The sequence below is a fragment of the Hakea prostrata genome, chromosome 10 (genome assembly GCF_041222555.1).
Source record: "Hakea prostrata isolate BN-2017 chromosome 10, UWA_Hpros_2, whole genome shotgun sequence".
Classification (NCBI taxonomy): Eukaryota; Viridiplantae; Streptophyta; class Magnoliopsida; order Proteales; family Proteaceae; genus Hakea; species Hakea prostrata.
Window position 1 is genome coordinate 43468142 of NC_142609.1, and position 60948 is coordinate 43529089.

The 60948-nt window shown below is 38.7% G+C and overlaps 4 protein-coding genes across 8 annotated transcripts; 1 reads left to right on the plus strand and 3 right to left on the minus strand.

Moving 5' to 3' along the window:
- Positions 1–4871: 4871 nt before the first annotated feature.
- On the plus strand, positions 4872–6288 carry LOC149003227 (uncharacterized). Its single transcript, XM_089138810.1, has 2 exons — positions 4872–4928; positions 5047–6288. Exons 1-2 carry the CDS (start codon positions 4872–4874, stop codon positions 6286–6288), a joined length of 1299 nt encoding a protein of 432 aa, XP_088994936.1.
- Positions 6289–21349: 15061 nt separating this feature from the next.
- LOC149003228 (RNI-like superfamily protein) lies at positions 21350–27236 on the minus strand. The gene is made up of 4 exons (XM_089138091.1): positions 26886–27236; positions 26441–26646; positions 23490–23580; positions 21350–23369 (listed from the first exon to the last, which is right to left on the minus strand). The coding sequence occupies exons 1-4, from the start codon at positions 27099–27101 to the stop codon at positions 21987–21989; spliced, it is 1896 nt and encodes a 631-aa protein (XP_088994217.1). The 5' UTR covers positions 27102–27236; the 3' UTR covers positions 21350–21986.
- Positions 27237–28655: 1419 nt separating this feature from the next.
- On the minus strand, positions 28656–52039 carry LOC149003229 (camphor resistance CrcB family protein). 5 transcript variants are annotated; one of them, XM_089138555.1, is made up of 9 exons: positions 51943–52039; positions 50398–50689; positions 48948–49492; positions 34110–34187; positions 31675–31773; positions 31156–31348; positions 30498–30919; positions 29668–30027; positions 28657–29393 (listed from the first exon to the last, which is right to left on the minus strand). In XM_089138555.1, exons 3-8 carry the CDS (start codon positions 49467–49469, stop codon positions 29809–29811), a joined length of 1533 nt encoding a protein of 510 aa, XP_088994681.1. In that variant the 5' UTR covers positions 49470–49492; positions 50398–50689; positions 51943–52039; the 3' UTR covers positions 28657–29393; positions 29668–29808. The 5 variants fall into 5 exon arrangements, with proteins under 5 accessions (XP_088994678.1, XP_088994681.1, XP_088994680.1 ...); XM_089138554.1 differs by lacking the exon at positions 51943–52039 and adding an exon at positions 50978–51919; XM_089138552.1 differs by lacking the exons at positions 50398–50689; positions 51943–52039 and adding an exon at positions 49629–50391 and having other exon boundaries at positions 28656–29574.
- Positions 52040–57918: 5879 nt separating this feature from the next.
- LOC149003230 (ethylene-response factor C3-like) lies at positions 57919–58975 on the minus strand. The gene has a single exon (XM_089137811.1). The coding sequence runs from the start codon at positions 58953–58955 to the stop codon at positions 58272–58274; it is 684 nt and encodes a 227-aa protein (XP_088993937.1). The 5' UTR covers positions 58956–58975; the 3' UTR covers positions 57919–58271.
- Between the last annotated feature and the right edge of the window lie 1973 nt (positions 58976–60948).

A 60948-nucleotide genomic window follows, 5' to 3' on the forward strand; every position in this document is an offset into this window, starting at 1 on the left:
GTAACGGGTCTAACACCTTGAGCTTGTCACGAAAAAAAAATAAATTTGGCACGACGAAGACCGTTAGTGAGAAGATCCGCCAATTGATCAATATTAGAAATGTATCGGACTACAAGCTGGTGAGAAGAAACTAGATCACGAACAAAATGAAAATCAATCTCCACATGCTTAATATGCTTATAGAAGATAGGATTGGAGGTCATGTAGATGGCTCCAATATTATCACACCAAACTTGAGGAGACTTGGAGACTGTGCGTTGTTTCCGGGAGCACCAAGAGACAAGATGTGAGTCAAGAAAAATAGAAAATCCCGTGGTAGACTGCCGATCATCAGGACACCCAGCCCAATTAGCATTAGAATACGCAGATAAAGACATAGAGGATTTTTGAGAGAAAAAAATCCCCATAGTAGAAGTACCACTCAGATAGCAAAGAATTAGCTTTACATCGCTCCAATGAGTATCCGTGGGAGCATGCATAAATTGAGCCACGTGATTGACTGCAAAACCAATATCAGGATGTGCATTAGCAAGATATCGTAAGAACCCAACCGTATGACGATACTCAGTCTCATCAGATAATAAGGTCCCATCACTTAGAGAAAGACTAACTCTAGAATGAACTCAATTAACAAAAACCAACACCTCATAAATTGTCAAGAATACGAATCTTCTTGAAGTCAAGGCTTTTTCACTATTATAAGCTCTTCTCTAATGTTTGTAGGTATCGATAAAATATAATGAAAAATACAAAAATAATAGAAAAGAGCCCATGCTGGTTAGAATCATTAACATACCTGGGAGAAGGTGTATTAGGCCTTTGGCTTCTCCCGCAAGATTGGTGCTATCCCTAATCCTAGCCCTTGATTAAAATAGGAAGAATCCGATGGTCGAGGTTCGTCCTCTTCAAGAAAGACATCCTATTTGCCCATAAGAATAAATTTTAACTTCTGGAAGAGGTAAGCCAAGTAAGCCTAACATTTACTCCTGCAACTACCCAAGAGCACTGTTACTCTTGAGGCATTTACTCTTCCCTATAAGGACTTGTGTTATCGAGAATCTGACTTTACCATTAGAGGTGGTTTCCCGTTCCCAAAGGTGGCCCACTCTTATTGTTTTTCTTATTCATAGATCCCTAGTTTGAGACCTTTTGTACCAAACTAGAATTAGAAGATTTTGAACTAATAGGTGATTTGTTAGTTTGTTCTCTATAAAGGAAAGAAAATCCTTAATCGATGATATATACTTAAAAAAACAAAATCAACTAAAACATGCATAAAGAGACATTTAAAGAAAAGATTTGTGAATACTCTCAGATGATGGGTGATTTGTTAGTTTGTTCTCTATAAAGGAAAGAAAATCCTTAATCAATTATCTATACTTTAAAAAAAAAAATCAATTACCAATGGGGGTTGGTCCAAGTGGTAAGCAGTTTGGTCCACTTAAGCAAGGTTCCGGTATCGAAACCTTGTGGGGTTGACAAACCAAAAGAAAATAAAAAAATCAACTAACAACATGCATGAAGAGACATTTAAAGAAAAGAATAAGAAAAAAAAAACCATATAGAAGAGACCAATGAAAAACATAGAGATGAAAAACCATGCAGAAAAGACATGAAAAATATAGAAATGTAGAAAATAGAAGCAAAGGTATGAAACAAATGAGCCAAATAGCACGAGGCAACACACAACAAGCTTGCTATTTTATAAAGGAATTGTAGACGTGAAGGCCGTGAGGCTCCTTAATCGTTAATTTCTGAGGAAAAAGATACAACTTGCTCAAGGCTTACTTACACTCTATGTAGATATAGTATTTTGTCACGTCGATACTTTTTCCCTTTGTATTTGAGGTTCATCTAGCTTAGTTTATATGTATTTTAAGTACATCTTTAACGTGGTTTTTATATATAATTTAAATATACGTTGGAGCTTCGCTTCTGACTCCAAGAAGATATAAACTCTAGATTTCTTACTATGAGACATTGATCTTATGCTAACACGTCACCCTCACTCTTGGTAAGTGGACTTGAACGTGGTAGTAAAATTGGAATTTCGATCCTCTATCCACATTAAAAGGAAAAAAATTTAACTCACATGGTTAGATTCATAATATGTTTCCAATCTAAAAACAAAATCTTCGAGTTAAAGAGAGAGAAGATTTGAATATTTAAAACAAAATCTTCGAGTAAAGGAGAGAGATGATTTGAATTTCTATATTTTTAAATTTTTTCTAAAACAGAAGATTTTGTTTTATGATTAGACACATGTCAATAATCTAGTTCATGAATTGCAAAACCTTAAGGTGTGTGAAGAAAAAATTCTAAGATATATTATTCACTTGCTACAATCATCCACAAAGAATATATTCATTGCAATTGACGAGAGTCGACCAAAAAGAAGTATTGAAAAAAAGCAAGTCATTGGCACCGAAAATGTTGGAAAAGCAAGAAATGAAAGTGAAATTTGAAATACTTTAAAGATTCTCACCGAAAAAGCAAAAACTGAAAAGCATTATTTAACTTGGAAGAAAGCAAGGAAGAGACAACTTGGAGGAGTGAGAACCAGCTGAGACCATGATAGACTTGATAAATATGTGATAAAAGCCCTATTTTTCAGTAAACGTGATAAGATTTATTAAAGTTGGGGTATTTATACAACTTAGGTGAAGATTTCTTCTTTACAATAACAATACAAAATGGAGTTTTTGGAATTTGTATTTGTAATGGTAGGACGTCTATGCTTTTCTCATACTCATATTAGAAGAGAGATGCACGTGGGACTTACTGGGGCCCCACCTTTGATTCATTCCATCAAAATTTAGAGATGGGTTCCCCCTTAACATGGGGAAGAGGCATAACGAAAGCACAAAATCTCCATACCTTATGTATATCCTTTTAAGTATGTCGGTGATATGCTCAAAGAATACATTTCATCAAGGTGGGTTCTCTTTTTAATATATGGTGGAAATATATGAGAAAAACATAGACCTTTGTACTTTATCCCTATCCTTAAAGCATTGGTGATACACTCGAAGAATACATTCCCATCTTTCGCATATGAATATAAGAAAAAAAACAGCAGATGAGGGTGAGGAAGATTTAGCAAACTGTTGTAGTTTTGAGGTTCCTCACAAATAGTCTTTCATCTACATGACTATAGCTAGGCACGTAGCTCTTCACAATTAGGGTTCGGTGAATTTCTAGATTCTTGAGGTATGGGAGATCTAGAACTCTTTAAGATAAAATATATTTTGAAGTTGATGGAAAACAATCCTTGGATGCTTCTAAGAATTGGTTGTTTCATATTTTGATGAATCCATTTAGATCTTGGTGAAGTTTTTCCATTGAATTCTAAATACCTCTTTCAAAGCTACAAGCTGTTTTTTGATGGGTAGGGGATGTTATATCTAACATCAGGGAGAGACAAATCCATGACATCTTCACTAAGAGGTGTTGGACTGAACTTTTTATGAATAACATTAAAATTGAGTGTTACTGTAGCTCATGCCTTGACCTTGAGGATTGAATTCCAATAAGTTGTAGTTTTAATATTCCATTTGTGCCATGGAAGTATGGGTGTGTCTCAGTGTCTAGTTGAAGATTAGGATTATAATTCACTAGTGCAAATTAAGGTACAATCAAGTTCAAACAACCAAGCCATACCTAAAGTGCTTTATATATATATAACTGATATGTATACCATAGAGTAGTACCGTAGAAGGATAGAAAGCATCACACCTGGTAAAACATAAAACATACTAGAGCAATCAGAGCAGTCCCAACCATTAGGATTTCTCTCTGTGGCTCCAACATAGTTACAACAAAGGAGCAGCTAGCAGCAGCACTAGCTACTTTCTTTTATTTATTACAGTTACATACTCCCTCTCTCTAAGTAAGGAGAAGGGTCTAGCGATGAGGGAAATGGGGTCATGGATGAGGCTTCCCAGAACCCTTGTTTGGATGGCCTTGAGGATAAATAGGCTTCTTCCCATGACCGCCCAAGCTCTCATCAATCTTGGCTAGACCGCCCTGAGGATGAGATATCTGCGACGGTTTGGTTGTTTTTTCTTCTTGGGCATTCTCAAGCTGGGACTCGGCAGGTGGGTGAGTACACTGTAAGGTTGGGTTATGGTCCTCATGGTGGGAATCGGCTTCACCTTTGAAGGGAGGACCAGGGTGTGATGGTGGAGCACAAAGTCTAGTTCGGCCATTAGCCGGAGAAGGAATGGTGGCAAAAGCTGCCACCACAAGGAGCAACAACACAAACTTTGAGTGGGGAGACATCTTCTGACTTCACTCAGGGAGGGAGAGCAGTTCTGGTTCTTCAATGCGAGCCATACAGATATATTTAGCTCATTTTATAGGATACTTGTGCCAATTGCAGCATGCCACGTAATAGATTCTATACGTCAGTCGTTGAAGACTCTGAAGTCAGAACATCGGCAAAAGGGAGAGAGAGCTCTTTAATTTTTCTTTGGACTCGGCTTTTTCTGTCTTCTAAGAATCAAAGAGTAAATGTCAACTACACACTTTCCAAAAAATCTTAGGGAAATTTTGAGCGCCCCCATGAATTACCTTCCAAAATTAACGTCACTTCCTAACTTATCGATTATATGAGTGACTTTCCTACTTCCTACAAAATCAATTTAAGGGTTAGGAAGTAAAACACATTGGGTATTGTGGAATAGGCTTTGTAGCCCTAAAAATAAAGGGGGATTGGGCTTTAAAAAATCAGAATTTTAGAATCTTGTCCTCTTGGTTCAAGTGGCGTCTAGATTGTGGAAGGACCCCAACTCTTTTTGGGCAAAATTTTATAAAGCTATCTACTTCCCTAACTCATCAATTTTTGATGTGGAACCTAAGGCACAGGATTCATGGGCTTGGAAGAGTATTTTGCAAGGGATCAAGCAACTCAAAAAACATATTATTTGGCAAGTTGAGGAAGGGTCAAGCATCGATATATGGAATGATAAGTGGATTCCAACAACCACAGACTACAAGGTGGGTTTTATAAAGCCAACTAATTGCCCTTTCCATTCAGTTGCTTAGCTTATTGACCAAGATAATAGACGCTGGAATATTGACCATCTCAATGCTTGGTTCCCTGAACACATCATCAAGGAGATTCTTAAGATTCAACTTAGAATTCTTCCATCTGAAGACAAGCAGGTTTGGTTGGGTGCTAGGAATGGTGTGGTCACAACGAAAGCTGCTTATATAAAAATTTGGGAAGAGAGGGAAACTCCTTCGGGTAGCAATGATGGTCGGGTCTCTTCATGGAGGCTAGTCCCAGAAGAGAAGTGGAAATTCATTTTGAAGCTTCAAGCACCACCAAAGTTGAAATTCTTTCTTTGGAGAATTTTAGCAGAAGGCCTACCCACAGGTGAAAACATGAAGAAAAGGAAATTTAATATTGATCCTTCTTGCTTGGTCTGTGGAAGCTCTCTTGAATCGGCTGATCATCTTCTCCTAAATTGCCCCTTTACTAAAGTAGTTTGGTTTTCGAGCCCTCTGGGTTTTAAAGGGGGTGATGTGGACCTATCCTTCACATCCTGGCTTGACATGATTAAGAACAAGATTTTTTCTACTAAAAGAGAGAGAATCGAGTTCCTAACAGCCTGCACATTCATTTGTTGGAAGATCTGGAAAGCCCGGAATGATAGAGCTTTTAATAGAAGGTCGTGGAACCCATATGAAGTGGGTCAAGAGGCATGGAAGTTGGCGCAAGAGTATGTTCAAGCATGGTTGGGCCCTCCCCAAACTATCAAAATGGATAGTAGACTCACAGGTTTGGATAAATGGAAACCCCCTCCGAATAGAGCATACAAGATCAACACTGATGCAACTTTCAACAAAGAATTAGGCACTGCAGGTTTGGGATGCATAATCAGGAACCATCAAGGAAGGCCAATTGTAGCAGTTTCTGAGCCCAACTCAGCTACATCTGCACTTATGGCAGAAGCAAAAGCGCTCAAGATGGCTGTTCTTTATACTCTTGGGGAAGGAATTGACATTGGTTACTTTGAATCTGATTGTAAAGAGCTCATTAGTTTAGTGAATGGCTCTGCTCCCCCTCCTCTTGATGTTGCCCCCATCATCCAGGATATCTTAGATGTGGTACATAGGCTTGAAAAGTGCTTTTTTAAACATGTTTCTAGGCGGATCAACGAGGCCGCTGATCTCCTAGCCCAGAGGGCTAAGTCGGTGACGGTCCCGACTCTTTGGCCCATTTCCTCTCCTTGGGTGCAGTCTCTTTGTAGCTCTGTTTCCTCGGCTTTGCCGTCTCAATAAATTTACTTTCTACCAAAAAAAAATCAATTTAAGTGTTGATGTCGGTAAGCGAAATTTTCAAATGGGCAGTAATACCTTTAAACAAAAAAACCCTACACTGACTCATTTTTGTCTTCCTATACCATTTATAATCACTTTTTTTTTTTTCTAGTATGTTCATAATTTCTATTATTGCACGAATATTTTTTTGTGTTTTTCTCTCCTTTACCGCCTTATTCCCTTAGAATGTGAGAATAATATTGAAAATTGATAAATAAAAACTATTTGAGACTAGCAGTGTTAGTAATAGGGGCTTTGATAACTCTGAGTGATAAATTGTATGACTCAGGAGGTGGCATTAATATTAGGGGCTAACGCAAGATATATGACGCTTTCCCAAAATCTTAATTGACATTGAGAAATTAGAACCCTGAAGAACATGAAAAGTTGTAGACAAAATTTACCTAACCATCAAAACTTAATGTGATCAACATCTCATAGTATGAAGTCTACAATTTATTCCTCCTTGGTGTTAAGTGCAAAATTCCATCATACGTTTAAACTATATATAAAAACTGAATTGGCACTCTAACATGAAGGCCTTAAAGCACTAACACCCACTTTATGTTTAAAAAGCATAAAGACCACAAAATTAGATTTCAAAAATACCCCTATAATAGGGGTGTCAATGGCGTAGTTTGAGGCGGATTCGGGCTGAAAAACACCTAGCCCAAACACGGCCCATTAGCAAAATAACGGTTTTGTGCCAGTTTCAGTTTGGTGCGGTTTGGGTTCGGGCTAACTAACGATTGGGCTAACGGTTTAGATTCGGGTTGACTAACGGTTTATGGTGCATGTATAAGAAAAAAAAAACAAGAAGAAACAATTGAGCATCCTACAACAAAAACGAAATTATATGAAAAGCAAAGTTGTTATTGGTCAATTTCCATTAAAAAAAACCCACCAATTCTATAAAAATCAAGAACCTAGATATTAAGTAATAAAATGACTATTCGATCTTTGAATTCATGCTTAATTTTTTTTTAATTGTCTATACCAACTACTTAATGGGTAATATAATTATTCAAATATCATTTAAAGTAAAATTACAAAACGAGTTGTAAACGGGTTATAACGGGTTGCGATTCGGTTTCAGGTTGATGCGAGGTCTACAACCCTCAACCCAATTACGGCCCATTAAGGTTCGGTTCGGGCCGGTTCGGGTTATAACGGATCGGTGCGGTTCGGACTATAAATTGACACCCTACCCTATAATAAACAGTGTTTGAAAAATTTTCAACCTACTAGGTCGAATTCATGACATGTGTCTAATCTAAAATAAAATCTTTGAGTGAGAGAGAGGATTTGAGTTCCTACATTTTCAAATTTTTTTCTAAAACATAAGATTTATTTTTAAATTAGACACGTGTAATAATTTAATCATGTGGATTGCAAAACCTTGAGATGTGTGGAGAAGAAATTCTAATATATGTTATTGACTTACCATGGTCATCCACAAAGAATATGTAAATTGCAATTGACGTGAATTGACCATAAAGAAGTCATGAAAAAAAGCAAGTCATGGTCAATAATGTCGGAAAAGCAAGAAATGAAAGTGAAATTTGAAGAACTTTAAAGATTCTCACAGAAAAAGCAAAAAAGGAAAAACGTTATTTAACTCAGAAAGAACCCCCAAGGAAAGAGACAACTTAGAGGAGTGAATACCAGCTGAAACCATGATACCCGCGATAAATCTAGGATAAGCTTTATTAAAGGTAGGGTAGATATTTATAAAAATAAGGTAAAGATTTCTTCTCCTTTACATTAACAAACCAAATGGAGTCTTGGATCTTTTATCCGTAATGGTAGAAGTCCATGCTTCTCTCATATCTACATTGGGAGAGAGATGCAAGTGGGACTCACTGGGCTTCCTTTCTAATTCATTATGTCAAAATTTAAAGATGGATTCTTTTTTAATATGGTGAAGAGGCATTAGGGAAGCACAAATCTCTATATCTTATGTGTACTCTTCAAACATTGGTGATATGTTTAGAAAATATATATGGTGAACACATGTAAGAGAAATACAGACTTCGTCGCCTTATGTATATCCTTCAAATATTGGTGGTACACTCAGAGAATACATTCCCATCTCTCGCATACGAATATAAGAAAGAGGGGGAAAACGGAGATAAGGGTGAGGAAGATTTAGCAAATTATCGTAGTTTGAGGTTCCTTAATTTCCTTATTAAGAAACAGTCTTTCATCTCGTTGCATTGCACCTAGGCACGTAGTAGCTCTTCACAATTAGGGCTTGGTAAATTGCCAGATTTTTCAGGTATGAGAGAGATCTGCATCTCTTCAAGAAAAAATATATTTTGAAGTGTGGAAAACAATCCTATGCTTCTAGGAATTGGTTGTTTCATATTTTGATGGATTGATTTGGATTTTGGGGAAGTTTTCCCATTGAATCTTGAATGCCTCTTTTAATGCTACAAATTGTTTTTGGATGGAGAGGCGGGAATATTACATATAGTATCAGTGAGAGTTGAACCTATAACCTCTTTACTAATAAGCATTGAATTGAACTTGTAATAGACATGATCAAGAGTGTTGCTATAACTCATGCATTGAACTTGAGAGTGAATTCCTATAGGTTGTGGTTTTAATATTGAATAATGTGGTTCCCTTGAATTTTTTTCAAACACTCCATTTGTGCCATGGAAGTATATATGGGGTGTGTCTAGTTTAAGCTTAGAGTTAAATTCACAAATGCAAATGAAGGGTCTAGTGATCATGAGGGAAATGGAGTACTCATGGCTGGCGTGAAGACCCATGACTAGGAGGTCGATCTCTTCTTCCCAGGAGGAGCTAGAAGGCCTCTTCACGGGATGGCCTTTTGGTTGGCTTTTCTTGTTGGGCATTCTCAAGCTGGGACTTGCCAGGAGGTGGGTGCATGGGGATGACCCTTGTGACTCCCAGGGTTGTTAGGAGTTAGGACCACCAGCCAGAGAGGGAATGATCGCAAAAGCTGCCACCACAAAGAGCAATTCACAACACGAGTTTTGAGAGCAGAGACATCTTTTGCAGGAACTCGAGAACTGGTGCTGGTGCTGGTTCTTCACTGCGATACAGATTTATTTAGGGCCTGTTTGGTTATGCGAATCCAGAGATTTGAAATCTCTGGATTCACAAATGGGAGATTTTTACCAGTTTGGTTGTGTGAATCTCTAGATTCATGAAATCTAGAGATTCACATTTTTACACTAAAAACGTGAATCTGTAGATTTATGGGTATGAGGTGAAATCCAGAGATTTCACTCATACTATCAAAGCGTTAAAGATTTGAACCATAATTCAATAAATATTTTTTTAGGATAAATCTAGAAATTTCATTCAAAAAATTCAAACTAACCAAACAGTTAATTTTACGAACCATGACTCTAGAGATTTAAAGTCTGTAGATTTGAAATCTCTAAATTTTTGAAATTTACAGACTCAAGTAACCAAACAGGCCCTTAATTAGCTAGCTCATTTTATGGCACACTTCTGCCAAATCTAGCGTGCCACGTAGTAGATGTTAAGGGAGTAAATCCACCGTACACTTGTCCTATGATTAGCAAATCACATGTATCAGGGCGAGCGATTTCTTTATTATAAGTATATCGATCATGTAACTCTTACAATTATTCTGATGAAATCAAGTGATATCATGCAATTGTTCCAATGAATTTGCGTGTGAGACAACGAATTCTTCTTGGGTGTTGCAGTAGAGCTTACAATAAATTTGTAATTTTACATTTAAATTTTATCGGAAAAAAAAATTACTAACACGAAATGAAGCAAAAAGAACATACGTATCTTTGAAGGGCGAGAAAATTTGCAGTTCCTCTTCACTCAATAGAAAAAATGGATCAATGGAGTGACGTGAACCGTGCATCAATTAATCTTCTCAGCAGTCTGACGCATTATTTGAGTTGTTTCCTTAATGTACTTATAATAGGAAAAATTATTCCAAATTCCCAACTACTATTTGATGACATAATTTGGACACCCTAATTTCTTAGGAAAGGATTTTTTTTTTTTTTTTTTTATTTTCTAGGGAAGCAATATTTTCCTTTTAGAACTGGAGTTTACTTAGTTTAATTTACCTCCATAATGACATCTTGGAAGGATAATTTTTACATATAATTTAAATATAAAGAGGGACTTTTCCTCTTACACGAGACAATTTGAACTTGTCCTCGTAGTATGAGGTGTTGACTTTTTATCAACTAAGCAATCCTCGAGATTAACAATAGTTGATTCATGAACTATGTGATACCACGCTTCCATAGGATTCTTCTCATCTCTGAGAAAAAATTATCTCAAATTCTCATCAAAATGTTGTGTTTGCATCTAGTCACCAAATCAAAATGGTATTCTAAAAACGAGGGTATATATATTTAAAGAATTTAATTGGGTAAACAAGTTATCATTTACCTACCCGAAAAACTAAAAATAAAATTCAGGTAAACAAGTTAATCCATCATGTTGAATTGCATTTTTGCTCATCAAAATATGTCAAAACATGTCCATCTTTCAAACCGAGTACAAGAATGTGGGTCACACATCACAAAAAACAATGATACAGAATAAAAAAAAAAAAAGATGTTTAAAATTGGAGTACAAAAACTAGTGGATATTTGCCAAAAAACCGTAAGTAAATGGGTTATTCTATTTTGTTAGTTACTAGACAAGATGATTCATACAGCCTAGAAGGTAGCAAAAATTTATCCAATGGATCCACATGCAGAAATTTTCTTTTCTTTCTTTTTTGGAGCATTAATATAAAAGCTCTCCCCATGAGTAAGTAAATCATGGTGCGCGCAAGTTGGCTCCGATGAACCTCAGTTCATAAAAAATAAAAAATAAAAAAATAAAAAAATCCTATTATTGAGTAAAGAAGAGAGAAAATTTGGCTTTCTATATTTTTGGAATTTTCTTAAGAGAGAGGGTTTTGTATATAAATTAGACATGTGTCGAGCACCCGACCATATGAATTGAAGATTTTTTATCTGAATGTGGGTGGAGAATCAAGACTCGACTAGAATGTGGTAGTGAAATTGAAGTTTGGATGCCAATGGTGGGTTTGTTGAGTGGTTAAAAAGCCCAAACTCTGTCTTGGGTTTGCACCCATCTAGCGGTGTCTATATTAGTAATGTTCCTTGCTCCCCCTAATATAAACTCGCCGGCTACAAAAAAATAATTAAAAAAATAATAATAATAATAATAATAATAATTTGGATTCTTTATTCACGTGGAGAGAAAAATTTTCAACCCACAAGATTAGATTAAAAACACGTTTTTTATTTAAAAATAAAATCCTATCTTTAATGAGGAATTGAGAAAATTTGAAATCCTACCCCTTTCAAAAATTTTCTGTAAAAAAAAATTTTATAATTTTTAAATTAGACATGACTATAACCATGTAATTTTGAAAAAGCATTCATTATAAAAATTTGTGGAGAGAAAATTCCAAGGTGTATTGACTTACTAAGTATAGTCATCCACAAACATTACACACATCATGTTGACGAGAAAAGCAAGTCATGGTGATATGTTTTTATATATATATATATATTTTGTAAAGATGGTCCCTAATATGTCAGAAAAGCAAGAAGCTAGAGCGAAATTTCAGAACTTTCTAGACTCTCAAAGAGAAAAAGCAGGAAAAGCAAGTCATGGGGATATGTTTCTTTATTTTTTTTGTAAAGATGGTCGCTGATATGTTGGAAAAGCGAGAAAATATAGAGTAATTTGAAGAACTTTCTAGACTCTCAAGAGAAAGCAGAAAAACGTTATCCTAGTAAAACATCAGGAAGTGACATCTCGGAGGAGTGAGAACCAACTGATACCTTTATAATTTGTGACAAGCTTTAATATAGATAAGGTATGTGAAAAGGTAAAGACAAGGGGTGGAAAGGTCATTATGACGGCTTCTAATGTTGAATCTCGATTCCATTCCTACTTATATAGATGAGGAGGTTTCAATACAGCATTGTTGGGAGAATGCTCTACTTTAGTGTCAAAATATGGATAAAGTTGTTCAATTGAAATTGTTTTTTTAGATTGAACACACGTCATGAGATCTGGATTTTGCTAGGCTGGTGCGTCTAATATGGTGGTGCCTATGGTGCTCAACGTTGAATGAACGTTATGTGGAATTGTGGACTCCATTAAGAGTTATTCCCATGTTGTTAGGTGCAAGAGAATGAGTTGGTACACCCTGGAAAGCCTTTAATTAACATTAATTAAGCTTCATTAATGGCAATTCTTGAAGGCTGCGTTTGTTTGCTGGAAGAAAGGTGGGTGGGAAAATTCTTGAAAAAAGTGTAGATTTTTTACTTTTCCTTTAAATCCCAAAATGGTACATTGTTTGGTTGCTTGGGGTGGGAAAGTGGGAGACAAGTTTCTTTGATTCAAAGGAACTTATCTGCTGATGTGGCAGCCCAACTTTTCCACCCCATGCTATTTAAAACCCCACATATTTGGTGGGACTTTGTGGGAAAGTTGGGAAAAGTAAAAAATGGGACCCACCCATATCACTTTTCCACAAAACCCTTTTCTTTCATTTCATTCTCCCTCACTCCACTACACATGGGACCCACATTTTTTTTTCCCACCCATTTTTCCCCACCCCACCTTTGCAAACAACCGCAGCCGAAAGGAATTGTAAACGTGAAGTGGAGGTGAGGCTAATTAAGGGCTACTAATTTCTTAAGAAAACAAATACAACTTATCCAAGGCTTACACTCTTATGTTGATATAGTAATCACGATAAGTTTTTAGTTTTTTATTTTTACTTTTATTTTTTTTTCATGAAATGTTCATTTAGATCAACTTATGCACACCTCAATTGTATCTTTAAGATGACTTTTATATATTGTTTGAATATACAACAGGTGTTTTCTCTTGACTGCAAGAAGATATGAACTCTACGTTAGTGTATTGCCAACTACATTAAGATTTGATTGTTGATGGATTTTGTGTACAAGTTTCATACTTTACAGTATTTTCATTCTTAATAGCAGTTAAGATTTTTGGAAATAATATGAGGTTATTAGAATTTGACTGCATGGGCCACTAATTTGACTGTATCAGTCTGGTTAGGACATATACATACGTAATATCTTACACTAAAGAGACCCAACATTAATTTGTGGTCTACTAAGAGAACCCTTACTTAAAAAACTCTAAATAATAAATAAATTATTCCGTCACCATTAACAGGAAGGTTCATACAACTCAAATGGTAGAATAAATTTTTGTAGTGGACCCGGACACAGAAATTTTTTCTTCTACAGGGATAAACCGCACCAAGATTTTCTTAATGAAAAATCAAGGTACCTTATCTTTATAATTCACTCATCTGTGACATTTTCAGAGAATATAATCTCATCTCTCCCATATGAATATAATTAAGGTAAAAGAGGAGATAAGGGTGATGAAGAAGATTAAGCAAAATTAAGGGTGATGAAGAAGATTAAGCAAAATTACAACACTATGTATATTTTTCTGCTTGAGTATAGCAAGTGGGAATAGACCAAATCAAAGTCACTGAGTTGAGACGAGCCGGTGGTCAACAAAGAGATTTAGTTTTAAATTGGGTTTGTATATGAGTTGTAGGCAAAGATGAGCCAGTAGAAGACCGTGTGGAACATTTAGAAGCAGTCGAACTATTTTCCTGATATCATGCAATTCTTCCAATGAAATCACTTGTTCTCAGTAGAAATCAAGTAGACAAACACTGAGTACTGAGAAATTGGTGTGTGAGACAACGAATTCTCTCTTGAAATTTGTGTGTAAGACAACGAATTTAACTTGCAATACAGCTTATGGTCTAGATCGAAATTTATAATTTCACGGTTAAATTTTATTAAAAAAATTACTAACACAAAACAACAAAGCAAAAAGAACATATGCAGCTTTGAAGGGCAACGTAAAAAATTTGACTAAGGTGTATTGACTTCCTACAGTTATCCACAGACATTACACACACCATGGGTGATGAGAGTTGACGATAATTGATTAAGTCATCAAGAAAAGCAAGTCATGGTGATATGTTTTTTTTTAAACTTTTTTGTTAAAGATGGTCACTGATATGTCGGAAAAGCAAGAGTTAAAGTAAAATTTGAGAACTTTCTAAGACTCTCAAAGAGGAAAAAAAGGGGGAACTGATATGTTCAAAAAAAAAAAAAGGAGAGAAAAGCAAGTCTTGGTGATATGTTATTTTATTTTTTCTTGTAAAGATGGTAGCTGATATGTTCAAATTTCAAAAAACAACAAAATATAGTGAAATTTGAAAAACTTTCCAGACTCTCAAACAGAAAAAGCAGGAAAACCTGAATTATCTTAGTAAAAACCAAGAAGTGACATCTCAGAGGAGTGAGAACCAGCTGATACCATTATAGACTTAATAATTTGTGACAAACTTTAATATAGAAAGGGTATATGAAGATATGTTTTCCTTTACAGTAAGTAACCGACAGAAGATGGAATCGAATTCATGATCTCTATCTGTTAGCATCGTAATTTGTGTTATTTTTACACTTCTTTACCATACATTAAGAAGAATGATCTATATGAACCCGATCAGGGGTCGATTTTTCATTCATTTTCTCAGGACTCAAAGATAGATTCCCTCTTAATATGTGGTGGAAAATGATTAAATGAACGGTATAATCTCTACTCGATATTCAACAAAATGTGGTAGATGGGGCAATTATTTATTGAATTAGTGGCAAAGATTGTTGTTGTTGTTCTTCACCGGTACAAATTGGGAGAAGAAGGGACGATTCATTTATAGAACATCTGTACCAATTTTTGCCTGCCACGTATCTATTAGAAACCAGAAAGTAATAAAAACACCGGACAGTGAGTAAGATCCTTCACTATACGTGATATGCTTATCAAAGAATACATTTCCATTTCTTCCATAAGGTTGAGGAAGAATAAGCAAATTTTCAAAGTTTGTGTTCCTCAATTTCCTTAGTCACAAACTGTCTTTCATCTACATTCACTGCAGCTGGGCAGGTAGATCTTCACAATTTTAAGGTTTGGTAAACTGCTAGATCCTTGAGGTACATGCATGCTTCTGAGAATTGGTTACTTCATACTTTGATGGAATGGACCTTGGTGCCCATTGAATCTTGAAAACCACATGATCATGCACAGGAGTGTGACTAATAACTCATGCCTTTGACTCTGGGAGTGAATTCCTTAGATTTTGGTTTTAATATTGAATGTAGTTTCATTGAAGTAGTTTCAAACACCCCATTTATGGGTGTGTCTAGTAAGTTGAAGCTTAAGAGTTATAACTCACAAGTGCTAATTAAGGTTGAACCTTAGAACAGTCAAGTTCAAACAACCAAGCAGTAACTAAAGTGCTTCATCCATATAACTGAAATGCTTATTATAGATTAAGAGTACAAGGAAGTGTTCATAGCTCTTCCTTCTGCTCTCAAAGTCTCAAACCACACAAAGCATCACACCTGCTAAAACAGTAAACATAAAACATACTAGAGCAATAAGAGCAGTCCCAACTAGTAGGATTTTCTCTCTGTTGCTCCAACATAGTTACAACAAAGGAGCAGCTAGTAGCAGCAGCACTGAACTACTTGTATCACTAGCTACTTTCTTTTATTTTTACAGATACATGCATACTCCCTCTCTCTCAAGTAAAGAGAAGGGTCTAGTGATCATGAGGGAAATGGAGTCATGGCTGGCGTGAAGACCCATGACTAGGAGGCAACTTCTTCCCAGGAGGAGAAGGCCTCTTCACGGGATGGCCTTGAGGATGAGATATCTGCAGCGGTTTGGTTGGTTTTTCTTCTTGGGCATTCTCAAGCTGGGACTTGCCAGGTGGGTTTGGCTTACCGTTGTGCTTTGATCCTGTGTTCTTCCTGAATAATAAGCTTGGATCAAGGTGGGAATCACCTTCATCCTTCTGGGGAGGACCATGGCGGTGTGGTGATGAAGGATAAAATTTATTTGGGCCATCAGCCAGAGAAGGAATGATGGCAAAAGCTGCCACCACAAGGAGCAAAAACACAAATTTTGAGAGGGGAGACATCTTTTGACTGACTCAAGGAGAGCGGTTCTGGTTCTTCACTGGGATACAGATTTATGTATTTAGCTCATTTTATAGGACACTCTTACCAATTGTAGCATGCCACGCAATAGATTCTAAGGAGTAGATCCACCGTACACTTGTCATATGATTAGCATGTCCAACCCTATTTGCTTAATAAATAAATGTGTCATGTAACTCTTACAATTATTTTAATGAAATCATGCAATTATTCTAATGAAATCACTCGTTCTCAGTAGTGAGAAATCTGTGTGAAACGATTACGTAAAAACAGTATAACCTCCTAACGTCATTTGCCTGAGCATCAGCATGGAACGTCATCCTATCTTCGCTGATGGTGGGTTGCTGCCTTTGTCTTGTTTATTCTGGGCCCTTGGCCTACCTCTCTTCTTGTTCTTGTGTGCAACACCTCTAGCTCGCCTATGTCTGGGTATTAATAAAATAAATTAGATATTGGAGTACTCAATAGATTATAAATGGCTCAAGAACTTATTGTATAGTAGATAAGCGTCAAGGGAGCACACAGTGTACTTTGGTGAAGAGGTGATCCAAACAGAAATTTATCAGGTTTATTTTCTTATAAGAAGTGGACTATCCATTTCCTTGTAGATGTGTAACATGTGTCCCAACATCACATCAAATGATTGAAATTCATTTATTAATCACATCAAAGAGTTGATTGATGTGATTGTAAATGAATTTTCATCATTTAATGTGATGTTGGGACACATGTCACACATCGATTTCCTTATAAGAAATGAACCTGATATTGGTCTTGATCTAGACTCCTATTGTTTGCAATAACTAAGCTTTTGCGAAAGGAGACAAACAAGGGATCTCTTTGCAATGTTGAATCCTAACTAGACCCCTATTGATATAGATGAGGTGTTTTCACTACAGCTTTGCTGGGAGAAAGCTTTCCTCGAGCATCAAAATATAGATCCAGATAAAGTTGTCCAATGGAAACTATTTTTTATCTTTATACATTTTTGGATAAGTTTTGTCAATTTCAAATTATTTATTATCTAAGTTCTGGTTAAACAATCTAAAATGAAATACTCTTTTAAGTGAAGATTTGGATTTCTATATTTTCAGAATTTTTCTAACAAAGAAGATTTTGTTTTAGATTGAATAGACATCATGAGAACTGGATCTTGCTAGGATGGTGCGTCTGATATGGTGACGTCTATAGTGCCCACTATTGAATGAACACTACATGAACTCCATTAAGAGTTATTTTCCCGTTGTTAAGTGCAAGAGAAGGGGTTTGTACACTCCTAGAAAGTCTTTAATTAGCGCTAAGTAAGCTTAATTAATGGCAATTCTTGAAAAGAATTGTAGAGGTGAAGTGGAGGTGAGGCCAGTTAAATGCTACCTTCTTAAGAAAGAGATACAACTTATCCGGCTTTACTTGCACTCTTGTGTATATATAGTATTAGTCATAAACAATTTTTTTTTTTTTGAATCTGCATTCAATTCAGATCAGTTCATGCACACCTCAACTATATCTTCAAGATAACTTTTATATATCATTTGAATAATAACAGGTTTTCTCTCTTGACCCCAGGAAGATACGGACTCTAATTAAACATCATATTATGAGGCATTGATCTTTTGCCAATTAGATTAAGATTTGATTGTTAGATGAATTTTGTCTGCAAGGTTCATGCTTTACGAGTTCTGGTTTTCTCAGTTAAGATTTTTGCAAACAGTATGATGTTTGAATTTGCATGGGCCACTAATTTTCAGCCAACCAGCCCATAATAAGCAGAGACCATAGGCCATAAATAACAGGTTAAGTTCAAATTTTACATGACTTCTTTACTAAGAGATATTGGTCAATACCAACTGAGAAACCCTTTGATAGTCATACATATACTCGATCGCACCCAGAAGCAAGAGACAGATCGCTCGTATATTTAGAAGTTTAGAAGACAATCCTTGGATGCTTCTGAGATTTGGTTGGTTCATCTTTTGATGGATTTTGATCTTGTTGAAGCTTTCCCATTGAATCTTGAAAACCTCTTCGACCTTCGCTCCTCAATCAAATTTGATTGGCATGCGAGCCCATCAGAAACGTTTGATTTGGTATTAATAACCAATCCACTTGTACTATTGGGCCCAAAAGCATCAACCGGCCCACTGAGCATACTTGGTCCATTGGAACCTGAGGCATTAACAGTATTAGGCCCACTCGTAGGAACATTTGACTCAACAGGTCCATTATTTGAATTGGACGGATAGATCCAGCAGGAGTCCTCTACATCAGAATTAACATGCATTAAGGGTCTGTTTGGTTACATGAATCCAAAATTTTGAAATCTCTAGATTCATGAATGTGAGATTTATACCCTTTTGGTTGTGAAAATCTCTAGATTCATGAAATTTAAAGATTCATCTTTTTACACTAAAAACGTAAATCTGTAGATTTATGGGTATGGGGGTGAAATCCAAAGATTTCATCCCTACAATAAACACTAAACATTTGTGCATTCACAAAAATTACAAATGAATCCATAGATTTCATCTCACATATTCAATTAACCAAACAGTTAATTTTATAAATTATGACTCTATAGATTTGAAATATATAGATTTGAAATCTCTAGATATTTGAAATCTCCAAACTCAACCAAACAAGCCCTAAGACACTCCACTTTCTATAGGCGGACTGGAACGAGCCCTCTACCCGCATAGAGATGAAAATTTTAGTTCACACGGTTGGATGTTTAACATATCTTGAATCTAACCATTTGTATTGAAATTTTTTCATGTACATAGAAGATTGAGAATTGACTCAGACATTGTAGTGAAACTGGAGTTTGGATTCTCTATTCAAATGGAGGGAAAAATTTTCAACCCATATGGTTAGATTCAAGATGTGTCCAATCTAAAAACAAAATCTTCTTTTTAATTAAGGGATAGAGAATATCTAAATTTTAGGACTTCAAAATATTTCTAAATTAAATTGATTTTATGTTTAAAGTAAACAATGTTATGATGAATCTAAACCATGTGGTTTGAAAAACCATTCTATATAGAAATGTGCGGAGAGAAAGTTTCTATGGTGTATTGACTTACTACAGTCATCCACAAGCATTATACATTGTGGCTAACGAGAGTTGAGGATAGTTGATTAAGTCATCAAGAAAAGCAAGTCATGGTGATATATTTTTCTATATTTTTGGTAGAGATGGTCACTGATATGACGGAAAAACCAAGAAATTAAAATGAAATTTGAAGAACTTCCAAGATTCTCAAAGAGAAAAGTAGGAAAGCCATGACTCAGAAAAAACCAGGAAGTGATATCTAGGACGAGTGAGAAGCAGCTGGTACCATGATAGGCTTGATAATTTGTGATAAACTTTAATATAGATAGGGTATGTGAAGATATCTTTTCATTTACCGTAACAACACAAAGTTAAATCAGCTACCTGTCAGCAAGTCTGTGTTGTTCTCACACCTCTTCACCACACATTAAAAAGTGGATCATGGGGATTGATTTTTCATTCATTTTACCACAACTCAAAGATAGATCCCCTCTTAATATGTGAGGGAGAAGAATTAGAAGAATATATGCTGGGCTTTGCCCCTAGTCCCATGAAAATTCGATTTCTTGACCTCGTACTATGAGGCGTTCATGTTTTTGCCAAGAGACACTCCATTTGTGGTATGAAAAGGATAACATAGAAACCTAGTTTAAAGCATATACTTGAATGAGTTTGTCTTGTTGAAGCTTAGGGTTATAATCCACAAGAGCAAAGATAGGACCTTAGAACAATCAAGTTCAACCAATGAATCATACTTCATTTATCCGGAATCTAATAATCCCAGAGTTCTTGAATGGAAGTATTGGTGCATGGGAGTATATAGTCATGGAACAAAATATAACTGATACAGCATGGATTACAGTACAAGGAAGTGTACATAGCTCTTCCTTTTGATCTCAACTCTCAAGCCATGCAAACATACTAGAGCAAGAGCAATTCCCACTAGTAGGATATCACCACAGGAGCAGCTAGCAGCACTAAACTACTACTTTTTATTTTTACATATACATACCCTAGTGATGAGGGAAATGGAGTCATGGCTGGTGTGAAGGTCCATGACCAGGATGGTGGTGCTTCTTCTCGTGTGGACCATGAGATGGCTTCAGCTTCCTTGACACTCCGTTAAAATCTTGGGCATTCTCAAGCAGGTTCTTGCCAAGTTGATGAGGAGGACTCTTGTGCTTTGGTGGTGGCATCTCCGCAAGATTTGGGTGATGCTCCTCACCCTTGTGGTTAGGATCATGGTGCTGTGGCTCTTCAGTTGGAGGATGCTTCTTCTTTGGAGGTCCATGGTGATGGTGATCATGATCGTGACCATGATCATGATCAGCCAGAGTGGGAATGATGGCAAAAGCTGCCAGCACAAGGAGCAACAACACAAACTTTGAGAGCCGAGACATCTTTTCACTCAAGAACTAGTGCTGGTTCTTCACTGCAGTACAGACTTAGCTCATTTTATAGCACACTTCTTCCAATTGTAGCACCCCACGTATTAGAAAGTAGAGAAGAAGTGAGTACCGAGAAATTTGTGTGTGAAACAACTTATGAAATGCGGCCATCCATGCCCGTGATATGCTGGAGCAAATGCCGCTTTGAAGGGCAATGTCAAAGTCTGCGGTGCGTTTCCGCTTAATTTCAAAAGATGAATCAATTAAGCTTGTTTTTTACGGCTCTCAATCCTAAAAGAAATGGGTAAGTTGATCTGATGACGACATAAGTAAGATCTTCTAGTCTACAAGTAACACTTTACAGTCACAGAGTTCTTGTGGGCAAAGTGTAAGTTCTTGATCATTCAATCACGGCTCAGTTTTATGCTTCGCTACTGGCTTCACGATTCATGAATTATTACTAAATATTGCAACCAGAAGATGGTGGTGGTGAAGAGATTAGCTTGGGGAACGACATCTATATATATAATAAGGTTAGATTCTCAGAATAATTCCTATGATAATAAGGATGCATGTTTCATGCATTTAATTTCATGATGTTTAAGATAAAGTGACCGGCCATTCTGGGATCTAATCACTCTGCTGTTTTAAGCTTCACTAGCCAGCCTATCTCATGTTTTACCAGCACCACATTAGATCAAGATGCGGAAGCTAACACTAAAGGTGGTGGTCCTGGTGACAGTGATAGGGAACAAAGGCATTTTAAGAATCCCAGTTGCATCTTCGCAATGTGTCACTGTGAAGCTCTTCCAAGCTTCACTTCAGAGATCATGTTCTCCAGTAATTTCGTATTGTCTAGGAGAATCAAATATAGGAACTTCTTATACAAGGAGCTGGAGAGTAATTTGACACGTTCATGTGTCTTAATGCAAGAAATAATCCAAGAATGATTCTGTTACCCTAATCATATTAATCAAATGAGATCGTACAGGCTTCCTGATCTATCTAACCTGTGAAAATCCAAATGTTAGTTATATACAACATAATTAAGGGCCTCAAGCATTGGGGGTTGGGGGGGGTTCATCAACACCATTTAGAAGTCGATGTAAAAATACAGACACATGATACATACTCAGGGTTGTCAAATCCTCAAAAGAGATGATCATCAGGACCATGGAATTGCCATCCATTGTGACATCCCATTTCACAGCCATCCCAACAAACAGTCAACCATGGACGATCCCTGCAAGTTTCAGTAAAGCACACATTTCTTTTATTTGACAAAGAAGTCTGCCCAATTCCGAGCCAACGCAAACCACGGAAAGAAGGCTTCCTAAGGAATGCTAATAAATTTAGTGATAGCCCGGTGCAGTGATATATATCTAGATTTCGAATCGGCTTGTTTTCTTCTTTAGAACTCCACTTTTTGGCAAGAAACTCCATTGAGGCATCAGTGATGAAATAGCAATACCGAACACACAAATCTGTAATCCCAAGTCCAGCCTCAGCAACCGTACGGACAGCTCTGTCAGATATCCCAGGCATGTAGCCCAAATCAAGCGATGACAATGTTTTACTAATTCTTCCTTCACCCCGGAACAGAAGAGATACCCCTTTGTCAGTTACCCTCTTACAGCCTCGGAGACATAAGGATGCAATGGGTGAACTTCCATTACTGAGAACAGATAGGCTGTTGTCAGTGATATCAGCCCCACCAAGATTCAAAGTAGTCAATCCACCAAGAGTTGAGATTAAGCCGAGCCAGTTATCTGCTACACTCTTGCATCCCCACAGGTCCAGAACCTCCAAACTCCTGCAGGAGGATAGTTTTCCAACAGTTTCACTGGTTATAAGACTACAAGAAACTAGTCGTACTTCAGCGAGGGAAGATGGAGCCTCACTGAAGTTGTGAAAGGCCAAGTCTGATAAGAAGAATGCACTGAAAACTTCAAATTTCTTTAAGCTCCTGCATGAATGTAGAATTGCAGCAAATCCAGCATCACTGACTCTAGAGAATCCACCAAGTCTTACTGATTTGAGGCTTTTGCAACCCTCAGCAAGAAGAAACATACCCATGTCATTTACTCTTTTGAAAGTCGCTGAGAAATTTTGCTTACTACGTGTAAGCGAGAGACTAGTCAAACGGCTGCAAGAGCTCAATGCCTGCAGCCCACTATTGGTCATGTCATGGTGCAATGACGGTTCCTTGCTTGGTCTGTCTTCAAGATCTAGCTCTATCAGGTACTGCAAATTGTTGGCAATTGAGATGAGAAGCTCATCTGATATAATATCTAAGACAAGTGACATCGAATGCAATTTCATATCAGTAGGACTAAGTGATGTGGGGATGCTCAAACTGGCACTTTCTACAGAGTGTCCATCTACTCTAGTTTCATGCACAAACTGCATCACATCATGTTCGAGTACAGGCTGCAGCTGCAGAGTTTTGATGGTTCTGGGTAGGGAGAGTTCAATCGACTCAAAACCATCTGCATCAAGCTCTGCTGTCCCTCGAATCTTTAAACTCAATGTCTGCATCAAAGCAAACAGATATTTGCATGAAACAAGTGAGAAAATTCTCTGATTAATATGTTCGAAATCTCATAAGGGTCACAAGTTATGAATACAGAGAAGTTACTTCACCGGATTTACCTCCAAGTTTGAACACCTTTTAAGCATTTGTGCAAGGTTTTTCTTGAGGATCTGAGGTAGCCCTTGGCCTCCCATCTCCAGCGCAAGCACTCTAACAAGTGACAGAAATAGAAAGATAATGATATATTGAGATTACCTACACGAACGTAAATACCGAAAACATAAGATGTCAGACACACAAATGAAATAGGTTTATTTTTTGGGGGTTATTTTGGAGTTTGGATCACCTACTTGTCAGGGAGAACAATGTGCACCCCTGAAGGTTCTGAACCACACAGTAGGGGGTCACACCCAACAGTAAATATTAAAAAAATTCAGAAATAAAAGTCTCAGTGGCCCCACCCCCTACTGTGTGGTTCAAAACCGTGCGGGGAGCACACTCATCTCCCCTGATGGGGAGTTGATCCGGACTCGTAAGTGTTTTATTTTTATTTTTTTTATTTTTTTGTGGGGGTGGGGTAAATTCTTTATGGATCAATTGTCGTAATTCGACCACCCGTACTGTAGTCCTGTAAGTAGTGAACTTGTCATAAGCTAAAAAGATAAGACATTAAGCTTAACACACAAGAAAATTCAAACCAGAGAATCAAGCTTCACTGTATTCCCAGAGAAACTGACTCTAAGTTCGGTGGTTGACCATATCCATAATAACAACAGTAACATTGCAAGACCCTAGGAAAATGATCATCTGAGAGTAAAATTCTCCGGAAAATAACAATTGAAACTGGAAATGATTTTATATTTTTTAGCAAAATCAAGAGTAGTAGCACACACATGGAACAGAGAAGAGAATCGAAGAAAGTAGGAGAGAATCAGAGGACGGCAATAGAAGAAGAAGGAATTTCAGAATCTGGCCCGGAGATCTTACAATTCTTGTGTAAGCCTCCAACAGCCAAAACCTTTTAAAAAGGTATGGTCACAACTAAGAATAGGAAAAAAGGAAATAAACTTGGAGATCAACCAAATTAAGGGAACTCCCATTCTCGAGATTCTCTTTTTTTTCTTGCTTTTCCACTTTTTCCCTCTAACAATTATTTTTTAAAATCAAGAAGGCAGCAGCCATTCAGCCATAAAACTAAGATTTGGTGAAATTTCAAAATAATTTATTTTTGCTTTCTGCAGATACCTTTCCCCCCATGGAACATATGGAACTATTATAAGTGATGATAATTTCTACATGACTATTTTCTCCAGAGAAATGGAGCCAAATATCTGAAATTTGGATTTTTGTGCCACTTTTGGAAGCATAATCATTTCATAAACTTTGTTTAATTAATCTTAAAACTTTCTTTCCATTTCTCAATGACATCATGATTCACGATACGTACAGATACTTACAGAGGCAACAACAGGGTATAAATACATGTCAGGTGCAAATTAGTAGCTTCGACATATCTTGTTACTTGGGTTTCTAGGAGACAAAAGAGGGGGGAAGAGTGGAGAATTAGTTATGAAATGTGTGTTTTGTGGGAGGCATTGGTGAGTGAAATATGAAGAAGGAAAGACCAAACACTGTTCATGGTGCTGTTCACATTAATAGTCTCACGGCCCCCATTTTCCTTGAGTGGCAATGCTTTTCAGAAGATCTACTAAGCCCATCAAATGGAGAAAGCTTCTATCTTATACTGCCAAGGTTAGTTTTTATTTTACATATTCATGAAGTAGGTTACATTTCTACTTCCTTGAGTTTCTAATTTCAGGTTGTCACCATTTTTATTTTGTTCTCTAAAATAGAAGTTCCAATTTTGATGTAGGGCAGCCAGACTTAATACATTTTATGATTTATAAGTTTCTTTTTTCTAGATTTATTAGTTTCTTAATTTGATTGGGAATGGGTTGTTTAGTAATTGGTTATCCTAAAGAGGATTAAAAGGGTGAGCAGAAGAGAACAAAAAATGAAGAAAAAATTGTTATGGTTGAAGCTGTGCGATGCTGCAACATTGAGAAACCATGAACAAGAGGCCCTCGATGGGGCACACTATGCCCCTTCTATGTCTCCTCTTTCTAATTATTTTTACATTTTTCTTTCATAAGGAGGAAAAAGCAACACAAGTTTTGGTTATTCTATATGTTCTCTTATTGTTGCCCTGGCTGGGATCGACCTCTTACTGGTTCTCCTCTGGTTTGAGGTCAGCTTTTGCATCAGGAGTTAGTGTATTGAAATGGGCAAACATGATAGTAGTTATTAGTAGTTAACTAGTAGCTATCACTCAAGAGTCCAATGGAACCACTTATTTAGGGAAGGGTGTCAAATGGAAGGTAAATGAAGATATGGTTAAGCATTTATTATTTCTCCCATGACAACGAGGCTAGGATTCCTCTATAAAGCCAAAGTTATCCTATTTTACCTCTCTCACCCAAGTGAACCTTCCCTATCTTCTCTCTTCTCTCGTGTACATAACATCTCTTCAATGAGAGTCATAAAGGTAAATGACATATAAACACAGCCAAACACCAACAGTTCAATATGCACTTCTGATTAGATGTTGAAGAAGCTATAGTAAAAGCTCTTAGATACTTAGAATTTAGTTTCTTTAACAAGCCATTAGTTTGTTAAAAACAGTTGTTATCATATCTGTCTTATTTTGTCCAACTGGAATGTTATACAAAAAAAAGCCCTTCTTGCTTATCTCATGAGTTAAGTGAGACAGCATGTCAAATTTCTCTGTTTTCGCTTACAGTATTCATTCCTAAAAGAAGGAAAAAAACTGGTCCATTCAGTTGTGTAATACCTGAGATAGCAAAAGTGAAACCAAAACAAATTTCAGTAAATATATCAGTTAATTTGTAACATAGAAAGCCGAACCCACATTTGTTGATAACTCCAGGGTTTCCGTTTGACCAAAGCGTTTATCATAATTTGGTAACCTTAATCAAGAATAAATTCTAATTTCTGTCAATAACAATTTCAGTAACGGTACTGACCGGAAAACAGAAAGAAAAGACCAAACCTTAAGATGGGGCACCTATCTCCAACGGAATTGAGAATCTGATAAGAGAGAAAAGAGCATCGTTGCAAAACCAATTCTTGAAGACTGCTTCCAATGACATTTCGGACTGAGGAATCGTCGAGCCGGAGACAATTAAGAGTGAGGCTCTGGAGTACTTCATTTTCACGAAGAACACAATTCAGAATCTCTAGATTTGGAGAAAAACCCTGCAAAGCCCCCACATAGTAACACTAATCGGTTAAGAAATAAGGAAGGAAAAAAAAAAACAATTTAATAGGGATTTACGAAGAAAAGTTTGAACCATCGCAACCCATCTCAGCAAATTTAACAGGCAAGTGTAATTCTCCCCAAAAAAACCCAAATAGAACTCCATTACAAAAAAAAAAAATTAATAAGAGAATTGGAAATTTAGAGGGGAAGAAACAGAAAATTTGAAGAAACTAACAGAGAAATCGAGAGAGGACAAAGAGGAAAATATCTGAGCGACCGAAGAACGCAGAGTTCGGGAGGCACAAGCTGCTGAACAGAGGGACTCCACATCTAACTTTACTAGGATTTCGTCCATGACGGCGGTCGGCAACGTCTCAAGGCTTTGGCTGCCCGTTCTTCTGTTCATTGTTGCTCCACAGGTCTCAGTCTCAGTCTCAGACGAAAATCGCATTTTTTTCCTGTTTGCTTCAGTTTTATACAAAAGACGACACCGTTGACCACTTGACCCTAATAGTGTGCGGGTTCGGGTAAGCCTCAAATCTTGTCAAAAGTCTATTCGTGGATGAAGAGGAATCGGGCCAAGACCTCCTTGCATTTAGATCCTTTGCGTCCATGTAGAGCGTGCCTTCTTGTGTCTGATGCTCTGTAGACTGTAGCATTAAGCAACCAATCTTGATACCACAGTGTTGTGGATGACCCGAAAGGAACCACCGAACCAGGATGGTTGGATTGAACCGACCCGATGGTTCGGCGGTTTAGACGAATATTGCTCGCCAGCTGGAACGAGAGACTTCTCGGCTGACGAAAGGCGCAGGAGCGACTCGCTAACAAGTTTAGTTATCATAGATACCCAGTAGCTTAGTGTCTTTTCAGCAAAACTAGCGGCCTTTGGGGGATCTTGATATCTCCTCGTTGGCGGTGCCTCATAGCATTAATTTCAGCAATAAATGTCTCGTAGGCCGTGCAATGACAAGGGACAAGCTCAACATTCGCTCTAAGACCGCCATGAGAATAGGGACACCACTTTTTGTCTCCTCAACCAATGAACAATGTCACATCAAGCCGATACTTGAGTTGACTCCTTGATTATAAAAGGTGCTCACACTAGCCTTGGGGTCTGCAATAGCCGGAGGATGATGACGTCACCAGGCCATAGAGGTCATCTCCACCGTTGAGCTTCATCATGAAGGGTCAGTCGGCCATCGCAAGCAAGGAAAGGTCACAGGTTCGTTATAAATAGTGGCGGCACTTTCAGGTATAACTAGAGCTTCTTCAGCCATTACTTTCCTTCATAACTCCATGAGAAACATTCCTCCTTGAATCCTTAGCATTTATTCTGCAAGCATTGATTCTCAGCTTCTTCCTTAAGACTGACTTAATCATTGGAGGTGGCTTCCCGTCCTCAAAGACGGCCCACTCTCACCCTTACTTAATTTTCAGGAAGCTGGGGAGGACCAGAACCAAGGAGAACCGGGGTTGGTCGAAAAGATAGACTTTCCCTCAACACACAGCTAGGGCATTGAGGCCAAACTCATAGATGCACGCTCTGCTCAAGCGCAGAGAATCTATGTGCAATCTCCTTAGTTCTACTGCATCTGCATAAATGTTGCTACCACTGTGCTAAAAGTAGAGATAAAATTGGATTGGATTTGGATCAGATAATGATAATACCATATCCGCATCGCATCGTATCATATTTGGATGAATTCAAATAATATTTGACCATTTTCCAACAAATTCAATCAGATTTAGATGTTATTCATGTAGTTATACAAGTTTTTGTCTATTCGTTGACATTTTTATATTTTATTTGTGAGATTGATTTTGAAATTTAAGAATTCAACAACTTTTTTACTATCTACTTTTTTATAATCTCTGATTTTTCTTTTACATTTTTTCACTATTTTTTATATTTATTTTTAATAAAAAATTTAGAAAAAATATCGACCTCTCTTGAGTCAAAAAATTTATAAAAATAAGAAAACTGATCTAATAAAGTTGCTTATTCAAATAGCTAGTCGGATGGATAATAATTGGTTGGAAAGAGGCATTAGTGTGTTACCATGGACTCAACACCCCTAAATGGATACGAACATAAATTTTGAAGCAAATTTGATTATTCATTTAGTGCTCTAGCTAGAAGCTCGTCCACCTGAAATGCCATTTAAATGATAGTGGTGATCGCTAGTCATCCGAAGAAGTTATGAGCTGTTTCAAATCATTAGGAAAAATAAATCGAATTGTTGTTATTTTCTTTCAGTTGTCAGTACTTCTCCAAATAATTTCTGGAACAATGAGAATTCATCAAAATCACTTTTATGTTTCTTTTACCTATTAGGATCCTTCTCAGACCCTACAGCAGCAAGATTACAAGTATTTTTTGAAATTCTTGCTCTGAATATACAGGCTCACTTTAATGTCATCAGTCTCCTTACAGTTTCAAGAAAAAATTTATTATTGAATAAAAAAATTTCAACAATAAAAGCATGGTTCCTTTGCCACTAGTAGTTCCATCTCAAATCCAATATGTAATTTCATTAACCTTCAAACTCAGAATACATGAGTCCCATGTTTCTGCTCTAACATAAGTATAAGAATGCTCCAACAAGGTTCCTGCATGATCAAGTCAAATGGTGCCAGTGGACTAAGCTTTTGACCTCTGTCAATCTTCAAATTTTCTATGCTTATCCAATTTGTATCTCATTCCCTTGCCATCTCTAGCAACCTCTGAACATTGTTGAACCTTCACATAAACACAGAGAACAGGCCAACATCTTTAGTGAGGTTGCAAAATTGTACTACAAATAGTATCTTCTGTCTTCTCAAAACACAGATTATTTACTTCTGTACATCCACCTATGGTAATCACATCTAAGTTTGGTTTTCTACATCCAGATATGCTCTCTGTGGCAAAACCTTGGGCTCTGATGAGCACAAAAGATGAATTGGCAAAAAGTGTATCAATATTCAATATAAATGATGAAACTAATCTTTGGATGCTCAGTTTCAGAACAAACCTGATCCCGCTGTAGAAGATGTATCTTGGACTGCTTTTGAAGCAATTGCATGCACTATACTTTTCTGCTTCTTACATTATCTTCCATGTACATCCTTCAGTGATTTAATAGAGTCTCCAACAAAAGTTTAGACTGGACTAGCTACTCATATCCTTTTGCCAATACAGGGGCAGTGTATATTGAAGTCCCCAAAACAAAGGAAGCAAGTATAGTAGTTAATGCATATACATGAGCTCTCCATGGTTGACTGCTGTTTCTCATAGCATAGAATTCTGCCATGAAAGTGGAAACCGTACTCAGACACCCTAAGAACCCAAACTGAATTCCTGTTGCAATAGTATCACATTTCTGGGTATTCACCTGCAACAAAATTTCTTTCTGATCAGAAGCAATTTGTATCACCGTCTTTTTCATCAAATAAATGTACTGTTATCTGCAAAGGCCTAAAGCCATAACCTCTCCCCCCCCCCCCCCCCCAAAAAAAAAAAAAAAAGGGTTCAACAGCTCAAGATCATGAAATTATACTTGGTGCAGTGAGATACATTCTGAAACCATATTGTTGGTGTTCTACTTGGCCATGAATTATTTAGTCTATCCCTTAGAACTCAAAGTTATACGACTTTTCAAACCCAAGAATAATAGTTTCATAAACCTACGCACGGCCATGTTGATCACATTCAATAAGAGCAGCAAAATTCTGGGAGCTCTTTTATGTTTGTAAATATTTGGAGTATGCATATTAGGTGTGCATAAAGTTTATGTCCTACCAAATATGTAGTAATCTCATTGAAAGATAATAATACAGGCAAATGTGTTTTGGTGAAACTTACTGCAGCCATCACTGTTGCAAGTGCTGCCATGATACAAGCTGCTGCAACATTGGCAATGAGAGTCCCAAAAGGCATCCAGCTCATGAAATGCTTCTTCCCAAGCCCTTTTCCATTTAGCCGAGCTAAGAACCATCTCAACCACACGCCTGGAGGTGCAACCATGCAGGCAAACCACAACTGAGCAATGCTGCCACCGTCATTAAAGTCTCTCCTCAATAATGACCCACTAACACCCCACAACAAGCTCAGCAGCAAAAGCAAAACTACCAGAACTCCTAAATGCTTCCTGAGATTGTTCACCCTCCACTTGCTTGATTTCATCTTGCCATCTCCCTGACTACCAGTGAGTTTCCCTAATAGCCATCTAAAACCCTTCGCTGTTTCAACACCCAAAGAGATAGATCCAGCAGCAAGGATTGTGTCTACAGCCAGAAGAAAGAAAAAGGGATAAGTAACTTAATGAGATGACCAAGTACAAGAAGATACATGTGATGGAAAATCTTAAATCAATACAAAGTTAGAAAATATGCTCATTAAACTAGACCATAATAGATACTTAAAGTGAAACAGAACTGCAACAGTAGGAAGCAGTTAAGCAGCCAATAACAGATAAAAACAATAGTAAATTTACTATGCAATCTTGAAGTGCAAAATTCACCTATGAAGAAACCAACAACAGCAAGAGCCCAGTGGCCATTAACACAAAGTTGAAGCATTTTCTGATTCCAACCGCTGAAGGTAGTTAAGCTTCCCAAATACCCAGTTGTCAACGCAACAGCCAGAATATCAGACACCTGCGAAATTTTCCCTTTGAACACGACGCCTAGCCATCCCATCAGGAAAGAACCTACCTAAAGAAAATTACATCAAATTCTACAGAATTAAATTTCGAATAATAAACCAAACATTCTGTATTCTTACTGAAATCAATTTCTTAGGCCGTTTGCAAACCTACCCCTAATTTACCTTATTTATTTTGGTATGTCATTTTCACTAGATTCACTTATATACAATTTGTTCTGCAAATAGCACATGTGACAGTGTGTGTTTTGGGGTTGGCTTTCCTTTTTGGAAGGAGAAGAGGTATTCTTTTTCTTTTCTTTTCTTTTCTTTTCTTTTCTTTTTGGGTTGGGGGGGGGGGGGGTTTGGAGATGGCTGCAGAGAGAGAGAGAGAGACCATATTGGAAGGAAGATCTAGGTAGAGAATAGTTTGGTCACTCGTCAGATCAACAATCCCAGAGCCAAACAGCTCTCGCAGTAAATACCTCGTCAACACCTGAAAGATTTCACAAAGGAAAAGTCAAACTTAGCAAATTGTAACATAAAGAAAAAAGTTTAAGAACAGTTGATTTTCAATCAGCGCTCTACCCACCCCTCAAAATAAAGAAGAAAGTGTTGGTTGGACTGATAACTTGCAAAGTTTGTGCTGACATCATTCACAAATTGGCAAAATTTGACTGAAGGAAATTTAAGCAGAGTTATATATTTCCCCCAACTGGGGCTTTGGTTAATGAGTATTTCATTCATCCAAAAAAATCTTGGCTTAACTGCTAAAATTTGCTAGCAATGTTATATATAACAAAGATGCAGAGTTTTAAATGCCTAAGTAAAAAACTGGCAAAATTTTAGAAGTTAAGCCTCTCTTTTTTTTTTTTGGATGAATGAAATACTCATTAACCAAAGCCCCAAAACAAAGAAGAAAGTGTAGGCTGGAATAATAAATTGCAAAGTATGTGCTGAAATCATTCAAAAACTACTAACAATAATCACTAACTAATGAGATACTACATCACCTTGGCATTCAAATTCAAAAAATACACTAGAAACCAGAATTGCAGGGATAGAAACCAAGACCACCTTCAAAAGTAAATGTAAGATAGGAGGTCAAGTATAAGTGGCTGAAGTTACTCTCTTTTTTTTGTGGAGGTGGGGTGGGGGGAGGTGTGAAGAACAATATCAAAACCTTGGGTGAAACTGATGGTCAGATTCTGGGATCTGACAAAAACTATTGAGATTAGGACACTCGAGAACAGAACAACAGAAACAGAATTTGATTCCAGAGATTAAGGAACATGGCAGCAAAATTCATTAGACTACAATATGCTGGTTCATAAATTGCCAACAAGGGCTTTCTGAAATCACCATCAGGAACTTATTGAATCACCAAAGTAGGGATTCTACTGACCTCAAAATAGAAAAACAAATCTTGATTCATTGTTCAAACTGCAAATAACGCTATGTCCGGCACACTATTGGAGGATCGAATTTTGCTCTATTTTTACCTTTTCTAAAAAGGGAAAGAAAACAGGAACTAAAATTCCTCTAGATGCAGGTGTATGAAGTGTCCTAAAACAACCAAAAACTGAAACACAAAACAAACTGGGGCTGGACTTGTGGTGTCCATAATCAAGGTAATCACTTATATTAGAATTATAACAAAATAAGTTAGGTACCTTGCATGCTAAAAGTTTAGACATGAACAGTAGTTTGAACTGGAAGATTAATTCACCAGTGAATCAAACCAAATCAAACTGCAGGAAAAAAAATATTATCTTCCTCTTCTTTCTGTTGGAAATTTTCATTACTTTAACATTTAATAGAAAGTAAATTTAGGAACTTGAGTTGAAAGGCTTAATTCATTTTTTTGGGAAGAATTTTATGGGCTAAAATGTGGAAAAGACAGTTTTGGACACCCTTAACAGCACAGGGTAGTGAGTGGAAACATCATCTTTGAAAATAGTACCTTACTGATTCTCTGTCTAAGTACAAATATAAATATACACATAAACACACACAAAAAAAAAAACCCTTAGAATTGTCCACTATATTTAACATAAAAGAGAAGGTATTCATCAACCCCTATTCTGGGCTCCCTATCCTAAAATAGGTTGAATACCACTATATCTAGAAGAAAGTTATTATCAAAATTGAAGTTCAAGTTTAAAACAGAGCAGCATACTGTTTCCAATTTCTAGTGGGCCAAGGGACATAACATACAACTCTGATTTTCTGTCCTTTCAATATCTAAATTCATGGAAAGGTAGAAAAGTAAAATATGAGTAGTATGGGCAATACTTTAACGAAAAACATTGGAGGAAAAGGAGCAGGTGGACATGATATTATTGTAAAGTGATGAGCTCTCCTATAAACTAATGAAGAATGGCAGCAGAGAGGATCAAAAGTGGAACAAAACTCAAGATCAGAGTCTGTACGAAGTGATTAATATAGGTAAGATAGGACAGTTGGGCATTGATATAATTGGAAAGTGGCTGTTGATAATGTATATTTTAGTTGAAATAGTTGCAGCAGCATGGTAATCATCTTAGAGGCCTCACAAGGCATCCTTTTACCTTGTTCACATTCTCAATCTGGTAGGGTTCAATGATGTGGGAGACCATTTTTCTTGTTGTGCTCTATAGCTGCATCATAGACAATATTGGTGGACCTATCTTCTGATCGCTTTGAACTAACAAGCACAAACTGTGGCATTTGAGGAAAGAGAGCAGTAGAATATGTTAAATGGAAAATGTGAAGCACAGAAATGTTTTCTCCCATGTATCTTAAAAGGAAACCAAATAAATTCCCATTAGGCAAAATATGAGCACATCTTACCCCGAGAATTCCAAAAACAGCCAAGTGAACAAGGTATGAAACATATTCAAACCATAGAGGCAATAATTCCTTGTCATCCTGAAAGAAGAGAAAAAAGAGTGTTATATGAAAAACACGTGTAAATATCTAAGAACCATCAACATTTTTTCAGCTTTCAACATGTAAGTATAGATCTTTTTAAAGTATTTTCAAAAGAAAACATCATAAGAATATAACTTTTCTCCCAGCTATCAATGGAAGTAAGAAGATATGACACACAGCCTGAATATGCCCCCCCTCACCCCCCTAACTCTCTGTTGCCAGAACTCTCCCCCTCCCCCCTGATTCTTACCTGTTGGATTCTATTAGGAGTCTAAGAAGAGTTTGTATAGGAGTTAAATTAGAGTTTGCATTCATGTAAACTTCTATTCCTTGTAATAGTCTACTTTCCACTTTATTATAAATAAAGGACTTGAGATCATGGATCAATAAGCCATTCTACTACAATCGTTTCTTTCAACATGGCATCAGAGCCTAAGTTCGATTGAAGAATTTTTTCCTTCTGCAAAACCCATCGCAAATTTTTTGCAGATTTTCTCTTTCTTCTGCTACCGTAAAACCCATCGCAGTTGCAGAATTTTCTGCAACCATCACAGGAATTTTCTACAACTGTAATACCATCGTAGAGCTCTTTCTTCTGCAACAATTGCAGAACTTTTTCTACAACCATCGCAGGATTTTTCTGCAACTATCGCAGAACATTCAAATTCCTTTTTTTCTCGCAACTATCGCAGATATTCAAATTCAGAAATTTTCTGCACCTATCGATTCTTCAGTTTTGGATAGAAATCTGCCACTGCAAGAACAAGAAAAAGGAGGGAAAGAAGAAGAGAAGAGGAACCCTGCTTATACCATCACCGCTGCATCTCTTATCGAGCCAGAAGCCATCGAAATTCCCTGAATTTTTTTTTTTCATCCATCGTTTTTTCTGGCATACCATCACCGCTGCATCTGCACCCATCACAAACCCTCGCAACCCATCTCCTTTTTTTTTCTCTGTTCTTCAGTACCCACTGCACTACAGTGGGTTCGATTAGGGAAGACCAGGAAGAAAAGGAAAGAAGAAGAGAAGAAAGAGAAGAAACACCATCACTGCTACTACTTGCTTCATCGCTGCTACTACTTGCTTCGTCTCTCCAGCTTTTGGGACTTCAAGAAGAAGAAGAGAAAACGAATCAGACTAAACCAGGTAAACAATAAATCTTGGTCGAACCATATTTTGGTTCTCTCCAACTTTAGACCATATTTTGGTTCTCTCTGAATTTAGACCAAACCAGACCATTGCATATTTGGCCAAACCATATTGTTATTTTGTTTCTTATAATCTGCTATTCTGAAAGAAAAGAAAAGAAAAGAAAAGAAAAAAAAAAGGGAGAAAATTTTTGTCTTACATTGTTTGGCTATTGCATTCTGCGACGTTTTAGTTTTTTTTCAAAAGGTGAAGACTGAAGAACTGCAGATAATTTTGTCAACATGACAACTATTGATGATACTACTGCTCCCACTGGATCCAAGTATTTTTCCACTTTTTATTCTCTTTCGGTACGATTTGACGGCACAAATTACTTGATCTGGTCTCGATCTGCTTACCTGACTATTGCTGGAAGAGGACTGGTTGGATACATTACAGGCACTACTATCAAACCCACTACCGCAGGTGTTTTACAGGATAAATGGATATCAAATGACTCTCTTATTATGTCATTCCTTTTGAATTCCATGCATCCAAATATTGCCCGGGTTACCTATTACTTGACATCTCGCAGCCCAAATCTGGAAGGCTACTACTTGAAACATATGGACGAGTTGGGGAATGATGCACAGGTTTATGAGCTACGAAAGAAGCTTCATGAGACTACCCAAAAGGAACTAACTGTGGCCCACTATTATGTTGAGTTGCGATCTCTTTGGCAAGAGTTGGATCATTATGGGGATTATCACCCCACTAATCCAAATGATGTGGCGACATATAAGAAGTACATTGATAAGATTCGAGTATATGACTTCTTGGCAGGTTTGAACGTGGAGTACGATCAGATCAGAGTGCAAGTCTTAAGTCGTTCTCCCTTTCCTACACTAGAACAGTCTTATGCTCTTGTTCAGTGCGAGGAAAGTCGTCGATTAGTCATGCTTCATACTCCTATTATGGAGAAATCAGCTTTACAGTCTGTTCGCACTAAATCTGATCCAGCTAAGGAGATTGTCAAGTGTGAGCACTGTCACAAACCATATCATACGAAGGAAAATTGTTGGAAACTGCATGGGAAGCCTGCTGATTTTGAGCAAAAACGAGGACAAAGACAGGGAAAACCAAAGACTAATCTTTCTGAGACAGTTTCCACCACACCCTTTGCAGACGTTGGTTTTTCGCAGGAGGAGTTCGCTACTCTGCGACGTATTATGCAGTCTTCTACTGCCGGTATAGCCTCGACCACTGCTTCCTCTACTACCCCTACCAACTCCTACCTAGCTACTTCAGGATCTGGGGAAGGAGATTGGTCGTGGTAAATGGACTTTATTTACTCGAGCCGATTAGAGGATCTACTTCTGCTTTGACTACATCTTCTAATCCGGTCCATTCGGTAATATCAGACCTTCATTAGTGGCACCATAGGCTCAGTCAACCCCCTTTCAAATTTTGTCATTTTCTCTAGATTTGTTTTCCTGATACTTTTATCTTACCATTACAATTTCATCATTTCCAAGTTTCCCCATTGGAATTTCCTTTGTTATTAACTTCCCACGAGTAACGCTACACGTGAGAGGGAGATTGAAGATGTCTACAATTTAAAGCCTTTCATGTAGACTTCCTTATGTAGAACTTGATCTTTGTTACCTTTGAAAGTTTGTCCCTTATCTTCGCAATCTTCCACTTTGGAGATCTAACATTGCTATAGAGCTATCTTTTTTTGGTATGTGAGAACTTGATCTCTGTTAACCCTGGAGATTTACCCCTTAACTTGACATCTTCCCTTCGGAGATCTAACCTTGCAAAAGACTTGTCGTTTGACCTTTGCAGAACTTGATCTTTATTACCTTTGGAGATTGTCACTTATCTTGACAAATTTTCCCCTACCTTTGGAGATTGTCCCTTAGCAAACTTTCCCTTTAAAGATCTAACATTGCTACAAATCAAAACTTTCACTTTGGCTGTTTTACCCTAGCTATTGTTACCCCAAAAATATATTTTCCCTCAGATTTGTGCAGAAATTTAGTCTTCTCAACATTTGAAGATTCTACTTTTTTACTTGGGCGTTCTTCCTTGGAGACATAAAGTTGCAGTAAAGATGAGGACAAATCAAATGGAAGTCTATAAGGCAGACGTAATCTATAAGTTTGAAGATCAAATTGCAGATGTTTACCTGGACAGATGCTTTATACTTTTTTGGTCAAGTTGGACAAATGTGATATCCATGCCTCAACTTGAGGGGGAGTGTTGGATTCTATTAGGAGTCTAATAAGTAGAGTTTGCATTCATGTAAACTTCTATTCCTTGTAATAGTCTACTTTCCACTTTATTATAAATAAAGGGCTTGAGATCATGGATCAATAAGCCATTCTACCCCCTCTTCTGACCCACCCCCTCCACCCACCCTCAACCCCCCCCGGAAAGCTCTCTTCTCTAAACCCAGTCCCTTTGTTACAGACCTACAACACTCCTACCTACCTTCCACCTCCCCCAGCCTTGCCCCCTTAGCATACTGCCCTTCCTCCTCTATGGCCCTTGGTATTAATCGTTGGAAGTCTGCCATCCATAGTCATTTCCTTAGTCCTGTTCCCCCCTCAGCATTATCAAAGCCTCCATCACCAAACAATGGAATGCCCATGGCCTCATGGAAACTTACCTCCTGGACTCTGGCACTTTCCTGTTCAATTTTGTTTCTCTGGACTGCAACACCTATGCCTTGGAAGGCTCACCCTGGTTCGTTGGAAAGGCTCTAATCTTCATCAAATCGCCTCTCCATAGGGTCGACTTCAGCACCTTACCCCTATGGATCAACCTCCCTAGATTACCTCTGGAATTTTGGAATTGCGACTGTCCAAGTCGTACTGGATCAGCTACTAGAAAACCTCTTTGCTCAGACTCTAAAACCCTCAATTTGGAGAGACTCTCGTATGCTCGCATTTGTGTGGAATTTTCTGCCTCTGAGCCTCTTCCTCCTCTCATCACGATCGAGGATGATAATGGTTTGAAAAATGATCAGGTGATTGTTTACAACAGGGTTCCACATTGATGTAAGCTTTGTTCCAGTTTCAGCCACAACTCTAGTGATTGCTCATTGCCATAAAACCAAATTCCATCGAAACTTGTGAAATTTCAGTGGAAATTTCCCATTTTGGGAACCTCGAAACGAAAAACTAGAGGACCGAAAAAAAATCCCAAGTTTTGATTGAAACAATCGAAATTTCGTTGAAATTTGTCGAAACTTCAAAACCTGGTTCAACCCAGTTGGACTAGCTGGTTTTGAGGAAAACAAATTCCCAAATTTCATGGGAAACATGGGAAATTTCGTGAAAACCTAGGAAATTTTGTGGAAACTTGGGGAAATTTCATGGAAACCTAGGACTTTTTCCTGCAAGTTTCGTAGCTTTCCCAAATTTTAAAATTTTTTGTTTCTTTCATGTTCCCCAAATACCACAACAAATACCCCCTCCATCAAGAGTTCCCTATCCATATTGCGTATTCCCTCAGACTACCTATCTTATGCATGTTAAAGACCAGACTTATAAAGTTACAGTTGTCGATTGCCTTGACAACCATATGCATAAAACATCATGGGATGTCTATGTTCGTTGGTTGGAAAAGGGGATGTTATAGGCATAATACTGCTCAGCTCACAGGATGGATCCACTCTTGGCACTAAGTTGTACTTTCCTTTTATTGTCAGTTACTTTGTATTTGATGTTTTGAAGTTAGAAATTATATATTGAATGTCATGTACTTAAGTAGTTAAGTCTACAGTGTACTTCTCGGACAACTCTACATTGATATTATGTATATTGAATGACATTGTCTACATTGATTTTTTTAGCAAAATACAACCAATGTGTTCTTTATCTAATTAGCTTAAATGCAGAGTTCCACCCTAAAATACTCCTTAAAACTTGTTGAAACTTCATGTCAAAACTTGCACAAAAAAGTCCTAAGTTTCCTCGAAATTTCCCAGTTTCCCACTTAGGTTTCCCATTTCCACTTGGTCGAAACTTGAGTTTCCCTCGAATTTTTTTCTATGCAGTTATCACTTTTACTGGTTTGCTATGGTGATGACCTCGACTTGACTGCAACAATTGATAATCTTTAGCAAGTTTTGGATACTCTTAAGGCCACCTCTATAACTGCATCAATGATAACTATTAAGATTGCTACCAATATCTCTGTTTTAGTCTCCACCTAAGCCACGACACAGAAGACTTCTGCTCCAGTTATCTCAGATATGAACTCTGCCCTTATCGCAAAGGATCCTGCCTCCACTGCTCTTATGAAGATCGACCCTGCGCCTCTAATGGATACCCTGCAGGTGGCTAATACCTGCCGGCGAAGAAGATGACACAACAGATCATTGTAGAAAGCTCTCCTTGCAAGCACGATCCACCATAAAGAGACGAGCTCCCCTATCGATGATTGTCAGCCCCCTGTTGCCGCAGTCCCTGTTGCCACTGGCGACGCTTTGATTGCCGATATCTCTGCAGCTATTGAAGGTCCTCCTACCTTTTTCTAATCATAGATGGAGTTGTCACCTTAATCGCTACACCATCGAGCTGTCAATTTCGAAGGCGTGACCCCTGCAACCCCATCACCATCTCCCCTTTTTCCTCTCTCGGTGAACAACAGAGCTGAAACCCCCTTGCCTTTATCTCCTTCTCCAACACACGCTATTATTAATGAACCTCCCATTCTACCTTTACCCATATTACCCCTACCCAACTACCCTCCTATAGGCCCAAACCTTCTCTTTAAATCCCAACACCATTTTACCTCTTCCGGTTCGAGCCCATGTATCCGCTCCACACTTACTATCACACCCCACCCGCCCGACAACCCGCGGGAGCGATCCACGATTTTAGTCTATCAATAATAATAAATACAAGTAAAGACAATCATGAGCAAGAATAAGTTCAATAATTAAATAAAAGGATTACAGGAGTCCAAATACTCTAATAAAATAATCAAGGAAAGAATAAATATCAAAATGAATACGAGTTCAGTAGAAGCAATCAAAAAGAGTTTTATGATTTTCTTTCCAGTTTCCTTCTCTAAAGCTAAATAATGTTTTTCATGAATTTCCAGAAATGGGGTCCTCCAGTTCTTCTCCATACAGTGAGCAAACTGCATGGCAACCTGTCTCCTCCGCCCATCAATGGGTGCTATAAACGCATTCCATGCATTTGCAGGAGCTCCCACACAGGCTATCTCCATTTCCCATTGCCGATGCCACATCTTCTTCATACGGGAAGGTTCCTTCATAGGAAACCAATCCATCTTCTTGCGTATTTCCTCCATCTGTACAAGCTAATAAACAACAACAACAACAATAAACCTTGTCCCAACTAAATGGGGTCGGCTACATGGATTCTTGCCCTCCAATCAGTTATTTTCGAGGCCATGCTAAATACAAGGCCTAAGCTATACATATGCTTTCCCACCACTTCTCCTAAGGTTATCTTAGGTCTACCCCTAGCTCTTCTAGTTCCTTCAATATGGATTATATCACTTCTCCGTACAGGGGCATTTATAGGTCTCCGTTGAACATGGTTGTGCCACCTCAAATGACTTTCTCGAAGCTTATCACTTATGGGAGCAACTCCCAGACCAACTCTAAAATGATCATTTCTTATCTTATCCATCCTAGTTTTGCCACTCATCCATCTTAGCATCCTCATTTCTGCTACATTGAGTTTATCTATAAAACATAGAAAAATAAAGGAATGAGTTCTAGAGAACTCAGTAAGAACAAACAATGATTCCCATCCATATGTCAAACCAATCAGAAATGCATAAATGATATGTATGAATGCAAAATATGAATAACGCTAAGATCTAACCATGCAAGTCTCTAATAGTTGACATGCTTTAAGATATACACCAGCCCTCCTCTAGGTAGGTCTAGTCACTTTGATTCGGTAAGGACTAGTTACTTGTAGGGATCCTGGGTAAAATGGAAAGTCCACACCTGGCTCTCAAACCATGGCTGGGGTTAAGTCAACACTCTCTCACCACGACCATTGGCATAAGTACTGGCGCATGTCGGGGTTTCTAATCCAATGCAGGTCATAAAAGTAACATACTACATGAAGTCCAGATACATCCCCTATAGCACCAACCAACTCGGTTCAGTATCCTTCGCAACCTAGGAATGAGAACCCTTACGGACTGGTTACCGCTATTGGACTCCATTCCATAACCCTATGGTCATCCACATATTGTTGGGGCGGAATGCTCTCATGACTCCTCACGACACTCGATCCATTCCTTGGAAGTCCATGAGCCCAACCCTAACATATACAACCCTACCATTTATATGAGCAATAGTGGACCAACGTCACATCACTGTCATCACAGGTCATCTGACTTCAATTCCCCTACCGAAAGGGTAGTAGCATGTGGGGTACCTAGCCATGTAACTCTAGACTCTACCTAGGTATGTCATCCAGTAGTGATAGTGCTAAAGCCATCAGCGAGCATGTGTCCCATACCACAGCCCTCTGATATCCCAAGCTAGGATATCCCAATGGAATACCCCTTCCATCAGAACCACAAACCCATCCAACATCAGTAAACCACATTCATGGTCAACAAAGTATAAGTAATGGCAATACAAACAGCAAGCATATAACAAGATCAGTATGCTAAACAAGGTTACAACAGTATATGAAATGAAAAAACAGTAATAACAGACACTGGACTAGCATGTTTAAGTCATTTCTTAAGGATATGATTGTATGTCCTTACCTGTAATTATGCAGAATTCCTCTAACTTACAATACAAAAACTATTATAAGACTTTTATTTGAAACAAAGAACACCTATATACAAGGTTACAATAAGGTATAAATCGAATGAATCAAATTAGATTAAAACCAAAAGTCATTTGGTCACTAGAAACCAGCCGGTCGCTTAAGTTGAGCGACCGCCCAAAAAACAGAGAGTTTTCAATCCGAAACTCAGGCTTCTGATCATCCGATTTCAATCCGAGTTTTGAATGATCATAGTCCGAATCTTAAATCTATCACTCCCATAACCACGGGTGATACTAAACCTAACCAAAGACATCAAATTGGTTATCCAGAATCCTCCCTCTTGATTAGATCAGCCATTTTCACGAAAGCAGGGTTTTGTTTTCAGATCTGATCTCACCAAGATCAACAAAAAGGTAGGCAGTGCAATAGAAGGATCAAGAATAATCAAAGGGAACACTAATATACTTTTATCATAACAAGTGGTGAAGCATGAGTGAACAGGGAATCACTTACCTCAACCAGATCAACTATGAATGACAGTAGAACCTTCTGGGACTCTAACAGTACTTCAGATTTGCTTCTAGCACTTCTCCACAGCCGTCTAACCTCCAAAAACCGTAATCCCAAATTTAATATTCGTAAAATAGGCAAGGGTTTCTATTTATAGGAATCAGGGGGCAAAATAAGGCAAAACCCCGCAACCAGGACCAAGCGGTTACTTGGTTTAATCAACCGCCACTAGCAACCGCCCCCAAGTATATTGCTATACAAGGGTGCTTTGCTCAGGGGGTTGATGTCCAAGTACAACCTAACCCTAATGAAGACATAGGGGAGGTCTTACCTTCATTTTGGACATCTCCAGACATCACTTACCTTCCAGAAGTCCAACTACCAAGCAAGGCAAGCTCTTTATCAAAAGAATCCAGATCCATGGGTTCAGGGTATGGATCATGGACTTCTATCCGAACACTCCACAGATTTACCCGGCTAGACCTTCGAGTTCTCGAACCTGCAATACGGATCCTAGGTTAGAAATACGGGGGTTGTTACACTTACCCATGTTGGACTAAAAGCCTCTCCTTCTATTGGGCCCAATCCAAGCCCACCCACCCACTTCTTAACCCTTTCAACCCACTCCCTAACCCTTAAGCCTAACATACCTAATCTCCCCCCCCCAAACCAAGAGCCCATCTCCAGCCCATCCACACAGCAACAAAATCCTTCAACCTAAAACCTCACCCCCAAGCCAAAATTGACTAAACCAACTTGTTCTCTGAACCATCCATCTCCACACCACACCGAACTGTCATCTTCTATGGAACCTCTCCCAACTTCCACCCCTTTGTGCTAGTCTCTCTCCCCTGAACCGTTATCTCCCACCTCCGACTTCTCCCTTGACCCTAATATTTTTAAAACTCCCTCCCCTATCTCCCCCTCCCTGTGTGAGTCCCCTCCCTTCATCACTACCAATTTAGTTGCTACCATTACTCCTATTGACCACAATCACAGTAGCAATATAGTTGCCTCCCCCCTCACTATTACAATGTCTGATTTCTTCATCTGGAATATAAGAGGTCTTAACTCCCTTGCGAAACAAGCTGAAGTCAAAAACACCATTAAAGATTTTAAGGTCTCCTTTTGCGCTCTTTTTGAAACCCATGTTTCATCTTGATAATGCCCATCAGATTGCTCAGTCCATTGCCCCCTCTTGGTCCTTCCTATCCAACTCCTCTCTTTCCCCCAATGGGTGTAATTAGATCCTATGAGACTCCTCTAGATTCCAAATAGCCCTCTTAAATTCCTCCCCCCAACCCATGCACCTCAAAATCTCTACCTCTATCTTTCCTCCCTTCTTTTTTACCATTGTCTACGGCCTCAATCGCGTCCCTGATCATACTCCTCTTTGGTATGATATCCGCTCTATCTCTTAGTCCATTGAGGGTCTGCCCTGGGGTATTGGTGGGGACTTCAACACCATTCGATACTCTCATAAAAATGTTGGACGTTTACCAATGGACCCTGTCTTGATTGATGACTTCAACTCCTACATTGATGATTCTGGCTTATCTGATCTTCCTTGGTCAGGTCATCCCCTCACTTGGTATAATCGTTCAGTCAACAATGCTAGAATTGCCTCCAAACTTGACCGTTTTCTCTCAAATGATTCTTGGCTTTCCTCCTTCCCTGCTTCCCATGCCTCCTCCCACTCTAGCCTCTCTAACCATTCCCCCTGCCATGTCCAACTTCTCCCGGCGATTTCCTTTGGTCCTAAACCTTTAAAGTTCTTTGACATGTGGACTTCTAGTCCTTCCTTCCTCCCTACGGTTAAAGAGGCTTGGCTGAAGCCTGTTCATTGTCATTCCCTTCCTCTCATTGCCTTCGCTCGTAAGCTTTGCAATACCAAGGAAGCTTTCCGTTCTTGGAGTTCCCACGAGTTTGGCAATATCTCTTCTAAGGTTGCCTCCTGCAACTCAGATCTTCTCCGAGTCCCATCCCTTCTCCTTGATGACCTCCTTAACCCCTCCTTGGTGGAGAATGAAAAAGCTCTCTTTGGATCTCTCCACTCTCACCTCCAATGAAGAAATTTTCCTCCACCAAAAGGCCATAATCAAATGGCTTGAGCTTGGTGACTCCAACACAGCCTCCTTTCACCGATCTCTTAAAGCCCGCCACAATCTCAACTCAATTCATCTTCTCCTCTCAAGCAATGGCTCTTGGATCTCTGACCCTTCTAGCACCAAAGTAGAGGTCATCTCTTTCTTCTTGAGTCTCCTCTCCCCCCTCCCTCCCATCTCCCCCCCAGTCTCCTCAATAAATTCATTGACCCTTCCTATTACTCTTCTCTTTGTGCTATCCCTTCCACTAAGAAAATTCTCCTTGCTATCCGCTCTCATAAAACCAATCGTGCTCCGGGTTCTCGCCACTTAGAACTTTATTGTGGAGGACCTAGAGCGTGCTATTCGCAGCTTCTTCTTTAACCCTTGTCAACTTTCTTCCTCAACCAAACCTTCCTCTACCTCATCCCCAAAAATCTAAGAGCCTCCTCTCTCTTTGATTTCCGCCCTGTATCCCTTTATAACCTCCTCTACAAATTCATCTCCAAGGTTTTTGCGAACAAGCTCAAAAAGGTTATCCTCTCCCTAGTGAGTTCAAACCAATCTGCTTTCATCTTTGGCTATAGTATCTCGGATAACATCCCCTTATGTGCGGAGGTTGTTTGCTGCTTTGACAGATCCTCCCATTCCCTTACCGCCCTCCTTAAGGTCGATCTCTACAAAGCCTTCGACTCCATTCATTGGGACTTTATCAGTGAGGTACTTTCCTCCATAGGATTCCCTCCTCCCTTCATCCATTGGGTCAAGATCTATATCTCCACCCCTTGCTTTTCCATCATTACCAACGGCTCCCTTGCGGGGTTCTTCCCCTCTCGAGTTGGAATTCGTCAGGGCTGCCCCCTCTCTCCTTACCTATTTTCCTTGGCCTTGGAAGTCCTCTCCCACATTCTTCAATCCAAAATTGAGCAGCTACTCATCTCCCCGATCCCTAAGTGCAAATCCCTGAATCTCACCCATCTTGCTTTTGTGGATGACCTTAGAATTTTCTCTAAAGCTGATCACTCCTCCATCCTCTCGGCCCTTACCCTGTTTGATTCCCTCTCTAGTCTTAGGGTCAACCTAGACAAATCCACTCTCTTTCTTTCTAGGGTTTTTGATCACCCTCGAGATTCCCTCCTCTATTCTTCAAGTTTCAAGCTTGGCTCCTTCCCAGTTGTCTATCTTGGTCTGCCTTTTTATCCCTAGTAGGCTCACTCGTCATCATTACTCTCCCATGCTAGACCACATCCAGAAGAAACTCTAACTCTGGAAAGGCAAGCTTCTCTCCTTTGCTAGTCGAGTAGTCCTCATTCGCTTTGTTCTTCAATCTTCTTACCTCTATTGGTGCGGTATCTTTTCCATTCCTAAATCTACCATTCACGCCATGGAGTCTCTCTTTGTTGCTTTCCTCTAGAAGGGTAGACAAGCCTCGCGATTTATCCACCATGTTAGTTAGCGGTCATTTGTTGTCCAATCTCTTAAGGGGGCTTAGGTATTTGCCGGATCCGCAATGTCAATTTGGCTTGCCTTCTCAAACTCATTTGGAAAATTGCTTCCAAGCAAGACTCCATCTGGGTTCATTAGGTCCACTCCTATCTCCTTAGCTCTGACTCCTTTTGAACTGTCCCCCTTGCCTTCTAACCCTTCTTAGGTCTCGAGAAAGCTCCTCCTTTTGAGACTACGGGCCCTTGCCGCCATCTCTACCTCTATTTCATCTAGTTCTTCCATTTCCTTTTGGCTAGACCCTTGGCATCCGATGGGCATTCTTTTTACCTTGCTAAGTCTCCGAATCGTTTATGACACCCGCATCCCCAAATCCACCCCTTTATCTACCTTCATCTTTAATGCTTCTTGGGATACTTCCCCCCATCCTAGCCTTCTTCAAATCTCTCCCTCCTCCTCTCCCTAACACCCCTACCGATACCACTGTTTGGCTCCCTTCCCCTTCCAAAACCTTTTCCATGTCATCCACTTGGAACTTTCTTTGTAACCCCTCTCCCAAGCCCCCTTGCCCCCCTGGTCTATTTCAAAGGCCACATCCCCTGTCACTCCCTAACCCTTTGGAGGGTCCTCCACCTCGCCCTCCCCACCCAATCCTTTCTCATTAGCCGTCACATCCCTACTAGCCCCAGTTGTATCCTTTGTTGGAATGGTTTAGTGGACTTAGAGCAGCTTTTCTTTTTTTGCCCCTTCTCTAGTTCCCCCTGGAGAAAAGCCCTTGCTACCATCTGGCCTTGGTCAAGGCGGCATTCATTAGGGTTTGCTCGAGATTGGTCCTGGATTCTGAGAAATTTCTCTGGCTCCTCCATTTGTGACCGAATTGGTAGACTAGTCTTCAATGCCACCATCCATCATCTATGGTGGGAGCACAATCTCAGGCGATGGCAAATCCCGCTCTCTTGACTTGATTTGGAACGCCATCCATTTTGATGTTTTGACTAGGCTTTCTTTTTACCCCCATCCCCCAGTTGCCTACTTCCCAAGGAACAAGTCATTGTTGTCTCTTGGAGTCTCAACTCTCCCCTCCTCCCTTCCATTTGAAGGCTAGTTTTTTTTGCCCCTTGCTTTTAATATAATTATTTATTCATCCAAAAAAAAAAAGAATATAACTTTTCTCATTTAATAAATTCATCAGGTAGGATACCAGTTGTATGTATTGAAGATCATGAAGCAATTTGTCCATTGACTTCAAAGTTAATGCAATTTCTTTTTGACTAAGCACTCCCATGCTCGACCATATCAAGAAAAAGATCCAACTCTAGAAAGGAAAGCTCTTCTCTTTTGCGGGAAGAATCGTGCTCATTCAATCCGTCCTCCAATCTTCTTACCTATATTGGAGCCGTATTTTCTCCATTCCCAAATCCATTATCCTGTCCATGGAATCCCTCTTTTGTGCCTTCCTTTGGAAATGCCAAGAATCCTCTAGATTCCTCCATCCCATCTCTTAGGACTCTGTGTGTCGTCCCAAATATGAGGGAGGTCTCGGGATCCGTCGCATTCTTGATGTTAATATGGCATGCCTCTTGAAGCTCATTTGGAAGGTTGTATCTAAGCATGATTCGATTTGGGTTTCGTGGGTCTACTCCGACCTTCTCAAGCAGGATTCCCTTGGGACCATTTCTTGTCCCCATAATCTGTCCTGGATTTGTAGGAGGATCCTTCTCCTCCATCCTCAAGCTCTCTCTGGCATCTCTATCCAAATCTCGCTTGGATCTTCCATTCTCTTTTGGCTGAACCACTGGCATCCATTGGGCGTTCTTTATTCTCTCTTTGGCCCCCGCACTGTCTATGAGACCCGTATCCCCAAGTCTACCATCCTTGATGCCTTCATCTCCAATGGAACTTGGTCCCCTCTCCCCCATCCCAGTCTCACACATGTTTGGAATGCTCTCCCCCCTATCCTTAGCCAGCCGCGTGACTCCACCATTTGGACCAAAATCCTTCACCACATCCTCCGCCTGGAACCTTCTTCGTCCCCACCACCCCCTGGTTCCCGGATCCCGTTGGTTTGGTTTAAAGGTCACATCCCCTACCATACTGTCACTCTCTGGAGAGCTCTCAACCTCACCCTCCCAACCCAATCATTCCTCATTAGCCGCCACATCCCTGCCATCCCTAGTTGTTCTCTTTGCTGGAATGGTTCAGAGGACATTGAGCACTTTTTTTTCTCTTGCCCCCTTTCCCGGTCCCTATGGGATAGAGCCCTTACCTCCATTTGGCCATGCTCGAGACGATCTCATGGATTTGTTCGGGATTGGACTTAGATCTTGCAAAATTTTGCTGGTCACTCCATTTGCGATCGCCTTGGCAAGCTAGTTTTCGGTGCGACCATCCACCACCTTTGGTGGGAGCGTAACATCAGAAGATGGACTTCCAAATCTCGCTCTCTTGACTTGATTTGGAGAGCCATCTATTTTGATGTCTCTTCCAGATTGCTATTTATCCCCCATCCCCCTGTGGCTGACTCCCCCAGAAATAGGTTAATTTTTAGTTTTTGGGGCCTCAGTTCATCTTTTGTTCCCCGTCCCTGAGCTCTGTGGGCTCCCTTTGTTTGCTCTTCCTTTGTTTTGCTAGTTGTTTTTATATAATTATTTATTCCCCCCCCCCCCCCACCAAAGAAAAAAAAAAAAAAGAGGGGAGAGTAGTAAAGAAAAAAGTTGACAACACCAGCAGCAACAGTACTAGTCCTGTAAATATTGAGTAGGGAGGTACAGTATGAAAGAGATTGAGTTGAATAGGAGCTGACCTGAACAGGTTTACTTACTGATATACTTTGATCCTTATCCTTATTGAGAATTGGGTCAGTGGCAAGCGGAGAGACAATCTCTGAAGGAAGTGGGGATAAAGGTGAGACTGCATTACATGTGGCATCATTACGGAACCAAAAACCATAAGAAGATAATAGTACTTTCTCAGGAAAACCGTTCTCAGTCTGTACCGAAGGATCTTCCACTGAGAACTGGAAACTTCCACCGTCACTGTATCTGTTGCTGTGAATAGCCAGGTCCCCAATATCCCCCGCTTGTGATACCGATGCACTTTCAATTTCATCAAGTATAAGTTGAGGATCAACACCCCGTGAGATACTAAGAGATCGCCTCCTCAAAGAACTTTGACTGCTCATCCTTCCAAGTGAGTCCCCTGCCTGTTCTGGATCATTGCTATTAATCCCATCACTGTAGTGGCTGTCTAGAGAAGAGCTCCAGCCAGTAACATAATTCTGATGAGTTTTCATGAGGTTATTATCATCAGAGCTATTGGGCTTCATTCTTCTCTGTAAGAACTTTGTGACTACAAAAAACAGTTACAATTGAAAACACTAATTAGCTTCAAAAAGAAACAAAGAAATTGAACCCATCTAACCTGATCCAACGTAACGGACAACAATAATAATTCAGCCTTATCCCAACTAAATGGAGTTGCTTACATAGATCATTGCTCCAAAGATAATAAAATAAGATAAACAATAAAGGGGACTTAGACAACAAAATCGATATAAACATAAGGGAAATCATTTGAAGAGGAACAGCTTCATGAATCTAGTATGACACTTTCTTTTTTTTTTGGTAAACAGTATGACACTGATGTACATTGCATGGAATGGATCAGCTGTGCATGGATACATCAAAAGAAACCAATTAAAAAAAGGGAATGCCTTAAGATATTAAACCAAACAATCTGAAATAGTTAGTACTCAGAACTCAAAAGTTATGCAATAATAAACCATATCTTGAATGCTGTCTAAAGAAGGGACAAACTTTTTGTGATTAAGATATTAAAAGACACAAAAAGGTATCAAAAAAGAAATGGAACAGGCCGTTGAACATGCTTTGTCTAATGGCTTTCCCATAGGAACATTAAAACAATATAAAGTAAGAGCTTGAACAAGAGCTTTGAGAAAACCAATACAGGAAGCCCACAGTTTGCATATAATAAAATTACTTTAGCACGAGCGTTTTTAGCATCAGGGGTGAAAAATACAAACAAGTAAGCTATATATCCTGACGTCATGTGGGTCTCTGGGTTAGGTGTTTGATTTATTGTTTATAATCAACTTGCGTAGTCAAACTGAATAAGCTAAGCAAAACAAACAGATGCGTTAACCTGTCCCTTCAACAGATCAATTGACATAAAATAGAAAAAGTTAAAATTTTTCCAATTCCCAATTCCATCATGATTCATGCACGAAAACCTACGGGATGGATGGCGAGAATCTGTGAAAATGAGCTGGAAAATCTCGTGGTCTGGTGAGAAAGATGGTGCCAAAACCCAGATACCAACTAATTGCAGAGAAGGGGTGTGAATTTTTGTCTGGCTCAGGTACTGACACAGTCATGTTGGATCAGTGTCTCATTCTAATCTTATTCACAACCTCTCTACCAACCCTCGTGATCTTCTTCTTCGGCTCCGACATTGGCACCACAACCATCTCCTTCCTCTTCTCCTCCCTCAGTAGGGTTGCACACGGTTGCAAGATAATGATGTGAGCTTCAAAGAAAAACACAGAGAGCTGGGTTTAATTATTGTCCCACCTTTCAGTGTTCTAAGCCAGAATGTCAATAGGAAAAAAAACTGTGGGGTGTGTTCATTGTTTTTGTCCGTGTAAGTTGAACACGGGAGCCTTACCCAGCATCATTTGTCTTCACCAAGTTGAATTTGGAGTATGTTTCTTTTCATCATTCTTAGAACGATTAATTGATTTACAGAAAAATTAAATAAGAAAATTAAGGTCAAATGAAAGGGCCAGCATTCAGAATTCTGATTTGAATTCTTTACCTTCAAATTCAGTCGGTGCGAATGCTTCACCTCTGATTTGAAGAATACACTTTCTTCTCTTCCTTGTGCTTGAACACGTCACCTGTTCGGTCAGTCTTCGACCACTAATCCAAGTACTTTCATATTATCACGTCTTCCACTCTCATCAAAAAACACGGTTTCTAGGCTTGCTTCTCTAATTCAAGGGGAGTTGGGGTTGTGTTCTAGGTAGTGGATGAGCAGAATAGTTGCAGGGATGGAAACGAAAAAAATCACCCCAATCGAACAAAACAAGCCCAGAAGATGAGGAAGCGGAAACGAAAATGGCCAATCCCTTTGCTAAAAGATAGAGTTTAGAAAGAAGAGATTATCGTAGCTGTTGACCAATTGCATAGAACGAATTGCATTCGGCGAAAGCGGTGGAGAAATGTGTTTCAAAGAATTTTACGGTCAAATGGGAATAGGGTTTGAGGAGGGTTGACCTTCAAATGCATCTGAAGAGACATGTTAAAATAAATGGGTGAAAGAAGAATCTTAAGAGCAACAGTTATCCCAATTTCCTCTTCTTCTGTGATCCATTTTTCCCTTTCGGTGGACACAGGTCACACAGCAGATGGCTATGACCGAAAGGTCTCTGCGACGATGACCAAAAAAATGCAGAGAACAGGGCAAGTGTGGTGGAGGAAGAGGAACTAATAAGGGAAAGAATATGTGGTGCAGATCCAGTGGAATCAAGAGGTCAGAAGGGAGATAGGGTTCTGCTTATTTCAATTTGGAGCAACTGATTGGCTTATTTCAATTTAGATCAACTGATTGGCTTGTTTAAATTTGTATAAATTTCTTACCCCAAAAAGATTGGATAACTTTTTTTTCTTTTTTTGGTAGACAAAAAGATTGGATAACTTGATTGGCCTAATTTTGATTCTAATGTCAAATGATGCCATTAATACGAAGGAAACTAGCAGTAAAAGAAAGAGAAGACTCACCCAGGTTCCTCCCCGAGCAGCTTTTCCCTGTAATCCTGAAAGCACCTGGAACTGGGATCAATCTTCAGTTCCCTTCTTGAAGGAATGTTACAGAGAGAGAGAGGAGAGAGAGAGAGAGAGAGCCTATAGGGTGGGCTGGTGACATATGTATGGTTAAAAATACAAGAGAGAATATTTTAGGGGAAAACAACAAAGATTCCCTGAAATTTGTCAACGAATGATTAAAATGCGTGGCTTCTTTAGAAAACACTAAAATGGAAGAGAAAACTGTTCACAAGTTTCTCTGAAATGTGATTCATGACAGCTTGGACACATCTTTTATAAATGAAATTTTCTTTGTGAAGATACGGACAACAGTTTCAGGTGAAACCCTTCTGATAATCAGAAAGGTACCAACCTGAGAAACCAATTTCAAGGGATGAATGGAACTAGTGTAGGTAAGACCGGTCCATATGTATCTGAACTTTCATGCTTTTAGTCTTTCCTGCTACACTGCTACTACTGGTGCATCTTCAATTGCAGTCTCATGGCTGGGGATAAGGAAGCATACAGTATGGATGTGGCTCCAACCAGACATGTTATAAGGGGATTACTTTATGCTGTGATCAAAGACTATATTCTTAGGACAAGCTTTCTTATTCATATTTTGATGAGTAAACCATTTAGAAGTATTACTGTCACTCTGCATTGAAGTAAAGAATTAGACTTCCAGATTGAATACAGAACTCTACTGTCCCAAGTCTAATATGTTGGCTAGTTTACACGCCCTATGATTCTAGATAATACTGCCTGAATTTCTACTAGCTTAGGTAACACCTAGGTGACAAGGAACTATGGGATTTCCAAGGGGAGAGAATGCTTGTAGAGCAGACCCCTTTCTTCTTCTTTTTTGGGTAAATCAGAGCAGACCTATTGACAAGGATGAAAAATAAGAAGAAAAAGGAGGAGGGGACGGAGGGTGAGATAAATAAAACATATATGTCCATTGTAGCTACCTGGAATGGTTGCAGTGCTGACGAGAATCTCCAGAATGCTTAGAGTGAGAAAATGCCAAAGCAGATACTACTGGGAAAGGAGGGAAAAGGGGAGGAAGAAGACAGTGGTGGGGTTTGTTCTTTTTTTCTTCTTTTTTGGGGTGGGGGGGGGGGGGGAGGGGAGAGTCTGGGTTGAGGAAGAGACATATCTATTCCACTATAACTTCTTGGGATGAGGCATAGTGTTTTCAATGTATGGCACTTGCTTGAGCACTTGGCCGCCACCATGAATTGCTTCATTACCCATGATAATTATGAGCTCAAATATTACTAGAAAGAAGGGGGGATAGAGAAACATCCCATTTAATATACTAAAACTTGTGTTGCCTTTAAGAGTCATGAAGATTTAGGCTTTCCCTGTATGGGTTTCAATTTTGCATTCAGATTGATGTCATAATATTAGTCAATGAATAGGTTTTTAGTCGAGAAACAGAAAATGTTCAGTTTGGGAAGGAATGAAGTTTTGGGAAAGCCAACTACAAAACCACAACTGGAATTGCCTGGTGGAGGATACCAAGTTCTAACCTGTACATGACAATGAATACCCATCAGTGTAGCTTGCTTTGTTGTTTGCTGCCCACTCCCTTCCTTCTGCTTGGACTTCAGTAGATAAAATTTCTGTAAGGCTTCTGGCATTGCATCATGCTTCTTCCACCACTGCCAGTGTGCAACATTACATTCCAATTGTAGTTGGTCTCAAAAACACAGCCATGGCTCAATATGCAAATGATGGAGGACATCCAGGATTAGCGGCTCAGCCCCAAACGAGGGGTTTTCATCTGGATTATCCGATCTTCCAGCCTGCCTCCACACAAGATCGACAATTTGAAGCAGTCAAGTGCACAAAAAATTGTATAAATAGCAAAATAACCAGAACCTCTGCCATTTCACATTAGTATTATTTGAAGGTCCTCACAGTTCCTTCTACGACATGTGGACTAGTAGCAGTTAAAAGTAGCACAGTGTTAAATGACACCAATGCAGTAAGTACTGACTGCTGGAAGAAGATGAAGGACCAATTTCAAGTTTAAATTCATGGCCAGAAAAATGGAGGACAGCAAAATCTTCTATGCCCAGTGTAAGACTTATTCCACAGGATCAATATGATGGATCAGGCAAACAAGGGAAATTCAATTCAAGCCATACCTGGATCCATTTCAATACATGGCCTATGCAGATCATTTGAGCAGAGGTAAAGTTGGTCTGGTGAAGCAGCAGAAGCCAGTTTCAACATTCTCCCTTGTATCTCACTATGCATTTCCAAAGAACTCAGAAGTCGGATGGTGAAGTAGCGGAGAGCCAATTTAATGTTGTTCACTGCTATCTAACAACACAACGCAAAAGAACCTGCAGAAAGATAACTTTATCTTCCCCCCCCCCCCCCCCATAACACTTGGTTGTACAACTGAACATATATAGCAGGATGGGAAGGGGGAAAGGGTGGGAGTGAGGCAAGGGGGAGATTGTAAGCCAGTAGGAGTGGGAGCAGGGAGAGATGGTTGCACAGGGAGAGGGTTAGGGTTGTTTACAAGAGAGAGGATGGGGAGAGAAGTTATGTATGTATGTGTAAAAGAGAGAGAGAGAGAGAGAGAGAGAGAGAGAGAGAGAAGAGATTTGAAACAAAATAACTCATCAGCTATTTCTAAATTTTGGCTTCTACTGAATTCTAATTTCAATGTAATAAGTAATAACCATACCAAGCACCCCAAAAGTCTGAAATCGAAATCCAACCAAAAAGATCCTCACTAATTTGCAGTAGAGAATGAAAGAAAAAGCTGGGGCTTCTTCAATGTTTCTAACTTTTTGTCTTGATGGTTAGGAGAAGCTAAAAGTAGCTGTAACACCCAAATCCTTTTCCACAAAGATGGAAAATTCCTTCAACAAAAAGTTGAACTGGAGTATGTTCAACTCATTTATTGGCCTACATGCCCAGCCACTTATGACATGGTTAGCATCTGATATATTTTTGGGACCTCTCAGATGACTTGCTAGGGTCTTCTATTGACTGATCAGTGCAAGTCAATAGTCAGCTTTGAGAATCACAGTATATTGACATGGTTAACTACCAGTATTTGTAATTACTGCATTGACTAGTTTGGAATTAGATGTCACCATTTTGAATCAGTAAGCAGCCAAGTCCCAGCTTCAAAAGGTCTTAGCTTGAATAGAGTTCGTTGATTTCGTATTTCTGACATAATTCCTTGATTCATACAGCTATAAGTTGCCAATGCTGGAGGTTGCAGAGAATCTATAAGTTGTCAATGCTGGTGGCTCTCTCAATGCCTATGGCTTACTGCAAGATCCCAGGGTGTGTATTTTCCTTCAAGTGTCTCTGCCATTGTTCCTGCAGTGGTTCATAAAGGTTTGTGTTACATTGTGGATTGTTTAACTTGAATTATCTTATTTTCTCATTTTTTTTCTTCTTTTTCTTGTTTTTTATTAATGACTTAAATTTTTTATGTGAACAAAAAGAAACAGAGCAGTTTACTACAACATCAACAACATTAGCTGAACTCCAAAGTAACAAACCACCTCTGTTCACCTCAACCCTCACTAAGTCATCAGGTTAGGAGTCAGCTTAGAACAGATACGCCAATGGTGCGTTTGATATGTTTACATTATCAGGTTGGTTATGATCATCTTATCTATTATTTCACGAAAATACCAGTACCAATTTCAATTCCTGCTGCTACCTTGGTCTTTTGACATCAAGAACAAGTCCAACAGAGGTGAATTTGATTTCATCTTTAAAATTGTTAACTTTCTTCCTTGCATTGTGTTTTTTTTTGGGGTAAAATATGAGTCTCTTTAAGTTTAAAGCCTCTGGGAATTTACAGTCAAAGTCATCAACCAAAATGGGCCAGCAGATAAAACAAGGGGGGGGGGGGGGGGGCAGGGGGTGGATTGGTTCTTTCAGATATCCTAGATTATGTGCTGGGCTCCTGTTTCTCTGTAGATGTAAATTGATGATGTTTAAATCATCACTTTCTAATTAAGTCTTTGGAAGGTAAATCTAATGCTCATATGGGAGCTCTTCGCAGTGACAGAGCTTCAGCAACTAAAGAAATTTGATGTCCACAGCTCTCTACAAAACAGAATACCATTTGTCCCTTCCAATACCTCAATAACCTGCTCTTCAAACCAGGGAAGTGTCACTTGTTCTAGATCCATCAACATTAATTTTAATCAAGGAAGGCTTTGGTGCTTCCCAACTGATTTGCTTCAGTTCTTTCCGCACTCAGGGTTGTGTAGTGGTTTGACAAATTTATTGGTGAGTTGGACTGCATATCTATGGATCTGCCAAGGGGTTTTAGAAGATCTCCCAAGTACACAGTCAGTAAAGTTTGTCCATAAAGATCATAGAACATTAAGATGAAGATGGGTGTTAAAACATTGATGGTGGTTCTTTCCCAGCTTTGGGATAGTAGCTTGAACTTGACTGTGAGAGATTGTGCGTTAGTCTCCAAAGCTGCTGTTGTACATTGTTTCATGCTTGAATGCTCAAATGACAATGAAGGAAAATGTAATTGAGATTTACCTCATGGCTGCCTTAGAAAATACAGCATTCAGGAACCATGCACCCTCTTGATCGAAGGAGCTCTGGAGTTGGTAGTTTCTGATGCAGAATTTTCCACAGAAAAATCATAACCTTAGGTGCTCCAGAGAGATGCCAGAGCTTCAAAGAGCTTCGTGATGGTTTAGTCCTGCTCCCCCTCCCTCTCCTTCCCCTTCACTTCACCCTCTTTTTTAAACTAAATAGAAATAAGCATTGTTAATCAAATAAATTTATTTCAGCTTAAGGATATTGTATAATATGATTAATTAACTAATTAAGATCAACATTTTTAAATTAATTATGAATAAGTATTGTATATAAAAATATATATTTTTTAGCTTAAGGATATTGTATAATATGATTAAGTAACTAATTAAGATCAACATTTTCATAAGAAATGTATGTAAAGGACCCACAAACGGATTCTTTTAGGAATTTAATTTGCACCAACTGCGGATTTTTAAACTATGCATCACAAAGCATTCAAATGTCAAGGATCTGGACTTGAATTTGTCTTGGTCTCTTTTCATTATTCTTAATTAAATTCTAAACAAAATTGATTATATCTTGAATTTATAGTCTTTTTGGTACCCATTTTCATTCTATTTTTTGGATAATTTTTTTATTTTTATGTTTTGGTATCTAATATGGAACCTATTTTTATACTCATCATTTATTTTTATTGAAGGAAGCTGAGGCTAAATAGTAGAATATAGTAAGCATAAAGAAAACTGACTTTCTAGACCACTAGAACAGTGAGGGAGGGGAGAGCGTGACTGCGCGAGGACCCCCGCAAAAAAGTAGGTTGTATAGTTGAAAGGATGCAAGCTTGGTAAGCAAGCTACCTTGATCATCCTCTATTGATGAACTCTCAACATAAATAAATAAGAAAAAGACATGTTTGATGTGAACGTGACAAAAGATCGAGTAATACAAAATAGTTTCACATCGTCAATCAAGTGAATTATCAATGTATATACATGAGAGGGAGCTAATATAGCCGCTCAAAGGTGGAGCTGCCCCAGGGCTAGGACCATGCCCCCCCCCCCCACTCCTCCCTGCCCCTTCTTGAAATTTTCCCTCGGACCGTCTTTCCATTTGTGAAAGATTAGCACTTGGCTTCTCCTTCATTTTTCGAAATTTCCCCCTCCTTTTCTCAACTTTTGAAATTATTCATTTGGTTTTCTTTTCATTTGTGAAATATCGGTACTTACCTGTCTCTCTATTTGAGAAAAATTTTATTGGTAAAGACAATGGGTAAAAAAATCATTGTGTTTTGTGACTTTGTTTATCTCGATGTTAAATCCTGGCTCCGTCCCTGTTGTTGCTAGATAACGGAATTCCTACGTAGCTTATGATGTATGAAATCTTGGAGGCCACGTAAATGTTTCTTCCACTCACCTACCCAACAAAACCTCTTTGTCATGCATTCAGAAACATCGATGTGGAATTGTAGATAACTCTTGAATATTCAAATTGCAAAGAAAAAAGACAAGTTTCAGAGAAAGATGAAAACACTACTTTGGAAGATAAAATAAACACTGTAGTGGACAATGATCTCCCAAAGAATGACAACCAAAGCTTTACAACTTTTAAAACATTAAAAATTTAAGTCTCGAATTCTAAACAAGACTTAGATTCTAAGTCATCCCAACTTTACAATTAGACAAGAAGAAGATGATCTGTAATGAGAACTAAAGAAAGAATTCATTAAGAGCTAGCACCTGTGCAAGAATTCATTAAGAGCTAGCACCTGTGCAAGAATTCAAGAGTTCCTCTAAGTAATCTGCACCTAAATCTTCTAGCTCCACCACATTTTGTGTCCTGGGCTCTCTTTCTTTCTTCTTCCCGGACACGGATTTTCTTCTCATGGAGTGTTTCTTCTTCAGTGCCACTACAGGGGAGCAACCCTGTTCAAAACCAGACCTGTTGATCTCTCTGAGTGATTCAACCACCTTCTCCACCGGAAAATTGAGAACTGCAAGTGACCCACGAGTGGAAAACGCCGCCTGATCATAAGCAAGCGCCGCCGCCTCTGCACTATCAAAAGTACCCAACCAAACACGTATGCCATGTCTAGTTGAGTCTCTTATCTCTGCTGCAAATTTTCCCCATGGACGCTTTCGAACACCTCTGTAGCATTTCTCCTTTACTTGCTTTGCTTCTTCTTTCTCTTTGGAGCTCACTTCTTCATCTTTGACTCGAATTTGCAAATGGTTATCTGGAGATTCTCGAGCGGCTGCCTCAGAAAGAACATCCAAGAGAAGCATCTCCTCTGAATCATTCTCATTGAAAGGCAGGGGAAATGGATATTCATTGAAAGATGAAAGCCCATCCCATGAAAAACCATCTGATGAAGCAAATGAAGAGGATTCAGACGAGGAGAAGGAGTTTTGGGATTGAAAGAAAGAAGAAGAATCCATATCTCAGAGCTATATGTTGATAGAGCTGGGAAGTTTCAAGGAATATTTGAAGAACGAAACACTCCTTTAAATACACCACTGATGTTTCGGTTTTGGTTAAAACAATTTAATTTATTTTTTGTTTCTATTTGTTATTTTCAATTCTTTATTTAATTTAGATAATAAAAAGTTCAATTTGGCTATGATTAATATAGCACGTGCGTCAAATAAAGCCTGGAGGTGGCGGCTGGGTCAACTGACGTAAGAGTGTGATCTCATGCAATTGTATTTAATGTAGTTTCTTTGTTTGTAGTGTATGCCACGTGGCAACCTAGTAGGGCGCAGATCACTTAAAAGCAGTTGGAATTGGAGTTGGGAGTTAAACTGTATTCCTTTTAACTGTCACAAGGCCTTGTCTGATCCTAGTCATGTGGTAAAAAATCACTTGATCAACAGTAGTGTACATTGTTTCCCTAATCCTGTGTTGCATGATAGCAAAACTCCACAAAGTAAAATATGTGAGAGGAATCTACCACATATTTCCTACACTGCTTGTGTGGGAGGAATCTACCACGGTAGACTAATGCTAATGTGAAAACATTTTCATAAATAAGGGATTAGTAGGTTTAGAGAGACCCTCAATATTTAGATCTCCTAGAAAATATGTTGTCTTGTACATAAGAGAAGATATTGCTCACTCCGTTGAGGAAAATTGAGGAAAAACGAATTGTAGTCAACATGTTGATGTTTTTACCATAGTTTTATGTCGAGGGTTACAATTGGCTGAAGTACTGCATCTCACTATTTCTCTGGTGGTTTTTGACTATCTAGACTAGCATCAATTGCTACAGACTCCTAAGGCTTAGTCTATTTTCTCATCTCCAGTTTTGATGTTTATATTCTACAAACTTACGCACACTGAATTCACCCAAGACAGGCTGATCAGTTTATTAATAGCTGTAAGGACCACTTAATGTTATTTCTTTCCTTTCTCATAAAAAAAAGATGGGGTGAGGGGTAGTTGGAAAGTCTCCTATCATTGTGATGTGAGAAGTAGTTACATGGAAAGAGGGGAACATTGATAAGAAAGGATATCACGAATGGGAATGTGTCCCCACATTGTTAGCCCACATTGGTTTTTTTTTTTTTTTTTTAAAGATAACTTCAATTAGATAAAAATGAATCATAGTCTCTGAAAACGGGAGTTCTATGTGATGATTTGTCATACTAAGTAGCCATAGTTTTGTAGTTCCTTGCTAGATTATAGACCTTAAGTTTGGAAGTTATAGGTAGAATTTTTGCTAAAAAGGGAATAGAGAAGATGATAGATTTTGACTCAGTTTTCCCTAGATCAGATATGATGCCATGCCTTTATCATACCTAATTTGTTGGAGTTGTATTTACTTTAGTTGTGTTGACTGTATTGCTTTCCAAATAGCTTGTAGTTGGTTTTCCAAAAGCTGTCATTTGAGAACTATCCCTTTGTAAATGTCTTGAATCTTGTTTTCCCACATCAGTCCCACATTCTATTTCTCTCATCCTGGTTCATCAGATAAGCTTGCACGCATAAAGATTGGTAAGTACCCAAAATTATTTGATGTTTTTAAGCATTTAAAGGGGGGGGGGTGATGATTGTGTTCCTTCAACAATGTTTAGCCCACATTGTTAGCATGATATCATTGTTTGATCATGTAGGCATCGCACCATGAACACTAAGGCCTATAGACACATGCAAGAGCTTCTATTTTTGATTTGATACACCACAATTCATTCAATATATGCAACCAGAGAAATATCTAAATTACAAAGTCTGGTAATCCAGGTAGTGAAAATAGGGCAGGCAAACAACCATTTAGGGTGTTTTAGTTTTTGGGTTGAGTGGTAATTTCATGTGGTGTTGTGTTTGGGCACAAGAACCATTGATCAAATAGCAGTCCTTTCACCTGATAAAGAAAAATGAAATAAACGATTTCTAATTGAGTAGAACCTACACTTAGACACAGGATCACATGAA

Bases quoted from the DNA above. Each gene is read 5' to 3' on its own strand.
- LOC149003227 (XM_089138810.1), top strand. From the start codon at position 4,872: ATGGGCTTGGAAGAGTATTTTGCAAGGGATCAAGCAACTCAAAAAACA. The intron at 4,929-5,046 runs GCAAGTTGAGGA...TCAGTTGCTTAG, and splicing joins CTCAAAAAACATATTATTTG to CTTATTGACCAAGATAATAG.
- LOC149003228 (XM_089138091.1), bottom strand. From the start codon at position 27,101: ATGCGATTTTCGTCTGAGACTGAGACTGAGACCTGTGGAGCAACAATG. The intron at 26,647-26,885 runs GTTAGTTTCTTC...GGGGCTTTGCAG, and splicing joins TGTCCTCTCTCGATTTCTCT to GGTTTTTCTCCAAATCTAGA. The intron at 23,581-26,440 runs GTTTGGTCTTTT...GTCACTTGTTAG, and splicing joins GATAGGTGCCCCATCTTAAG to AGTGCTTGCGCTGGAGATGG.
- LOC149003229 (XM_089138552.1), bottom strand. From the start codon at position 49,716: ATGATTTCCCTTATGTTTATATCGATTTTGTTGTCTAAGTCCCCTTTA. The intron at 49,493-49,628 runs GTAAGCAACTCC...TGTTTTTTGTAG, and splicing joins TCTTTGGAGCAATGATCTAT to TCACAAAGTTCTTACAGAGA. The intron at 30,920-31,155 runs GTGAATTTTGCA...TTCTGGCTGTAG, and splicing joins TGTTGTTGGTTTCTTCATAG to ACACAATCCTTGCTGCTGGA.
- LOC149003230 (XM_089137811.1), bottom strand. From the start codon at position 58,955: ATGGATTCTTCTTCTTTCTTTCAATCCCAAAACTCCTTCTCCTCGTCT.